The sequence below is a fragment of the Seriola lalandi genome, unplaced genomic scaffold (genome assembly GCF_002814215.2).
Source record: "Seriola lalandi dorsalis isolate HSWRI2012SDOR001 ecotype SW California unplaced genomic scaffold, Sedor1 jcf7180002054397, whole genome shotgun sequence".
NCBI lineage: Eukaryota > Metazoa > Chordata > Actinopteri > Carangiformes > Carangidae > Seriola > Seriola lalandi.
The window spans coordinates 217,480-288,443 of NW_019524950.1; the positions used below are offsets into that span (position 1 = coordinate 217,480).

Sequence of the window (70,964 nt, forward strand, 5' to 3'; positions counted from 1 at the left end):
TCAGAGACTTTATTTATAAATCTTTTTTTTTTTTCATCCCCAAGACATCTTTCGTTTTCTTGTTCCTTAAGCTAATTTTGGAAACTTCTCAAATCTTAAGTGCATGAATTACCAGTAATTCATACAAATCAAAGGATCTATAAACTTTTTGGATCAACAAATATCCCATGTAACACCTTTTGTCTGTGCCATTAAAGCTGTTTGACCAGATAAGCATCTTAAAGTCTTGTTGGTGGAGAAGCAGAATATTGGTAAAAATTTAAATTAATCTGATCATGTAAGAAATTCTGAACTTTTTAATGTTTAAAGAAATAAGGACACCAGATGTCACTGTGCAACCATCACTGAATGTCTTTGTAAGAGTTTCAAGAAGATCTATGTATCTGTCCAGATCTTCCAGCCTTGCATGCTGCCTTTGTGTAACAGAAAGGTAACAGAGAGGTTTGCAAACTCTGCTCCTCGATGAAGAGGAGGTTTGACTGAGTTTGATCCCTGGGTAAACCCTGTTCAGGGTCTGTTGGTGCAGCAACTGTGCAGAGAGGAGAGTCAAGTCAGCCAGAGAGAGAAATCCCAGGGCTTTCATTACTCCTTCAAAATAAAAGCATGCATTTGTCACTTTCACCTGGGATGTTTTCGAGTTTGAAAGTGTTAGTTACTCAATTTATATCTCTGCATTGGTTGTCACCAAGATTTTCAAACCCAGTCTTTTTAAGTAGACAGGACATCTAATTAGAGGCAAAGATAAGCTATTTTAAGGTTAATATTTTCAATTTTAAACATGAATCTGCCTGGATGGTTAACCTCAGGTATTTCCCTGAGGGCTGGTCTTTGTGACTAACATTGCGAGCGCTAAGTTTTGAAATTGAAAGTTGTCACTAAGGTTCTTTGATGGCTGGCCTTACATATGGATTTTTATATTGTTCTTTGTGGGTGAAAACCAATTTTTTACTTTTTACTTGATTTGCAACCGTTTATTTTCATCATTGAATAATCTGATTATTATCTTGAGCATTTGTTTTGTCTGTAAAATATCAGAAAGTAGTAATAAATGCCCATTATAATTCCCCAGTTTAGAAGGTGACATTTTCAGATTCCTTGATTTTGTCCAATCATCTCTCTAAAACCTTAATATAATCAGTTTTTATCAAATGTGACAAAGAAAAGCAACAAATGTTCACATTTGAGAAGAAGCTGTAACCAGAGAAGTTTTAATGACTCAAGTGATTAATCTCTTATCAGAACATTTGCTGATTAATAATCAATTTTTCCGTTTGTATTTTCAGCTGCTGCTGCTCACAGACAAGCCTGTCAACCCAGCTTTTATTTTTGTAGACCTGTGACGGGAAGTTGTTTTTGCATGGCGGGCGCTTTGACAGCGCAGGTCAGTGAGGTTGAATGAGTGTTTAGTGTTAGTGGTGTTTCTGCAGGGAAGAGTTACTATGGCAGGAGTTCTGCACCTCACTCTGCTTTTGTTTCTGCATTATGGATCATTTGCGGTCGTTTCAAGCCGACCTGCTGATGACGACACGACTGCAGTGGCGTCCACTGATGCAGCTTTTACTACTTTTACTACAACTGTGAGCCTTTCTTCTGCAGGAAAAACTGCAAACACCACTGATGTTCCCACCACAGGATTCACAACCAGTTGTAATGAGAAAACAACTAAACCTCCCACAACCAGCACAACTACTGAAGGCACCGGTAAAACAGCAGAGAGAGCAGCTCCAAGAAAAGAAGCTGAAGAAGAAGGAGAAGAAGAAGGTCCTTTGGAGTTAGGTGAGTGGATATCAAAGTTATATTTTTATTATTTATCATTTGTATTCTACATTTTTTATTTGATTCAACTAATTGAAAAAAAACCTTTGTGGGCAGTTAATGACAGTTAATGATCAGTTAAACATTTAACATTCCCTTAAGGGTTTATAGTTTTCAATGTGGAATTTGCTGCATTACTCCTCATGGAAACATTTTCAGTGGTGCAGTTGTGCTAATCTGCATCAATACTATTTGTTTTTACAACTTAACTAATTGTTTGTTGGTTTCATGGGTCTCTTTGATTTTCCCATAAAGAAAAAAACAAAACATTCATTTGAAGAGAAAATGTGTTGTTTCATTTTTAAGTTAGATGTAACAAACTATCTACAAACTCAGGGGTGGTTGGGTTCTGCGAAGAAATAGTCCTCCTGAGGCTGTCAATGACCCCTCAAAAATTGCCATCATGGTCTATGTCCTGTTGATGAATTAACCACTGATGAAGCCTCTGGGTTTCTAGACAAACTACCCCTCAGGGTTCCTCAAAGCCTCGTAGATTCTAGTGTTAAAAGAGCTCTGTTGGTCTTTGCATATCTGCGGTCAGAGAGTCAGTGTCCGAGGGTTGGGGGAGGATGTTCTACATTTCAGCCATGTGTTTTCTACTGATGAAAACCAGATGCTGAAAACCAGTGTGATGCCTTAGACCAAAAAAAAAAAAAAGACCCCTCGCGCTCTTTAAAAGCAGTTGTCCATGCAGCCATTAATTCAACTGTATACTCACTGTGGCTGCAGCCAAAGGACTTAAATGTAAATAGATGCAAACACATACAGCCAAAAAAACTCCAGCACAGCAGTATTTACATGAATGCAGACTCAGATTTTAAAGTTGGTTTGTGCTGTTTGCTGTAGCTCTAAACTGAATCCTCTGGTGGTTTTAGATGGAGCAACAACTTTCCAACCAACGCTAAAGAATAGTTTCCTCCAAAAAAAAAGACACTTATCTGAAGTCAACTTGTACATGCATGTTTCCTACTGCATAAAATGGTTTGCCTTTTTATAGCAAGGAGGTCCACCAGGAGCGTTAACGTAGGGAAGAAGCCCAAAACGGCCGTGGCGAAACCCAAAGTCATCAGCAAGGAGCCAAAGGTTGTTAAGAAAACCAAAGCACAGGTCAAAAAAAGCAAAAGCCAATCAGTGGCTGGCACGGAAACAGTCCCACGTATGTATTGGGATTAGCCCTAAAGTATACAGTATGTGAATCAGACGGGGGTCAGATATTAGTAGCAAATAGTTTTTAGTGCTTTCACCACTTTGGAATAAAAGTGGGGTTTACTGCAACGGGACAATTCAAGTGTCCTCAGGGAATGTGAAGCTCGCTGAGACACTGGATTACCGGTTGAGTGCAAACTGACTCAGGAAAGCAACAGACACATTATAAAACTATTTGCTAATCTAAGTTCAGACCCGGATCTGATTCATGCTGCACCCATGCTGAGGCAGCACATACTGTATATCTAAACTTGTAGAAGACATTAATCCAATCTGAAGCGCTTCCCTCCAGCCAGTCCATCTCTCTCTCTCTCTCTCTCTCTCTCTGTCTCTTTCTAAAGCTCACTCTCTCACTCACACACACAAACTTGAACCACTAAAGTTTTTCAGTTTGGTTCGCATGTCTCAGTTTCAGCCTTCACAGAGCTGCAGTTGGTCTACCAGCTGTTTTGTCTATAAGTTCTTGCAGATGTATGTGTGTATATCTTTGTGTTTTCACGCTCTTGTGTATTCATGTATATCTGTGTGTGTGCTGCACAGGAAAACTGAGCCCGCTGTGGAAGTGTGTGTGTGTGCGTGTGTGTGTGTACATAGAGCGTCTGTATATACAGTATAATGTGTGCATGTAGAGGGAAAGGTCGAGGCAGAGATTAGCTCGTGGAGGTCGGCTGGAAATAAATGCTTCGTAAGCAACTTGTCATGTCATGTGAAATCAGAGCTGATCCTCATTAAAAATCCATTCAGGCCTGTCAGACAGAGCCGGAGTGAGATTAGCTGTCAGTGATGAGGCCAGAAAAGATGGAAAAGTAACCGCAAGTGTGAAAGTACCAACTGCTAATAACACATCTTCTACTTGGCTTCGTGAAGAGAATCAATTATTGGTGGTCATGGCTCTGTCCACGACATGGAGTGTGAAGTGTTGCAAGCAATTCACATGACGATGAGCTTTAATCAGACAAATTGGTTCAGCTCTTGATATCAAGTAGTAGCCTGAAGAGGTTTGAACTGCCAACAAATTAAAGAGATCGTCGTCTCAGCTGCAGCTTCCCTCCATGGTTTTTTTTTTTTTTTTTTAAATAATCATGACTTCTGCTTCAGTCTCATTTGTGAAACTGTCTCAACAACTTGTCAACAGTTTTTACTAATTTTGGTGGACAGTGGTTTGAGCCAATAGCAGGTGATCATTTTTTGTTATAAATTTATAAAACACTTTCTGTTCTTAATCTATTAGTGCAGCCCCCAGTTTTGTCAGTGTGTTTGGATGAGCCCAAACTAATGAAGAAAAAACAAAACAACTTGCGACACTAACTTTCTTTATTTCACAAACGCACTTAATCAACTGCTGAAAGCCGAAACACATTCATGAAATACAGAAGATTCTTCCAGCTAATCAAAAAGGAAATGGAGAGCGGTTCTGGGAAACACATTAAATAGCAGAGTTAGATAGTGAGCATAGGTTGGAGTGTGAGTCATGGTGCTTGTTCATTTAAACTTCATAGGAAAAGACACGGTTTTCAGACTAAGTCAAAGAACAATAGTGAGATGAAATAATGCTCCACTCCCCACAAAACAACATTTCTGTTTGCATTTCAGCACCACCGAGTACTTAGAGGTTTTACCCTCAAACCAACCGACAACCTGGATTCAGTTTTTCACCCAGTGGAGTTTATTTACCCACATAATCAGCTGGGCTGTTGGGCTGCTTTAATGTATTTATCTCCTGGGCATCATTGTCAGCTCCCCAAGTCTCTGTGGCTCAGACAGAAATTTGTGGTTTGGCAGGAGTCCAGTGGCCGACGGCAACAAAGAGACATCACTTTTTATAGCTGAGCAACATCTTGAGTCACAAGCAGCTCAACACAGATCCAGAAGGACTACAAGGAAAAAGGGGGGAAAGGGTGTTTAAAAGAAATGCCACCTACGTTTAAGCAGCTTCTATACCTCGGCCTGACACTTTTTCAGCAGCCAGTGAAGCTTCCTGGCAGGAAGAGGCCGTTTGAACCGAGCTGAACCCTCCGGACAATGAGAGTCTGTCTGAGGCTCTAATACAGCAGCAGAGGCTGTGGATAGGTTTAAAGAAACGTCACCAGCTACAAGAGAGCGCCGCTTTTCTCTGTTTCCTGCCCTCCTCTTCACTTCTTTTCACTTCTCTTGGCTTGATTTATAAATATATCAGAAATCTGAAAGCAAAAAACAAACAGTTTTTGATGATGGCGGTGGTGGAGAGCGCTATCAGCTGATATCAGCTGATTTTCATAATCATTAAACCATTCAGTGACTCTTTGTGACCTCTATAGAGAGATCTGCATTTATTACGTTTCCACACTCAGTTTGTTTCACTTCAGTCCGTCTGTAATTTGTCACATTGATAAAATGTGATAAATCCCTTTGATGTTATATATTCCATATGCAATATATAACATTCAACTCTTAAAGACACAAACTGACAAACCATTTCCCCCTTTTCTCTTACATACTTTTGAGAATTGATCTTGTGATGTCTTAACTCTCAGCTACTCACTCATAATGTCAAGTGTGTGTACATACTGTCTGTACAGTATTATATATGTACATATAAGTGTGTGTGTTTGTATAGTTATAGTACATGTGGTATGCAAACCTGCTCAGAGTTCACTGCAGTACAGAGCAGCAAAGTCTGTGGAAATGAAACTGGTCCCATTAACAATACACAGAGAGACACAGCTCTTCCAGGTTAATGTTGGTTCTAATTAGTTTAACTTGCTCTCTTAATTTTCCCCTCATCGGTTTTGTATGTCGAATGGCACCAAACACTTTCAGTGGCTCTTGCAGCCAGAGGAGCAACAAAAGCTGTAATCGGCAACAAAGCGCTGAACCAAAGTTGAGAAATTCATCCAGGATTGAGCAAAAATTAAAAAGTGAAAACAAGAAGCATTCAACCAAGTCTACAGAGCTTAAAGTTTTAATTCACACCACCATTGAAATGCCACAGTGCTCTCTGGAAGATGTTTTACAAAGTCTTACAACTTTCTTGTTACTAAAAACATTGTGCCGAGGATTGAATGGATTCAATCTAAAAGCTGATGCTCAGCCAATTATCAACCGTCGATCAGACTTCAGCTCCCACTTACTTTGCTCCTCTATTGTCATTGAACAATAATATTGAAATGGTGACTAAATGTCTGTCGATGGTGTCAGAATGTCCTCCACTGGGTCTGGAGTCGCTGAAGGTCAAAGACAATCAGCTGAAAGCGTCGTCCTACAAACGCAGAGGCCTCGGCCCTCACCGCGGACGCCTCAACATCCAGGTAACCACAGAGACCAACAGCAGTCCAAAACTTCATCTAGTACAGCACATGCTATCTACAGAGCAGCACTGTCACTGTGTGTTTCGTGTGTGTGTGTGTGTGTGTGTGTATTACAGTCTGGGATAGAGGACGGAGACATCTACGACGGAGCCTGGTGTGCTCAGTACAGAGACCAGAACCAGTGGCTGGAGGTCGACGCTCAGCAACAGACTCGCTTCACCGGGGTCATCCTGCAGGGTCGCAGCTCCATCTGGAGGTCAGTGCTGAGGGTCAAAGGTTTTACAGCACCAGGGAGATTGATGGGAAATGTAGTTTTGTACAGCAAAATGAATCTATGTTTTCCTCCCATTTTAAATCTTAAACACTCAAAGTGAAGGCTTCTGTTGCTGCCCTGCTCATGTGATGCAGATGTAAACGCTCCTCTACAAGCTGCTCCTGTGTATCACATGTAATATAATATTCACTATAGAACTACATGTGTCTTGCTCACACACAGTTGGAACGTGGTTCACACCTACAAGGTGCAGTTCAGTAACGACTCCCTGGTCTGGAAGCCATGTATGAACGGGACTGAAGAGGCTGTGAGTAAACATATTGTTCTTTTCCATCTTTCAAACTGAATTCTTATCTCTCTCTTCCTTTGTACATTTCACTGTTCAAGCTGCTCTGGTTTTCAAACCAGCGACCTTGACGAGGGTTTTGTTATAATGGTGGTAACAGCCAGTGGGAGAATTACAGTGTAATGATTTTCCTTCTCTCAATATCTTAGCTACTTAACTTATGCATGAAGGGATTTCTTTCAGTCAGAACGTGTTACATTTTATTTTGGTCTGGCTGGTAAATTGTTCACTTGGTTCCAGAGGCAGCTGTTGCCAGGTGTTTTCAAGCCGAATTAAAACAAGTGGCATCACTGAAGCAAAAATGTGCAGATACCAGCTTCTCAAGTGTGAACATTTACTAGTTTTCCAGTTTTTGAATCTCGGCCGTTGGTCAGACAAAAAAAAAAAAAAAAAAAAAAAAAAAAAAAGAACAATAAATTGATTATTAAAGAAATTGATCATCAGACCTGTTGATAATATTAGTGATTGCTAAGTGCAGCCTCAATATAAACTAAAACAGTAAGGTGTTAAAACCAGATTTTGACACAGGGATCCTCTACAACACCTGGGCCACATGGACTCTGGGAACTTTCCATTTGGACTATTTTCTGACGAGGTAAAAGTTGTCTGTTGTCTTCCTTACAGAGTAGTGAACTATGATGAACTAACTATAGGTTAACATTTAAACATTCTATATTTTCCTCTAAATGTATTAAGAAACAACAAACCTCTTTCTAGGAAATATACTAAGGACCAGCAACTACATATCGGCAAGTTACTGGGAAAATTTCCAGGAAAGTAGAATTAGACGAAGCATTAGTGAGAGATGGTATAAACTCTGGACCGTGACTGAACGAGTTGCTGAGTTGGTACTTGGAGCAATGTTTTTATTGAGTTTTCATTATACAGGCATTGTTGAAACTCGTGCAGCAGATGCTAAATGTCAGTTTATGGAAGAAAGTAAGAAAGGGAAAGTCATCACAGTGTAATTCTCCCACAAGCTGTTACCAGCTTTCCAACAGAGGCCTTTAAAGGAAAGTTTGGTAAACGAGGGACGTGCTGCAGTGTTGAGGGACTCCTTTAGTTTAATAATGCAACATGCTGTTTCATTATCTTCCACAGTGACAGGATTGTACGATACACGTGGTTGTTCAGGATGATAAAACAGGTTTGGAAGTGGTTCGGCTTTGGTTGGGTTTGTTTATTTCACCGGCCTTTCTGGCATGTGTGCCACAGCTTTTTTCAATTTAATTTTTCTGTTCCATTTTTCCGCCTGTCCCATCACCACACTGTAACTCTTGTGGTGCCACTTTTTATAGAAGCAAATGAGTACAAGAAAAAAAGCTTTTGTTCTGTTTTGTCAAGTATAATTCAGGTTGTCAAAAGAACAGAAAAGAAGTAATAAAATTCTCCATCTCAGACAGAAACGTTAACGAGAGAATAAAAGCTGACAAGCATGCACAAGTGGAAGTTAACATTCACGATCTGCAGTGACACACCAGTAAGCATGGAGTCCTGTTTTTGAGACTCTTAATCAAATGTATTTTCTCAGGAAGGTTGCACATGGGTAGATAGTGTACTTGGAATTTTGAAAATAAAGTTAATGCAATTTTGTTTTCGTTACATGATCCACGGTGGAAATAAAAAGAGGGATAGCTTTGTAACAAAGGTCCATAGCTATAGATTCAAACTTTATGGTCTCTTGTCTTTATTTTAAACCACTTGTCCATTAGATTAGCTCATATTTCACCACGTCTCCCTGCGTTAAAGGTATTTGAAGGGAACCAGGATACAGAGACGCCTGTCCTCGCCCTTTTCAACACTTCCACAGTGGCCCGTTACATCCGGATCAACCCGCAGACCTGGTACGAGAATGGGACCCTGGGGGACATCTGCGTGAGAGCCGAGGTGTTGGGCTGCACGGTCCCAGGTACGGGCTGCCAACCGCTGGAAACAGCTGTTATGTATTAGTATTTACACCACGTTTGGCCACTGTAACACACATCTTTCTCCTTTTTAAAGATCCAAATAATATCTACCCATGGCAGACAGAGCCGGCAGAGTCCAGAGACAAACTGGACTTCAGACACCACAACTACAAGGAGATGAGAAAGGTAGGACAGAGTATGACAATGATTTTTTTATGATGGTCAGTCATGATGATCACAACATCTTAATGGTATTAAAGAAGAAGATAATGTTCTTTTCAACTAAAATTTAACACAACCAAAAAGAAGAGGTTATATTTTTGTTTATTTTAAAGAAGCTGTGTTGTCAGATATAAATAAAACTCCAGCACCATGTTGACAAAAGTACCAGGTTTTAGTTTCTACAGTGACTCTAGAAAGCTCCCACAGTGTGTGTGTGTCTGTGTGTGTGGTCCGGTCTTAGTTTTACCAAAAAGCAAATATTATGGGAGGTTTCACTCCATCATGGCAGGGTCCTCACTGTGCTGCCACTACCTGCGGTCTGTGTGAAGACACCGTCGTGGATCTGATGGTCAGAAAACAGCCCACAGAAACAAACACACCAATCCACAGTCCACATGTGGAAAGACATTCAGCATTTTGACACAGACTAGACAGATCAGTGAGTGTGATTTTACACATCACACTCAACAAACATATAAATCAATCAACTGAACTCTATAAAGTGTCCATGACAATCTCAACCTCTCCTCAGATTTATTATACAGACAGACAGACAGACAGACAGACAGACAGACAGACAGACAGACAGACAGACAGACAGACAGGGAGACTGTGGTTCACACATCTCTTTTCTCCAGCTTTTCTCTGCAGCTCTAGCAAAAACAGGACATTTTGTGTTGGTCTCTGAGCCTCTCTTCTGATTGGCTGACTGTTTCTTTTAATGACACAAGGCAAGGCTTGGTAAAACTCACCGGTAAATGCAAATGATGATGGTCAATCAGTGCTGAAACTAGCTGGACAAACGGTCAAATTCAGACTAAAATGCTCCAGTATTACAGAAAAAACAGACTTTAGCCACTGGTCTCTAATGTTATTTAGCATTAAACGCGTTATTGAGCATTTTGATACTTGACAGTATCTGTATAGCACCTAGACCTGCTTTATAATCAAAAATTTACTTTTTTTCCTCCCAGCTGATGAAGTCGGTGAATGAGGCGTGTCCTGACATCACCCGCATCTACAGCATCGGAAAGAGCTACACGGGTCTGAAGCTCTACGTCATGGAGATCTCTGACAACCCTGGAAAACACGAGCTGGGTGAGACTGATGTGAAAGTAAACACTCAAAATATACCACATCTGGTTTAAAAAGAAAAATCTATTTTCTCTGTCTCATCATGGATTATCTCTAAGACAAAAAGTTAAAGATCTAACTGATAAAGTTTCACAATTTAAAACAAAGTTAAAAAAAAAAGTTAAAAATTGTCGCTGACCTTTCACTGGTGCCATTCACTCTGTTCATAGGTCAAAGTTTATGAATTAGAAAAGCTGGTGAGATTATTTCTGCCTTTAGAGCAGCTCAACCTTAAAGAAGTTCTTCCTTCACTACAACTGCAGTCGTCCACATGCTGCACTGCTGCCACGCTGCTTCTCCTCCACTGAGAGAAATCATTTCACCTGACGAGGGCCAGATCCTGCTTTGCATTCACAGAGTGATCAGAGGGGTCAGGGGGTCAGGGGGGCAGGTGGGGGGGGGGCATCTACAGTGGCTGCCCCTGTATCCCAAAAACTAAACCAGACAGTCCAGCACTGTGTGAAACGTAAACGTGCTCTTCGTTTGCTCTGAGGTGTACAAATGTTTTCTTTGGCCTCCTCAGCTCAGCCCACATGGCAGCAGAGGGGAGAGGTTTTCCCGCCAAAATATATGGCAGTGAAGGCAGCACGGGGGAGCAGAAGAGTGGGAGATCATGTCTGTCCATTCATTCTTTAAAATTTTGGTAGGTTGGTTGGTGGGTGGGTGGGTTGAAAGGTAGGTGGTAGATATGGACCTTGACCTCGACCTTTGACCACCCAATTCTAATCAGTTCATCCTTGAGTCCAGATGTGATGAAATACAAAAATCACCATAGCCGGCTTTGTTAGGACTTCCTGTCGTATATCAACAAATAACTGGCAGCTTTTACAAAGGAGGGTTCAGTTTTTCCCTCCGCTCGGTTCAGTCTATGACCTGATTCTTTGTCTTTCTTTCCAAAGAAAAGTGTGGGTTCGGTCTGGTCGATCTCATGTTCCACTGACTGAGCTCTGAGTCTTCTCATGTTATCTTCCATGTCAGTGGTTACAGTAGGAACACGCAAACTGGATTCTCCCTCCGCCCCTTCATCTTCCACACATTATGTAACAACTGTCTATGTAGCTTCTTGTAGAAAGTTTGTCTCCAAGTTTGTTCTTATGCTGCTGTCTCAGCTGGGCCACTGGAGAGGTTCAGGCTTATTTGACTTTCTGATTGGTTAAATAAAGAAAATTCCACTTTTTGTTTCTTGGGATAATTTCCTTATAATCTTCCATCAACAAACAGCATCAGTTCGATCACATCCCTCATAATCTTACGAGATCGAGATTCATTTTAATGAACTGACCCAGTCCCAGTGTTAGTCTGCGATGACTCCAGACTGTGTTTCCATCATTCATTTCTGGCCACTGCAAAACCACTAAACATGCTCTTACCGAAGCCCACAAGTATTTAAAGGTTACAGTTTTCCCACAAAATCTAAAAGACAGACCATAAACAACTGACCAAAACTAAAGCACATTCTTTCATTTAGTTTTGATACACGATGACAAAGGATCAGAACCCTGATGAAGAGTTTCCAGCTCCAGTTATTGAAGTAAAACTTATCTATATTAGGATCCCATCCTGATAATCAGACTAAATTAACATTTTGTTTCCACTTCATTTATTTGAATTGCTCAAACATGGGCAGTGATTCCAGGCCCTGGAGCCAGGCTTAGAAGCTCCTTTAATATTGGAAAGGCCTTCAAACCATTTTCCAAACTCAAAACTTCAAAATAAACATGAATCGCTCACACCTCATGAATTCAGGCATGCTGATTGTTGTATACAAACCCGGATCGGCCACCTCTCAGAGCCACAGTGTCAGAAACTCATCTGTGCTCATAAACAGTTTTGTGGAGGACGTGTGAGATTTCAGAGCCACTTGTAAGTGTAATGTATGTGGCGGAAACAGGAAACGGATCCTTTCATGGCGCTCAGTGAAAGAGGTTGATCTGTGCAAACACAGATACTGTAGGTGAATTAAGTTTCGAGGAAGGGCTCCTCATCCTTGCGGCATATGATGATATCTGGACAGTTTAAGACACAGAACATGAGCAACAACAAAAGTAAAAGCATTCAAATGTCAGATCATACAGCATTTTAGAACCTGCCCCTTTGTTGTGGCTCCCCCTGCAGGAGAACCAGAGTTCAGATACGTCGCAGGGATGCATGGGAACGAGGTGCTGGGCCGGGAGCTTCTGCTCAACCTGATGGAGTACATGTGCCAAGAATACAAACGGGGCGACCAGCGCATCGTCCGTCTGATCAAAGAGACTCGCATCCACCTTCTGCCCTCCATGAACCCTGATGGCTACGAGATGGCCTTTAAAAAGGTGCACGGAGATACCTTTAGTCAAAGATTGTGTTTGGTAGATGATGATTAGACACCTCTTTACATTTTTAATCCACAGGGCTCAGAGCTGGCGGGTTGGGCCCTGGGTCGTTACAGCTACGAGGGCATAGACATGAACCACAACTTTGCTGACCTTAACTCAGGGATGTGGACGGCCATCGAGCTGGAGACGGACCAATCCAAACTCATCAACCACTACTTCCCCATCCCCGAGCAGTACACCTCTGAAGACGCCTTTGTAAGTTTAAAGACGCACATGACACTTTGAAAAGAAGTAAAATATTAAGATATTAATGTTTGTTACTCTTTTAGTTTGACATTACATCTTACTGCAACATGGAGCAACAGGCATGGTCAAGAAATTGGTCTTAAATGATTGATTTCAGTACTTGTGCTGTAGAAATGAATGCATCAATCATCTCATTATCAATAAAATCCTACAGTAAATAAAAAATGAACATGTGATTCATGATAAAAACAAAACAAAATAGCAAAAAATACCATTCAGTGTAGTTTATACTGAAGGGAATTAATTCTCAACTCTTTAATACAGCTCATTAGTTTGGAGCACATTTCTTACTGTGTTGTCTCTGAATGACCATTGGAAAAAAAATCGTTTTATCTTTCTTGAATTGAAACTGTAAAGTTCAATAGCAGATACTCATTTATCTAACTACATGGATATAAAACCCTCAAACATGTTTTAGATTTTCAGAAACACCAGTTAAAGACACCTTCTATGGCAAAATCCCTTGTCTGGCTAATTTAAAATAAGTAGGACTTTGGATCTTAGTTGCTATGGTGTTAGTGAAATGTCTGTATAAAAATCTGTTTAAACCCAGTTTATCCTCTGTGACTAAATCTCCACCTCCAACATCAGGTGGCATCAGAGACCCGAGCTGTCATCAACTGGATGCAGAACATCCCATTTGTTCTCAGTGCCAACCTCCACGGTGGAGAGCTGGTGGTCACCTACCCATACGACATGACCCGGGACTGGGCACCTCGCGAGCACACGCCAACCGCTGATGAAAGTTTCTTCCGTTGGTTGGCCACAGTTTACGCCAGCACCAATCAGGTTACTCCTCCTCCTCCTCCTCCTCCTCCTCCTGGCACGTATCGCTCTCAGTTTGAAAAAACATCTCCTTTACCAAGTTGTTGTTTCTCACATTAACAGGTGATGTCCAACCCAGACCGGCGGCCCTGCCACAACAAGGACTTCCTCAGATATAACAACATCATCAATGGAGCCGACTGGCACAACGTACCAGGAAGTAAGAATGTGTGTGTTTCCTAAAGTTAGTTTAATCCAGTGTGATTCAGCTGAACTCCATAAAGCTTTTAGAGTATTACATCATTTTTATATTTGTGTATATTGTCAAGTTTATTTTGCTGTGTGACAGAGCCCTCTAACCTCATCTCTTTATTAACCTCATCAAGAACAGATGTGGTAAGAATGAAACCCTCCGACTGCAGCAGATTTAATTTAATTTCTCATGTATTTTGTCTACCTTGCAAGGTATGAATGACTTCAGCTACCTCCACACCAACTGCTTCGAGGTGACGGTGGAGTTGTCCTGTGATAAATTTCCTCATGTCAGCGAACTTCCCATCGAGTGGAACAATAACAGAGAGTCTCTGCTGGTTTACATGGAGCAGGTCCGGCTCCTTTTTTATCATCTTTCTTCACTTAATCTTTTTTTTTTTTCTGTGAGCAAAACAGCTGAAGTTTAAATCTCTCTCATTTATTGCTTCTTACCGTGTGTTGCTGTTTCATATCGACAGCCCCAATAAAAATTATCTCATTTTCCTTTCTTTGATTTTTTTTTTTAGGTTCACCGTGGAATTAAAGGTGTGGTTCGGGACAAAGACACAGAGGCTGGTATAGCTGATGCCATAATAAAAGTCGATGTCATTGATCATCATATCAGATCAGGTAAAGTTTTACATCTCACATCAGATATTAAATTAAGTTTCCTGCTTTCCATGCTCTGTACATAACTAGTGCTTTATTTTGCTCATCTTAAATAAACTCATAATAGAAGCACTTTACTTTTTATTTGGTCACTCTCCAGCCATTCTGTCATTACTATTTTTTTAAGTGTATCGTTGTAATAATTGGAATTGAGAGCTTCTGCAGTAAGGCCTCTGGATTTTTGGGATGATAAACTTTGCACTGAAGGGCAGAAATATACTGTAATATTCCACCATGACAGTATTTTATTAAATGCATTTATCCACATATCCTGAGTGTTACTCCATCTCCTGCTGTGTCTTACTCTGCAGTTGCTGACGGCGACTACTGGCGCCTGCTGAACCCCGGTGAGTACAAAGTGACGGCCAGCGCACAGGGATACTTCCCTTCCACCCGCACCTGCCAGGTCATGTACGACCACTACCCCACGATCTGCGACTTCCGCCTCACCAAGATGCCCAAACAGAGGCTAAAGGAGATTTTAGCAAAGGGCGGGAAACTCCCCAAGGACCTGCAGCTCAGGCTGCGCCAGCTACGTCTACGTAAGCTCCGCGTCACCACCAAGGCTATCAACCAGAGGCGTGCTGCTGCCGCCGCCAAACGGGTTAGGAGGATGTAAAGATGAGGATGACGGGAACAAAGCAGGCCTTGTTCATTTTCACTATGACACAATGTCTTCACTGGAGTCATGTCACTATTCCTTTGTTTGAATGCTGTTATTTATCCACGACAACTGTACAAATACACACCTGATATATAAAGAATTTAATCCTCTGCTGTGGAGCAGCAGAACAATTCACTACTTAAAGACTTGTTTATGGCTGCTGTTGATGCTGTTAAAAGTCACAGCAAACTCCAGAACTGCTGAAATGTTTGGTTTGGACTTCAAAGTATAAATATGTTTTGATGGCGTGGCAAGAAAACATCAGGGACTACGTTGGGACAAGACCTTTCCTCACGAGAAGGTGAGGCAGATAAGCTGCCAGTAAACACAAGGAGAGACTGTACTGTACAGAAAGTCAGGCGTTCAGTCCTCACAAAAAAACAAAAATCTTAACCCTACCTTGACTTCAGACTCTCTACCCGGAGGAGGACGCACAGTTGCAGATGAGCAAGAGCGATGGAGGCGCCGAGGACATCGGCTCCATTCAAACATTCTGTCTTTTCACTTGTTATATTTTCTTTTAGTTTCCGTCATTTTCTGAGTTTTTGTCAAACTGTAACTTTGTATCCACCTCCTCGTCTTTAACAGGTGGTTGAACTGATAGAAGTTCAAGATGAAACGGCACGACTCCTTCAAAATAAAAGCGTCATGTTCACAAATCTAATAAGATTATAAGATCTTTACGAAAACAGCACTGAAACTGGAAAGAAATGAGCATAAGTACATGATTAAGTGCAAGTTTGAGGCGTGAAAGAAAGACACTAACTTTCTACTTTCCATTGTTACATTTGTCTTCATGTTGCCATGTTTCTAAACTGAATGAACAAATTCGGTTAGAGGGGACAACTGAATCTTTATTTATTACATAATTAACATTTGACTTTACAGGTAAAAACATTAAAAATAAAACTAATTTACTTCAGGATAGTGAGCTTCCACTTGACACCGTTTCTCATCTTTGGTGGCACCAGGACCTCAGCATCTACAAAGAAAAAAATATGTTGTTATACCTGTTACAACCGACTTATTTCAACCTAGTGTTTGTTCACATATGGCACGGATCAGATACGCATTAAAAAGTTGTGCAAACAGTGACCTGCAAGTGTTTTTGTGAGATAATCTATAGAAATGCTGCTGACCTTGTGAAGCTGCAGGTTTCTGCTGCTGCTGCTGGAAAGACGCCATGATGCTGTTTGCAGTCGAGTTTGGACCAGTGAGCTGAAGAGCAGGAACGAGGTGAGAGATTATAAGACAATGTTTAAATCCTAATAATGCACAAACGCAATGCTGCGTTCTTGTGTCTCATACATTCACAGTATGTTTGGTTGCATCTTAACTCTTATTCTTTGGGATATCTTGGGTTTTTAGTGTCATTTCATTTTCATGTACAGGATATTATTCCCTGTTAGTTCATAGAAACAGAAAACAGTTGAATTCCTGATACAAGAAGATAATTAATTTTTATCTCATCTTTTAAGTCACCTGTTACAGTTTGTCCAATCACAAAGTGAACAGTTCATAAAAACAAGTGTGAAGAAAGCTCATTACTGATTTTAATGATGTCTGTTATCAAAGTTACCGGAGCTTGGTTGTTTTGGAGGCTTTCCAGCCACACTTCAGGCACTGCTGTCTCCATCATCTGCAGAGCCTCCTCGTAGGCCAGCTGCAGCTTCTCTGCCTGTTTGTCGAACTGGAACAGCACCAGGGCTTTCAGCAGGCTGTGCACTTCCTCTGCAAGAGGGGAGGGGCGAATGAGCCGTCAGTCAAACTGGTTGAACTATACATACCACTCAAACTATATAAACTTCTCTACGAAGTACAACTGAATAGTTTAGAATTTATGAGGGCAGGTATTTAAATGCAGACTGAATGCTTCTCCAGTATTAACGCATTTCCCATCATCCTTCGCTGCATCATCCTTTTACTGCTACCGCTGTGTTGTTCACTTTAGAATTGCAGACACATTTCAACAAGCAGATACAACTTAATCTTAGTTTCTGCAGCAGGAAATGAATCAAATCAAACACAGAGGGTCTCCACATTATTTGAGTTATTGAAAATATAAAGCAAAGGAAATAGAAACAAGTAGGAGCCTTTGGGTGTTCAGGTCTGTACCTCTCATCTTGTCCACAGTGGTGATGATCTCACCCAGGGCGTACATCAGCGCCCGGTCCTCCATCGGGCTTCCTTCCTTCAGACTGAGCTTCTTCCGCTCGGCCTTCCTCCGGTTCTTTGATGATCTCCTGTAGGCCAGGAAAATAATCAAGTAATCACTTATCACCCGGGTGACACATTTAAAGTGTAAAAAAATTTGATCAGGAAGTTTTGTCTTACGAGGAGATGCGGGAGTTGCTGTGGGAGTATTTGGAGCCAGTCATCACACTGCTGGCCTCAGAGTAAAGCTCAGCATCAGGACAGTCTGGACCGTCCTCATCTGATAAGAGACGACGCAGGGTTAACGAAAATTATATATTATAATTCCTTTTTTTTCTTCCTTCTTGTCCTGTACGCTTTAATTCATACTCTTTAGTCTATTTAGCCATATCATGGTGATTGAAACATCCTGAGCATATAGATGGAGATTATGCTGCAAGACTTCTACTGGGTGTTTTGAGATTAAGCTTTTTACAACTTTTTAGGCCTGAAAAAGGGGTGAACATATGTTATACTCTAAATAAGAATGTTTGGGTTAAGTTTGACTTTAAGATACGGATCTGACATAAAATCATAACACTTGTTCTCACCCAGCATGTCCTGTCTGGCCTTCTCTTTCTGTTCTCGGACCAGAGCCAGCCGGGTCCTGTGGCGCGTGAATGTCGCCACCTGAGCCTCCAGGAAAACAGTCTGGGTGCCGGCAGCTGACACAAGACAACATGACAACATCAAAACAACACAAGACCACAAGACAAAAGTTCTTTGTTTAGCTTCCTCTTACTTTTGTCCGTCAAAATCTTTTAAACCCGTTTGGCTTCTCTCCTCCATTTTCATGAAATTTGAACACACTTGGAGCAGCGTGCTCACACTGCTCATGTGTCTGAACTGTTCTTACCTTCTAATAGAGCAGGTTTCAGGTTGGTTTCAGTGATGTCTTGTCTGTTGTGAATGTAAATCTGAAGCAGACAAAGAAATATTGTGGGTCATTATAAGAATTTTCTCAACATAGCCAGGCTTTTTAAATTTAAGTAAAGGTTTTTCCATTTTACAAAAAGGTAATGACAAATAAAAAAAAGTGAAAAGAAGAATTTTGCACACTGACCAATCGCAGCGACTCCTCCCAGACTGCACCGTTGATCAGAGCCAAGATGGCTTCCTCACAGTCCTGTAGGGAACAAGAGTACAGACCGTCAGAGCTCAGCTAGTTTGCAGCAGAATTTAAATATAAAAATCAACTTCAGAGAGTCTGTTTTTTACATTTATCTGTTTGGTTTTGCTCAGTCAAAATAGCTGCTTCATTAGAAGCCATTTTGTCCAGCTGTTCAGAGGATCTTACTTTGGCGTACTGGTCCAACAGCAAAGCAGCTTCTGAGAACCGCCGCTGTTCGGTCAGCTTCTCTGTGAGGGGAGGAGGCGGAAACTATTTTAGGCTTTACATATAAAGAACTGTACCATGTCTCAGCAGCTAACCAACTACCTGTTTGACTGACAACCTGTTGTCATGGTTACCTGCCAGGTCCCTGGCCAGTAGAGCCAACTGGTCGGGCGGTAGTGGGATCTGCTGCGCCACACAGATGGCGTTTCTCCAACTGGAGCTGCTGGCGAACGCCTGCAGGGCGCCGACCGACTCTCCACATCGCCACAGCAACAGGCCGGCCTGCTCGGCCTGCTGCTGCTCCACTAGGTGCTCAGCATAGGCGCAGCTCAGAGCCTGGAGGTCAAAGGTGAAAGTCAGTCTGATCTTCTGTAATGACTTTTCAACGAGCAGTACCAACTTTGACTGTTGGTCATGTGTTTTGTTGTAAGTTAATCTAATTGTTTCATGCTACAAACTCAAAGCGTGACTAAAGGATGAATGGAAAACAGCTGTGAGGGACGTTTGTTTTCTGTACCTTGTAGTGAGCGCTGTTTGCTGTGAACAGCCTCAGAGCTTCACTGTAGAGTTTCTGCTCCTTGACCAGCTGCAGAGCTTCAGGGAAATGTTCCTCTCCTGAACACAGAACACAACAACATCATGTCATGATCACTTTGGATTTTAGAGAAAAAAAATCTGCAAAACACCAACACACTTTTACTTCTTCATTCTGTTTTGAAATTTGTGTGGTTTTTTTTACATGTTGATGATATATGGCAAGCTTTGTGCATACATCACTGAAGCTGTGAGTCCTGTAACTGGAAAACCTTCATATTCAACAGGTGGCTTCCAGAGAAAAACAGACAGAAGTAAAAGGGGCCGAGACGACAGATACAGTGTCACTGACCACACTTGCTGAGGTGAAGCAGGGCTTTCCTGTAGCGTTTCAGGTGTTTGTCGATGGTGTAGCGTTGGTAGTTTGGCTCCAGACTCTTCAGCATGTTCAGGAAGGGAAGGTACTCTTTGGGGTCCTGGAGAGACAGAAATGAAGGAACATTAGCAGACGACATGATGCCAAACTCATCCACCAGTTATACATTAGTCATATAGTAGAGTGTAACAAACTCCAAACTCCCTTCAGAGCTGATTATCTAATTAGATTTTGATGCACCTCGCAGTGTAAGTTAACATATGTTGCAGCTTAAATGCCTCTTGTTTCATTTTTACTCCCCTCTGGTGCAAAATCCGCATGAAATAAAAAGAAGTTTCATCTTCTTACTGTGATAAGGAGGTCAAATGTAATGAAGTAAAACATGCAGTCAGGCGTTTCCTCCTCCGGCATCTCCTACCTTCTGGGATTTCTCGGCCACCATGAGCACGAGGTCGAAGTCGTACGTTCCCAGAGAGTGTTCGTACAGGTCGTTGACATTGACGAGGAAGAGGAGGTACTTCAGCGCCTCTTCAGCTTTCACAGCGCCCGGAGAGTTAGGAGGGTTCTCTGGACAGATACACGCACAGCACTTCATGACATGATGACTGAGCATTAAGGAAGAGAAATGAAACATCCTCTCCTCATATCCATCCATATCTGTGTCTGTGTGTGTGTGTGTGTGTGTGTGTGTGTGTGTCTGTGTGTGTGTGTGTGTGTGTGTGTGTGTGTGTGTGTGTGTGTGTGTGTGTGTGTGTGTGTGTGTGAGGGAGAGAGTGTGTAGAGGCGTTCAGCTGCTGTATACTGCTTCTCGTGTGTCTGAAGTGTGCTCACCTCGAAGCTCGTGGACTTTCTGCAGAGCGGTTTCCAGCTCCGGAACCGTCTTCTTCACATGAGTTGTCAATATCGACAGACAGAACCTGGATGGAGAACATGATCATTAATGTCTTGCTACTGAGAAATTCACAGCACATCTCTGACCTAATCACCATCTCTCCTGGTTACATCCCCCACAAAAACTAGAGATGTGGATAAATTCTGCTGGATGCACAACCTCTGTTTACTCAGACAATTGAAATAAAGTGACCCTGACTTTACATTGTGTTATTATGTGTAAAAAAAGTCCGTCTGTGACCTTAAATAAAAATATCACTGACTTGTTTTGATCCATTGATTCCATGGTGCTCCGTAAAGCATCACAAACCACATCCACCTTCTTCTGGCCGGAGGCAGGCTGGGGCTGGACTGGGCTGCTCTCAGGGCGGGGGTACATGCTGCTGGTTGTGTCCTCCTCCCTGGGAACCAAAGAAAAAAAAATGCATGTAATAAAAGATTTATTTATTTATTTTAATGTGAAAATCAACTCTTTCAGCTCCGACTAAGTCTTACTTGAGCTCAGTAAGGAAGAGGTTGATGTGGTTGATGGAGTTGAGTTGTGTAATGAAGGTTTCCATGTTCTCCAGGAAAACCTGCAGGAGGAAAATAAAACCCTTATTTTTTTTTTTATTAATGAACTAATGCTTTGTCATAACTTAGTGTTCAATAAAAAAGTCTGTTCAACAGCCTGTGAGAAAAATCAAGTCTGACAAAATGATTACGCTGTTATCACTCAAAGCATTTTAAATCATTTAAATTTACTGCTGTCAGTTCCTTTGTTTGTATCTTGTTTGTAAATCACCTTGTATTATACAGGCCTTCATTCTTCAAACGCATCTTTTAGAACATATCAGAACCGTCCCAAGCGTTTATGGGGCCCTAAGCAGAATTTAATTTGGCCAAGGGCGTAGGTTTGGTGTCAACATTGGTAGGGAAACAACAACCCACCACCCCTCCAAAACAAAGACATTGACTTTTTAATGCCGTCAACCAAACGGTTTATTAACATATAAGATCTGAATTTATATGGAAATGTGTTGAATTTCCATATATGACATAAATGTACATATGAAGTTAAAATATATATGTATATACAGTATCACCAATATGTGTAAAAATAACATGTGAAACCTGTCAAACTGTCATAGTATAGTAAGGCATAATGTCATCGTATTGTCACGAATGTTAAAACCCAGTACAAACCTTTGGGTTGTGGTCGTAAATGAGGTTCAGGTTGATCCTCAGCTTCCTCATACACTCAAAGGCTTCTCTGAACCTCAGACTGAGAAAAGAAAGAACAGCAAACAACATGTAGGACTGAGCTTAACACTCCAGATACAGTTTGGCAAAATGTTCACTTTTGTTCACCTTCTGCTTCCAGTATCTGTGCTCAGCTCGGCTAAGATAGGAATTTGGGTAAAATGCAGTACATGTACTAAAAATACTGGACAGTTCATTTGAGTATCAGGCTAAAAAACAGAATTTTTTTTTTCTAACCCCTAACCCAGTGTCGACCTGGAAGAACTGTTTCTCACTATAATTTTGGCAACATTCAATAGTGAACATCTCATTTAGAAATCAAGCATGTGATATGATGGAAGGATTTCAAACTCACCTGTTCAACCACTTCCTGAGCTGAGCCAACACCAGCGCTCTGTGATGTACGGTCTCCAGGTTCCCACGAGGCATCTGGACACAAACCCGAAAGAATCAGATAGTTTGTCATTTTAAAAACTGAAAATGTTTGTTAAAGGTTTCTTAATGTGTGTGTGTGTGTGTGTTACTGACCTGTAGAATCACTCTGGTGTCTTGAGGCACCACAGTGACGATTCTGGATCCTCTCTCCACCCGACGCAGCGTCTCGTCATTCTGACTTCCATCTGAGGCCAAGGCCGCCTGCAGCCCTGCAGGATCAAAGGTCATTTGATTCTGTTGTACCATAAAATACATGAGCCAAAACCAGCCATTTCAGAGGGAAAGAGGAACACAACACGGATGTTAACATTACCTATCGGAGCAGCTGGAGACTGAGCTAACAACACGACAAACTAGCTCCTTACTGAAAACCTCCAGGTCCAAATGAAGCAATAACTGAAGCAATAAAGTGTTTTTTTTACATCAATATGGACTCAGGGGGCATCTAAATTCTTCTGACTCCGGACGCTTCACCTTACCTTTGACACTCAGAGTGCTCAGCTGGAGGCAGCGGCAGGTGTGGGAGTGTGTGGTGATGAGGAGGAAGTCATTGCAAATTGCAAAGGAAGAAACGTTGGAGGCGAGCTGAGAAAGAAACAGACATAAATGAACATGTTTTTTTTTTTTCTCATCTTCAGATGAACTTACTGCGAGAGCTGGAAAAACAAAGTTCATACCTCTGTGTCTCCAGAGTACAGGTGGGATCTGTCTGTCAGGCCCAGGAGATGTTCCTAAAGACATAAAGGCAAAGCAAACAACAAACATATGCATTTTGGCCTGTATACAAGAACTCACTTATGATTAATCATGTAAGTATAAGTCAGTATGTTTGTACCTCTCCACTGATGCTGCAGAGCGCCGTCTGAACACAGGGAACAGGGAAGTTGATTTTACATCCACTGGAGACACGCCAATCCTCCACTGATGGCTCAGGACAATCTTCACAGGAGTTTTAAAAATTCAGTTTTGATTTTCCATTTTCCAATCAAATATCTCTTAGCATTAAAAAAAAAAAAGCAGAAGAAAAGTGTTGGTTTCTGACCCCAGAGCAATTTCCTGATCTGTCCATCCTCCAGCTGTAGGGCCACAGTGCCAGACTGAGAAGACTGAACCATACTGACCACAACACCATCCACTTCAATCTCCGACCTGAGGCATAAAAAAAGCTGGGGTATAATTCACTTAAATGACCATAAATTATTTCAGTGTCACTGTTTTCATTTACAGGCCTTGCAGGACAAAGACGTGGCCACAGGAGATGCTCAGTTTGCTGACCTGACGGTGAGGGTTTCCTTAGTGTCCTGAGCAGGACGGAGCATCTTCAGGGTGGAGGAGGTTGGCAGCAGACCAGAGGTGACACCCACAAACAGCTCATCCTCCAGCCACAGCAGCTGCCGCAGAGCTAGAGGCTCGTCCTGGAGAGCTGCTACACTGCAGGAAGACGAGGAAGGAGAATGATTTGGGTAAATGTAGTAAGAACACGGGTAAACCATGAAAAAGGAGCAAACAGTATCCTGCACCGGCATTGACGGTCATTGTGTCACCTGAAGGTTTTCTGGAGGATTAGGGGACGAGACATAATCCTGAACCCCTCAGCTGTTTTGTCAACCTGTTCTCCTGAATCTGGATCAACAAGAAAACATGCAAGCGGGTAAAATAAAAAGAACACAAAGTTAACAATAACATACAAACAGCCTGTTTATGTGACTTTAAAAACACAAAGAAAAAGGCTAAATGTGAGAATCAGCCCAGACACTATTTCTCCTGCTCAAGTACCATGTCTGTCTTCTTCAACCTCTGATCTCTAAGGTACTGAGGGTGTTTTCTGCAGTTACTTTGGATTATGTTCACACTCTAAAATCAGACTTCAGCTGACGGCTAAAAAAAAAGTTTCAGGCGTTAGAAAAATAGACACGAGACAGGAGAATTACAATATTCTTACTGTTTAATACCAAATTTAATTTTACTCACATTCCTTCTGATTATTGACACTTTATGGAAAACATGCATAACCCACCTTGGCTGTAGACTGAGATCTGACCATCAGCGGTGAACGCTGCCAGCTGATTGGTCCTTTGAGGTCGGCAGAGAAAGGTGACCTGGTTGACTGGTGATTTCAGCTGGAGCTCGAAAGAGCACATGGGTGGAGGGACCACACACTTCCTGAACGTTGTCACCAGGATTTTATCTGAGGGGTTTTAGACAAAATAAATATCATACTGATTCATCCTGCAGCTCCACCTCCTCTCATCTCATCGGTCCTCACCTCCATCGATCACGGCCACATTGGCGTCGTCAGTGGCGTCCAGCCCGGGGCTCCGCTCTGTCGTCCAGCCCCAGTCGTAAGTGATGCTGGCCCAGCTGCGTGTCACCAGGTGGAGCTTCAGGGGACGCTCGGGGTCCCAGCAGACATCGACCGGAGCCTTCTGAGGGTCTCTGCCAAAGTCCAGGCTCTGCTTCAGATACCAGTGGTAGTTTCCTACCGTCCACAGCTGGACTGCAGGGGAAGCATCGACAGCTTTAACGTTGATTCACCATGGACTGATGAAAGAAAATCTGACTGTGATAAACATTTTGTTTATTTCTTTATTCATTCAATAATTAATTTGTGCATTTATCAAAGGCAATTAGGGAAACTGTCCCTCATAATAATGTTTTATGACTAAGCCTGAAATTTTCAGCATAATAATTTTTTTTTTTTCTTGATGTTTGCATCTCTCGTTCACTATATTTACATGAAATACAATGTTCTGACAGTAACCCGATAAGACTTTAGTGACTGAAGTGGCAGTATTAAAAAAGATACTGTGGCAGACAGCAAGTTCAACTTTGGCTGAACTTACTGTAAGTTTTGACCCGTCCATCCTCTCCGGCGGTCATGTCCTCCAACCAGACAGCTAAAACAGTGGAGTCACTGTTCCACAGCAGCTCCTTCACCTACCACACACACACACACACACACACACACCACACACACACACCAGTCTAATAATCTGCTAACACTGTCCTCTGGATCAGAAACTTAACCACTGATCCTGGTCATGCTGATCATTTTATATCAGTTCAATCAATATGTCAGAAGTTTTATGTAAGGTCAGATTTAACTGAACAAACCCTGGCCTGGTCCTTGTTGAAGGGCAGGGTGAAGTCTCCGTGCATCAGTCCGTTCTTCTCCATGAACACCACGCTGTGTTTGTTGGGGTGACGCTGGGTGCTAGCTATCAGGCTGCCGGAGGGTCTGAAACCCAAGGAGAACGTTTTAAATGTAAATTAGTATTTATTCGTGAAAGGTTCTTCTCACATTTATGCAGTTCTCCACAAGGAAAATATCTCAAACAAAAGTTTACAATACTTTTTTAATAAGCCAGAAGAAAATTGTCTTAGCAGGTCTCTTACTTCCAGCACAGCGCCTGCTCCAGACCACTGACGGGCTCACTGGTGGCCTGCAGGACGCCCTCTCTGTTCCACACCCGCACCTTCCTGGCTCCGGTCTGAGGACAGACGGCGCTGACGGCAAACAGTTGACCGTCACCGCGCCACGTGACCCGCGGCCTGCGGTCGTCCCACACAGCAGCTGGCTGCACCTCCTTTGTTGCATCATTGACAATATTTTCATATTTATATTTAATATTTTTTTCATTCATTTCAGCAATTTAATTCAAACTGCTGTTTCTGTGGTTGAATACTGACCTGGTTCTTCCTCTGTGCTGCCTGTTTCCCCTCTGAGCCGTGGAACTGAGTCTCCTTCTTCCCCCAACCCACTGTGATGAACTTTCCTGCAAAACCGTTATAATTCAGTCATATTACAAATATTTATACTTCCCATGAATCATCTTGTGACCCTTAAGGCAGCAACCTCTGATCTGGAGCCACTGTACCTTCGCCGAAGTCGTCCTGGTGGATCCCGACCTCGGTGATCGGCTCAAAGTCTTTGGTCATCATGATGATTGTTTCCTGACCTGTGAACACAAAATATAATTGATTTAATCAATCTTAATATGTTTTGTTGGAATTAAGACTTGACTTACTAAGCGCTGACGTCTTACTAAGGTAAGGACACTGTATGCATGTCTTGGAAAGCAGAACAGTGTAACAGTAGTCTTCTGCAGGAAACTCAAATGTTTATTCATGCGTTCAATGTCATTTTTGTTCTGTGTGTTTTGTTTGTGTTCAGTGTTGTAAAGTTACTCTGATAACATAAGCTTATCAGGCGATATAAGCTGGAAGCTTCTGATTTAAAACAATGCATTAACAATTTTATAAATGAATTTTTTTTATTTTTTTTATTTTTTATAAAAGACTGACCAGTAGTAAGAATGACGAGCTCTTCATCAGGACTCCAACTCATCGACGTCAGACCGCTGTCCACACTGCCGACACACTCCAACTGTGGAACATGATAAGAGACATTTAATGAGAACCCTCATTCACATAATGTATGTGGCCTGTCACCCTGTAACTGTAACTCAGAGCAAACTTTCATTTTAAAGCTAAGGCCGACTCTAAACCCTCAAACAGCAGCTGACCTGGCACGTGTTGAAGTTGAAGAGAACGACATCGCCACCAGCTGTGGCCAAACACGCCGACTCCAGTTCAGCCAGGTCCTGCAGTCCGATCACCACGCCACTGCCGTCCTCTGGGAGGAAACCATCAGCCGTCAATGAGGCTTCACTGACCACCTGCAGCAGAGAATGGTGGGAAGTTAAAGACGAGTGAACCAACTTTCACCTCCACTCGTAGTTTATATTAAAGATTCCCAATTAAAAAATTCAGGTCCTTTACCTTTTTAGTTGACACAAAATACCAGTGTAGACACATCTCAACACATTACTATCCTCCATGAGATAAAGCTAAAATAAATGAGTGAACAGAGCTATGGTGCTTTTAAGTGTAATAAAAGCCTGCAAAGTCTTGAGCATCAACGACTAAACACATTTTTCCCTGTCACCAGTGAGAGCTGTAAACTCCCATCTCTTCCAGAGACAAAGCAACAAGTACAGTGTAGCTCACCTGGCCAGTTCGGGGGTCATACTCCGTGATGGAGTACTGAGAGGCAACCAGCAGCGAGCCGGTGTCGGCCCGCACTGAGAAAAACTGCGGAGAGCCTGGTCCCTGCAGCTCCGAGCTGCACAGGCTCTTTAGCAGCTTCAGGTTCCTCATTTCACCTCAGGACAGAAGGAGAACGCACTGAACCTGAGTCCTGGATCCAAAGGCTGCAAAAGACCTGAAACAACAACAATTAAACACGTTCAGTGCTGAAACTGGACAGACATATCTAGGCAATCTATCAATGTAAGATTAGTAAGGTCAGCAGGGATATTATTTTGCATTAAGTAATGAGCTGGCTTCAGTGTTGTACTATCTAACATTACATTACACATACAATTACAGTTTAGTGTGACTATTGTTACTGAACAGAGAATGCCAATATTGACCATCATGCCAACACAACAGCAGATTGCTTTTCAGTTTTCCATGTATAAAATGTCTTCTAAAAGCACGGACAGCCATGCCTGTTATATCATCAGCAATACAGACACATTCAGTCAAATATATTTGGATATAGGAAACATTTGCAGATATGGATGATTTGGGATGAATTGGCATTTTTTCCAATAAATTCAGTAAATTATTAGTTCAGTAATTTATCAAGTAAACAAACAGTCCTGTGAGTGTCAGACTTAATAGCTGGAAGATGTCTGTGTGCTCTTGTGAGATGTTAACACAACTGCTACATTAGATTAATCCATTATCTGACACACCCTCTACCTGACCACTTATTTACCCTCTTTCAATCAAAGTCTAGATGACAATGCCTCTATGCAACGAGTCAACGAAGTTTATCAACATGTGTTGAATTACACAGCTAATTTAATAGTTCTTTAAGACGTCACATTACGTTGTTATCCACTTTCCTTAACCTTGTTTCACTGCGTCATTCAAGGCATCAGTAACAAGAATCAATCGCCCATAATCATAACGGTGTAATGTTAGTTTAAAGGTCCTTTCACGATGTAAAACACAGGTTATTTTCGACTTACTGTCTAAGCTGGTGGAGGTCTATAGTAAAAGTGTGCAGGCTGTCCGAAAATGGAACTGTAAGTACTAGCTTACCATTAAACTATAAGAAGCAACATGTTTTTGGCGACGATAATACAACAGCTAAACAAAAAAATGACAACTATGAAACGTATTAATATTTTAAGATAACAATGAAACCCACCGAGAACAAACTGCTTGAAGAAATAAACCCTTTTAAACGTCCAGCATCAACAACACAACAACACGCATGTGGCACTGTCAGACTCATAACCTTTCACCTCTAACGCAGTTACGTGATGTCTCGGCGGTATCGCCCCCTGGCGCCGTGGAGCAAATATACATCACAATACATGGACTTTATCATGGAAAGTTGGTTGATGATTTTTAAATGTTTTTTTTTTAACAAAACAATGATAACAAATGTTATTTAATTAAACTGCTTTTGGATAGACATATACACAAGTCCAAATGGGTCAGAAAGAAAATCCAACTTTACCTTCTTTCTCTTGTTTCATATTTTAGATTCTTCAAAGTGGACACCATTTACCTTGATGACAGATTTGTGGAATTGCTTGCTTTCTTAATCAGTTTGAGGCCATCAGTTGTGTTGCGTCATTGTGCCATTGGTACACAGTAAATAGCCCTATTGGACAACTGTACCAAGCCATATCATGTCAAGCACTGCTCAACTAAGTAAAGACAAACGACAGTCTAGCATTACTTTAAGACATTAAGTTCAGTCAATCCGGAAAAAGTATCTTCAAGTGCGGTTGTAAAAACGACAAAGAAACCACTACTGAGGGATCCGTGCATGAATATAATTCTCCTGCAGTTGTTCACGTTGTATATGAAAAATGCCAGCTTGGGGGGTACTGCCAAATTTGATTGTCATACCTATGCTAAGTGCAAATGTATGTTGACGTTTGTGAGCTCTTTCTTCATTAGCCGATGCTGCCTAAACGCTGTAAACGCGTTGCGTGTATTTTTGTCCCACTGGATGAAGACGTGCAATTCAATTCAGCGCATCAATGCGTCAGTTTGTTCCATTATCCAACTTGTACAATAAACTTGGTGCTCAAAGTTCCCACACAGTGTGTGACACTGAAGTTACAAGTAGAATTCTGGCCCCTTTTTTTACACCTGAATCTAACTGGACAATGACAGTCCAATCAGAGGGCAGGTGGTTCTGTTGCCTTCATATCGATGGCATATCCTAAAAAGTGAAGTAGATTTTGAAGCCTACGCCGTCGTCCATCTTGAAAATCTCGTTGCCACATGCACAAACTTAAATTTGTCATGCAGATTTGTTTTACAGGTTTACAAAGGTTGGTTTACAACTACAAACATTGGAATTATTTGTAAACATTACTTTACAAGCTCAAAATCATTTTGATCTTAATTTGAGCCTATATAGGCGCCGGGGGCTAAATCGTTCCGGCATGGCCCACTGAAGGGCAAGCTAGCCGCCTCCGCGCCAGCTAGCTTGCTGGCTGGGCGCACGGCCCACTGAGGAGCATAAGCATTAGCATTAGCATTAGCTAGCAGCATGCTCGCATTATATATTGATGAATAGATTAAACGATATCAGCAAAATAATAAAATGTATCTGAATGGACTGTATGTCTATATGATTGATCTGGATGTGGTAGCCATTATTGGATTGACAAGCATCATCATCATCTGTCTCTAGCCTTTTACTTTGAAAATGTGGATATTCCGCTTCCGTGTGGCTTTTATTTTGTGAAGTACTGAGCGGACGCTGTGTTCGTTTGTGCTCGTCGTGACTTTGACGAGTTTCTGGTTGACAACAGGTGAACGGGAGTTTAAATGTCAGAAACACGGAGAGCTGAGGACGTCACAGCGGGTGTAAATACGCGATGAGCGGACGATAACTGAAAGGTAAGCTTTTTATCACATTTTTCTGTCATTCTGTCCTGTGTTTATCCAAACACAAAGCAGCAGACAGACTGCATCATCATCTAACCTTAAACCAAACGAAGGGTTTGCCTTTTTATCAGCCGGCTCTGCGGCAGTTTGCTAACGACAATCAGTTGGTTTATAAACCTCCAGCACACATGTCTGCCGAGTGATAAAGCAGAACGAGTGAATGTCAACATGTTTGAAAAAGCATAAAAATAAATCAAAATATCGACTTAAATGGGTTCAGCCCACATCTCCTCTCACTCACAATGAAATTAAAACAGGGAGATTTTGTCTGTCTGATGTTATTACCCTAAAAGATAACGACATGATAATATGTCGGATTTAAAACGGGCAGTATAATGTTATAACTAATTCGCTGTTTACATAAAAAGACATTTGGGAAGGACACCCTTCACTTTTATGGTTTGAGGGAAATAAATGCATTGTAATATGTGGAAGACTGTTAAAAGAGGAATATGTGTATGTCTCAAATTTATACCTGTAAATGACATCATTTCTGAAACAGAGTTAAATACAAATGTGTGCAGTCAACCACAAACATGTATTTCCAGTTTCCAAAATCTATTTTAATGTACATATTGCCATATTCATGCCTAGTTACCTGAGAAATCTGTGTCATGAGAAGCTACTCAATGAATGTACATTGTTTCACTGAGTCAGATGTTCTTGTCTGATTTAAAGTAAATGGGGCAGACAGGCAGGTCAGCTGTATGCCAACTGCATGAAAGATATCTAGTTGTTCACTCCAGACTCAGACAGACAGAGAGATAAACACACTAATGATGTAAAACAATGTTTAGTCTATCTGAATATGTTTATTTCAGTTCCTCGGTGATAAGGAATCCAAGGTTACCAGGATGTTTCCTTTTCCATCCGCCTCTTCTGGAGTCCTAAGTGGAACTACACTGGAAGACAAAACCTAAGACGTGGGTAATACAACTTTTGAGCACAATTCTGGGCACCATCCTAGTTGATTTAGCTATACTTTCTTTATTATCTGCCGTTCACAGGTTGCATGGATGGGGACTCTAATTTGAAAAAAAACCCCTCAAAAATCATTCTTTTTGTCCTTCTGCACTATATTTTTGTTAGGATAAGATGCCTGTAAGTACTTTTTTAAGTACTTATTCTCCAGCACACAGTAGAATAAACTCACTATAATCAGGTTGCTACCTTTTACATATTTCCTCAGCACTCCCCATTGTCAATATTTGTTCCAGAGTGTGATATCATTTCACCCAAATCCGATAACCAAGCACCTTGTGGGTCAATGGCATACAATGTGAAACCTAAACAAACCAAATAAGATGATGTAAAGGTGTGATCAAATCCATAATCTGCTGTCACACACGGTCAACGTAAAATAATTCTTCTCTCATTGTCAGTGATCCCGTGGCAACATGAAGATGTGAGGTGGAGGGTATTTAATGCTGATTAAGCAGACAGGATGCAATCATCACTGCTTTCATTTTCAGCTTTGTTATGTTCCCTCAACTGTGTGTGTCTGTTAGCCTGCAGCAGGAAGACCTTAATATGGGTTGTTGACAGACATGGTAACCTGCAGTTCAGCAAATGACAGCACTGTAATGATGCAGGAGCAAAGTATTGCCCAAGAGGAGCTTGTTACAGAAGTAATGTGAGTCAATCTGTGGCAGGTCATATTCATCTTGACCATTTTGCATCCCGCATTTCTCAAGGTGTGTCATTTCAAACACTGTCATTTAATAGTCTATTTTTAGCATACTGTACCTCCAAGTTTGAGCCATGTCTTAACGTCCCATGTGCCATAGCCAGGAACTAGTCCAACTCTGCAATTATAGTAAACATGCTTCTGCATTTAGACTTCTTACCGAGTCATCAACTCTTTTTTCCAAGAAGTGGAAAGCGTGTCTTAAGCAAGATTTGTACAACTACACTCATTTATGGAGAAGTGCACCCATCTTGTCAGACTAAATGACAAATTATGTTATCATGTGTTCCACCCAGAGGAAGGTGTGAATCAAAATCGGTGAGATCCTTGTTTTTTAAGGATTTCTGCAGTCAGACTGCAGCCTAAGGACATAAACAAAATCTAAGTCTAAACAAAAAGCAGGCAAGGTTGAGTTGCTCTCAACATTTCTTTATCATTTTCTCAATCGAGGACATTTTTTGCTTTTATTGATAGTTGACAGTGTAAAGACGACAGGAAATGAGGTGAGAGAGAGATACGGGAACAACATCCAGCAAAGGTCCTTGGATGGACTCCAACATGCTGAGTATGTTGTGGATGAACTATGTAAGGATGACACTGTTTCTGAAGTATCACAAATCTACTTTCACAGTTCTGTACTACAATTTATTTTTACCTGTCAGCCAGCATATACTCTAATACCAATATATCTGCAATAAGATAATATGGGCTTGTTAATTGGCCTGAGTGATTTATCAGTCTGTCATCAAAAACAAAAAGTGTAACAGCTTCAGAAGTTTGAGTTCTGCTTTCGCTTTTGGAAAGGCAGGGGTTAGCTCTGAGGAAAATGTTTGCTCTGTCCTTCATACAAGTCAAGTCAAGTTTGTAAACCCTTATTCTGCTGCAAGACACCTTATGTTGTCATGAAAAGAACATAAGTCAGCTGATAAAAGAATCCAGTCCTGCAGCATTCCTCCCTGGCATACCAATCTGATGAACTAGATTAGCCGCTGCCTCCCTGCCTCCCTCATTCCAGAATCTGACCACAATGAATTCCTTCATTATCTTAGGCTGGGTTCATGCTAACATCATATTCTAATTATTCTCATAGGCACATACTAGGATGGCCATTTGAGTCTGTATGTTTGGTTCACTATTGTTTTTGAGAAAGTCATATTATCATCTGAAGGTTAAGTAAAAATTGTATAGGAAAATAATAAAATACCAGTGGTGTTACAAACCATACACTTTCATAAAACAGAGTATTCATTCATCACTTATTTTGTAGTGTTAATTGTATAGGGCCAAGAATATACATGAACCAATGCCACATACCATAACATTAGTAGCCAAAACTTATTTGCATTTCCTGTCCCTAGATGGGCCTTTAAAATGCAGAAAACTCAACAATAAAATACATACAGACCAGAACAAAGCAGAAAACTCAACAGTGTTATCCTACATACATGCTAGGAAAGTACCAAAGGCCAGCGTTGATGTCTATAATAAAACATATAAAGTACAGTGAAAGAACAAAAGTACAAAAATGAAAGAAGTTGTGGTTGCGTCATCCCTGGTCTGTTGGTATTAAATCTCCATCCTGTTATTTTTTTGGATTTACATTAACATCAACTGTTTGTACTATATGAAACAACAGATTTTCTGTGTTGAGGGAATCTTTACTTAAAGACTGTGAGAGATGACAACTTGATCTTTTGGTGTTGAGCCAAAATATGAAGGAAAAAAAAAAAACCCTGACATCCTCTTAGCACACCTTGAAAGTAAAACTGGCTTGAGAGATGGCAGTTTCAGTCTGTTGGTCCTTCGCATTCGTCAACTGAAATTTTCTCAACAACTATTGGATGCCATGAAATTTTTTTTTTTTTACAGACATTCATAGTCCCCTGAGGTTGAAGTCTACTGACTGTAGTGATCCCCTGGCTTTTCCTCTAGTGGCACCAGCAGGTTGACATTTGACAGAGAATGAACCCTATAGACTTTACTGATGTCTAATTGACAAGTTGATAAAAAAAAAAAAAGAAAATTAAAAAAACACATTAGGTGCAGATATTCTGACTGAGTGCTACTATGAGTTTGACATTTTTCTTTTTCAGTGAATTATCCCAACAGCTGATGGATGGATTTCCAACAAATTTGCTCAGGATGAGTTGTAATAACTTTGACGATCCCTCAGGTTTCCATGTAGCACCATAATCACATAAACACTTCATTTAGGTGTTTGTTTAATCTTTTAAAATAAACTTTGGACGCAACTTGCATGAACCTTTTTATTTCCAGATAAAAAATATCCAAAGGACTGAGCCATGAATCTCTTTTTGTTACCTTCTACCAGAAAATCCAGACAATCCCTTTTTCAATTGGAAGAGGATGGTACGTCCTGCTGGGCTTTTGTTTCCTGTGAGAGGAAAACTTCAATCACTTCAACTCTCTGTCTTCATTGGTCCTTTTACCGTTTCATGAGGTCTCTCAAGGTGTCAACTGATTGGTCCTTCTTTCCACTTGGAAGACTTGTCAGCCAATCAGCCTCTGCCTGGGTGAGTGCCGCTTCCTTTTCCCACCAGCTGCTGCAGTCAATCAGCTTATTCAGCAGCATGAGTGTGTGTGTGTGTGTGTGTGTATGTGTGTGTGTGTGTGTGTGGCCACCCTTTTCTCCCCCCTCCCCTGTTTTTCCTCTACAAAACAGCCAGCCCTCCCTCCTTTCCACTCCCATCCCCCCTTTTCCTCACACACTCATACACTGTGTTTTCGTCTCTCACACACACACTTGTGAATACACACTGGAACACTCCTGCCACATGAGGCCCGGCAGCAGCCTGCTGTGTGTGAGTCACTGGAGAAAGTTACACCAGCGTGTGTGTGTGTGTGTGTCTGTGTTTTCTATGCAGCAGTGTCTCCTCTGCAGCAGATTTCTGCTTCAGTCGGGACAGAGCACAACAAGACAGCGAGAGAGGGGAGAGATCGAGCTGCACTGCAGCTGAATCAGGGATTCTGCACAAGGTAATAACAGCCGGATCTCATGCAAATGTTTTTCAATGATGCTTTTCAGTGTCATTCTCACAAACATTGTTATTGTTTGGATGGTTTGCTGTGGTTTTGTTTTGGCTTGTTGGCAGCAGATGTCATTACCTGGAGCGGTGACAAACTTGTTTTGCGACGTAAAGAAACTTTTTGTGTCTCTTCCATCATCCTGTGTCTTGCGGTGTGTTTGTGTGCCATAACTGATGTAATGTAGTGGATAAGAAAGAGCTTATAAGTAGCCCTGATTTGATACCGTACCAAAAAAACTCTTATGAATATTTTACATTTAGAGTTCTAAATGTTTTTCTGCAGGCTACTTTTTCTATGCAAAAATAAGCTTTCAGATGCTGAATTCTGTCTAAATGCACACAGCTTATCAAGACCTTTGCATAAACAAAGCAGTTTAGAACAGGCTAAATATTTTTTATTTAACTAAGGAACTATCGGATCAAGCAGGTATTTGATGCCAGCTTATCGTACTGTTTTTGATTGTTAAATCTCAGTTATCCTCAAGTCTGGGTCACCATATGCTGTTAACCCCCTAAACCTTGAGTTGGAGGGAAAAGATAAATCTGTGAGGTAGGATTAGATCAAAATGAATGACAACAGTCACAGTTACCTACTTTGACTGTAGTGTACGTACAGGTTGTTGTACACCTGTAAAAATACAATGCAATCCAGTGTAGCAATGTAGATGATAATAAGAAGAAGAATGAAGAAGACATTAAAACATTTTAAAAGGTTTCATATATATATATATATATATATATATATATTCTCATTTGCCAGTTCATTAGACAGTCTAGCACAATAGTCTACCCTCTGCCCTTGTGTACCCTCACTGATATAAATCTGGTGGAAAATATTAGAAACACCTCTCAGTATAAACTAATACAATTTAACAGAACTGCAAACCTTCAATAAAGTTGAATCAGCTCCTGTCTAAAATGAAAACTGAACATTTAAACCTTAATGACAATAGGGAATAATGCAGGACTGTTGTGTTAGTTTTTGCTTGGTGTCCCTAAAAAACTGGCACCTGAGTGTAAATTTAATGAAACTGAATAAAATCAAATCAAATGTAAAAACATGATAAGAATTCAATAGGAATACAAATATTTGGAAAACTAATCGACACAGTCGTTCCTCTGAGACACAGTCTGAACAAAAATCCAAATCTGCTCATTTATCAGCTACAGTTAGGGTTAGGTAAAGGAATTTGTTTGTGTGACTCTGTTGCAGGAAGGCATCAGTTCATCATGTGTAGTGACATAATGACTCAGTGACACAGTTTAGGAAGAGCAGGAGCTTCCATTCAATTCAAACAGACAGTGAAAGACATAAAACACATGTGAAACTAAACTGTTCTATAAGTTGGTGCAACATATTATCAGATAGTTACAGGATCAGACCGTTAGGGCCGGACTATGGTGCATGGAGCTCTGCCTTGTTGTTGACGTTAACAGTGCTCCTGCACAGCTCCTCACACAGAGTTTATAATTTAATCAGAGTCAAAAATAAAACTGTCATTAGAGTCTGCCCTTTAAAGCCACAGACGGCTGCTCAGCTGAACCATGTAATGGTTAATTTTCACAGCGGTGGCAGCATTAGTGGCTCTATAAGCAGCTTGCCAACCTCCTGGTGGGTCGACCGTGTGGTGTTCCAGCTCAGAGGGTCCATGACAATGCATCTCCCCTCGCTGCATGTTTGCGTGCAGTAAACAATGTAAACAAAGCCATTGCCTCTGCAGCTGGTCGATGCAGTCATAAAGGCCAAATTTATACGGGTAACATCAGTGGTAATGTTTGCTTTCTTGTTTTTTCCGTTTCCTGTTTTTTGTTGTTGTTTTGAATTTTTCAGTGGAAGATTTATCCAACACCAGATGTTTAGAAAAACTCTTTTCTCAATTTTGTTAAAGGATAGATGATGAAAATAGAATGACAATAAGTCTCTTCATACATAAATGCTGTAAATCGTCCCTTAAACTGAATTGTGAAAAGGTACTTTATGTAATACTGGATGTTTCCAACAGCACAGCAATTGTCATGAACTACTTTAACATGTATCACGCTCCTACTCTCTGTATATTTGTTTCAGGGCCGTGCAGAACACGTATACAGATGTAGCAGATGTAGCACATACATGTTAAATGTGCTACGTTTGACATGTTTTTGTTGCTGCTTGGACAACACAGCTGTGCTAATACAGGATACATACAAGCAGAGGAAAAAGTTTATCTCTGCTGCAGTTCAGCTCTGCTAACTGTTGCAGGTCATCTTCTCGTGTTGTTTTCTACTGTATTTAAGTTTACAGTTTAACACATTGTGAAAACTGAAGCTGATGAGATTTTATTTTGAAAAAAATAAAAGTTTGATTATGAAAATCACATATGTCGTCCCTCTGATCCTGTTATATTATCGGTTCACTGCGGTCAATCTGGTCCAGATTCAAATAAGAAAATGTGACTCCAGGCATCTGTTGTCTTTCACACTGATACAGTCAACCACTAACGGAGGAATTGAAGACTTAAGGGCTTAGTGGATATACTACAGCTGCTTTAACTATAAAGAAGACAGATCCTGTTTCTTATGATGAGATATTTGTACTAGTATAAAATGTAAACATATCAACACAGTGTCAAAACAATGTTTCTCTTCGACAGTGATCTCTCATCATGGAGGTGCCGAGGAGGCCTCAGCCCTCCTCCTTCACACTGGCTCTCCCTAAACCAGCCTCGCCTGCGCTGTCTCCGCTTGGAGCTGTAAAGAAAGTCGCCGAGAAAGATCCGATGAAAGAGAAGCTCCAGGAGAAGGATGGAACCACAGAGAGAAATCAATTTGGAGAGGAGACATGCAGTACAGAGGAGTCAGACGTGTCCGTGTTTGTTGAAGAAGCAGCAGCCGAGACCTCTGAACTTGTAGATTCAAATGCTTCCGCTGTAAACTCGAGACTTTCCTCGCAGGATAGTTTCTCAGAGGAAAGCTCAATATCAGAGGAGAGGTTAGCACAGGAGGCTGAAGAGGCCAAAAAGAAGTCGGAAGAGGATGAAGCGGCAGCTAAAGAGAGAGAGGCCCAGAGACAGCTGCTGTCCATAGAGGAGCTGGTTCAGTCTGAGAGGAATTATCTCCGACTGCTGCAAGTTAGCACTGTGACCATCCGGAGCAACCTGCAGAAACTACAGGTGTGAATTCACTGTTAGCAGCATTCTCAGGGCAAAATTTGTAGTAGTCCTGGTTTGTTTCAGGCTGCTGGAAATTATAACGGCATTTTATAGACAAAACAATTAATCAATTTCATCAAGAAAATAATTGACAGATTAATCGATTATGAAAATAATGATTATTTATCAGCCTACTCAGACTCGCATCACCCCTTAGCAACCACCATCACATTGCCCTTGAACAAGGGGTGTTACTGCAGATTGCTGCAGTTGACGCCAGTGACAACAGCAGTGTGGTTGTACAGACTGTCCAGCTCCAAGGTGCTAATACATGGAACTGTACTGCAAAAAATGTTTACAGTATAGTTTTGCTAAGAAAGAGGCTGCAGGTCAAGTTTAGCTGACACAAGAACAAGCTCCCTCTCATGTAGCCTTAAGTTTAAAACCCTCAAATAACATTGATAACTGTGTTAGTCCCTGTGTCATGTGTATTTCTTTGTTATGCTTGTTTATGATGGGACAACCTGTGTAATAGTGCCTTTAAACAAAAAGTCACCACATGTTGAATTGGCACTGCAGCATCCAGAAAAGGCTGTTATGCAGAGGCCGCTTGATGGTTTATTATTGTTAGCTTTTCATTACATCGGAGGTATTGCTTATTACTGCTAAAAATCATTTATTATCGCTGTGGTGATGAAATGAGGCCTCGTAAAACATAATGGAATCAGGCTTTATGGGCTGCAAGGACTGAGCTGTGGATGAGCATGCAAATGGTGACACGGAGGGAATGGTAGATGAGGGAAAAGAAGATGAAATAAAAATAGAAAGGAGGAATAGACAGGCTAAATTATAGGGCGATGAAGGAGAGAAACTGGTGGGTTAAATAGATGTTGAGAAAGAGATCTGTCTGTGTTTTTCCGATTTTCAAAATCAAAAGATAAAGTGCAAATGTGGGGAAACAAAATGAGAGATAAAGGTGAAGAGGGCACCAAAAATATGGGTAAAGGAATATGATAGATGGGGGATGGACAGAAGCAGCAGAGTGGAGGAGGGCTGGACAGAGACATAGAATACATTTGGATAAATGAAGCCATTGTGAGACAGGAAAGTGTCTGGTTTGTTTTCTGTTGCAATGTGCAGATTGTTCAGTCTCTCTGTCTCTCTGCAGTTAGTGTTCCCGCTGTTCACTCATTAGAATAGAATGGAGCAAAACAAAATGGATCTTTATCAGCTGTGCATTAGCATTTTTCTTGCACAAAAAGGGAGCAGACACACACATATGTACTGTGGGTATGTGCTACATATAATTTAAAGCAATACATTTCTGTTGTATTTTTGAAATCGTTTTTTTCTATGGTTTGTAATTTGACTTGTCTTTTTGTCTGCTTGTCCACCTTAGCCTCCTCTAGCCAACCTGGACAGCATGTTTCTCTACATCGAGGAGGTGATCGACGTGTCCGGTCGACTCCTCAGCTTGTTGGACCAGAAGCAGGTTCGGCCTGGAGACCCTCTCTTCCTGGAGACACTCTGTAAGGGCTATAACTTAAAATCACTTAAGCATCTCCTGTAAGTGCAATCATCCCCAAAATTCTAACATTTATGACAGGGGTTGTCTTTGTTGGCTTCCAACAGGAAGTGGTGAGGATGTGGCTGGTTTCTAGATCAATTGCTCTGATCACACTTGCTGACAGGAAATAAATAAAGTCTTGACACATCTTGTTGCCCCATGTGGTTTTCACATGCATATGAGATTGTAAATGAGTACACTCGGGGTGTTTATGGTCTCAGCAAGGTTTCTGGAGTTGCTACAAGAGTTTATTCTTGAGGCCTTATACCTAGAAATGCCTGCTATATATTTTACTGTATTTATGTGCTAAAAGTGTGAGAGGTGACAGTTCTTGAGAAGCTCTCTGACCTCCTTACAAAAAAGAAAACTGAATCACACGTTACCCCTGTGTTTCACTCTGAGCATGATTTCTACATGAAAATAAGTAAATATATGTTTTTAATTCCTTACAGGTGATTCCTTCCTCAGCCTGTCCTCAGAGATTGAAGCAGCCTATAAGGAATACTTGGCCAACTACAACCACATTACAGTGGTGGAGAACAGCTACAAACAGAAGGAGGGGCTCTGGAACGAGATTGTCAGCGTCATCAAGGCCTCAGCGTAGGTTTATATTGTTTTCTCTTCTTTCACACTGGAACCAAACTTATTTAATAATTCCTGACAAACAGAAAATGTAAAAAATAACAGCTGGATACACAACAGAACAGATGTTATCTGAGTGCTGACTGTGTCCTGTTCATCTCTCCAGGCCTGAAGTAAATGCCACCTCTCTGAGTTTCTTCCTGGTGATGCCAGTGCAGCGTATCGCCCGTTACCCCCTCCTCCTGCAGACCATACAGAAACACACCGACCGAGCTCACCCAGCTTATGCACTCCTGGAGCAGACTGCTCACACCTCTATTGCCTTAAACTGTCGGATCAATGAGTACAAACGCTTCAGAGAAGTTGGTAAGATGGGGTTCTGCCACGACTGTCTGCTACTAACACATGAACAGATAAAAGCAATATCACACTGCATATGTTTTTTTTTTCAGTCTTGTTTCCTGTGATAAAATCAGCTGTGCTCGTTCAAAAATTAGGCCCAATTAAGTCGCCATCTGTGTTTCTAGCCTGTCTCTAGAGTAATTGTTGTGTGTTATAGCTGACAAATACAAGAAGACAGAAACCCTAACCATCAAGGACAAGATCAACCGCCTCAACTCCCACAGCATTGCCAAGAAGACAGCGAGGCTCAGCCAACAGATCAAACACGAGACTGGAATAGCACCTAAGGTAGGATGGAAGTTTAAATAACACACTCTCTGTTGAAGTGCCCTTGCACAACACAGGATCCCTGCCAACTTCAGGACGCCGATCTGTGACTGACTCTCACTAATCACCAGCCCATGTTAGGAGTCAGGCATCAGAGAGACAAGCCTAACCCATAAGAATAAATGAAGCAACACATTACAGTCATACTTCAGGATGTTTACAGTAACCCACTGAGCCACAAATAATCTTCCAGTGAACACCTTCCCTGTGGCCGCAATGCAGCAGTTAATTATTAACCTGCAGAGAAAACATACACCTGTTATTAATCCTGCTGGTAACTCTGGTCTGCTTCAATATGGCTACACTTGTCAGTCGCATAAGGTTTTTTTGGTCTGATCAAAGAGTTCATCCATGAGCGTCGTCACACGTCACCTGCAGCTTCATTTTGAGTGTTGATTTTCCCACTTCATCCTTTGATATTTTTTTTTTTACATTTCTTACATTTAGGTTGCAGCCTGATAATGTATATGCAGGGATCTGACTTTTAAGTGCTGGAAAGTTTTTCATTCACCTGACATTTAAAGCCATCAGTTCTCACCCAGGGTTCAGGTTGCAGTGCAAAACAAACCACTGCTATGGTATTTGATACAATGCTCAAGAGCCACCTTCACCATGTGTGTATTACAAATAATGAATCATGATTGTTGTGTTGAAAAGCAGTGAAGCTTGAAGGAGAATGGGGAAAGAACCCGGTATCTAAAAATATGTTGAGAAACGCACTGTAATGCTGAGTGTGTACAGGGAGTCTGAGGTCTGGTACAGGTAACTGTGAACAATAACAACAATTTTAAATCATAGGTTCCTAAACAATGTATGACATTATCCCACAGGTGCTGATCCAGCTGACCTAACAACTACTGAACATAAAGAAAGCTGTTATCATTGCAGCTCAAGCAAATGAAACCAGTATTTTCTTTGTACGGCAGTATGTTTTAAGTAAGACACTACCTTTTATCAGCATATTACATCAGGATATGTCACCCTGTGCTTTCTGTTTGCAGCTGGTTGATGAAGAGTTCGACGCCCTGGAGGGCTTCTTTTACGTTCTGGAGCATGGGATCCTGGAGCTCCTTGAGAATGTGGAGACATACCTGCACCACCTACAGGTAAGCTTCAAATACCCTCGGTTCTGTTAACTCATGGGTAATGTGTTTAATTTAACATTTTGATGTTTATTGTTAAATCCTAATAACTGTATTCCTATGTCTATGGTTTAAATTACATTAAAATATTCGATTGGCCTCTGAATGAAGAGAATACTCTACAGGCTAAAAGGTTAAAAGAGGAGCCAGGTTGTTAATGAATCATATGATGAACTTTGTGTTGTTGGTAAGAACAAGGCTGTATCACAATGAAATCTTATGGTTAGAATACAAGGTTATGTGCGCAATTGCTGTTTTGAGTCCAAAATAAATATCCTCTTATCTGTCAGGTGCCCTTGAGCAAAGCACTAAACAGCAGATTGCCACGAGGAAACTGTGAATGCAAACATGTCTTTCTTTGCTCACATTCACACTACAGACGAACACACTGTCTGTAAAGTGTTTCTCACTTCCCATATATTCTTGGGAGTGACCTGTATGTGACAGTATGATCTCACAAAGTCACAACTGAAGACATCGTCGTGTCTTTGTGCTCGTGCTTCTCCCGTTTGTTTCTGACACATCTTAGTTACAGTTTGTAAATTAGATTTTTGATTAATTGAGGCTTCTCGTCAGATACTGAACACACCATCTGCTTTTGTTGTCTTGATTTTCATGCTGACACGTTTTAGGCAAACAGTGCAGTCATTTTGAGACCTGTCTCATGTATAAAAAGAAATAGCAAAAAACTGACATGTGCATCACATTTATTGGGATTTTGCTGTCAGTGATGTTTTACAAAATGTATTTTGCAAATGAGAAAAATCTGTATCACATTCAAGGGGAGCATCTTATCCTGGATGCTTAAGAATTCATTTTACATGTACACTCTATTTCTCACATTCACTGTGATAACAACAAACAACGTGTTTTGATGTTTAGTGTCTTCTTTTTGATTATCTGCTGATATCTAGAATAAAGAGTGAAGGGTTAAATTTCAGAAGCCGTTTCAGAGACTTTAAGTTGTGACCTTCTGGTCTCTTGTGGCAAATGGAGAACTGAAACATAACTGAATTGACAATTTCACATTGTGTTTATGAGTCACACTGTGTAAAGTCAACCTTCTTCAAGTCCCTGAGGTCAAACACATGATTTTCTGTGTACCTTTCCACTCTAAAATTATCCTCTGTGGAAACAGTTTTTTTCTCCTATTTACTCCAAGAGCAGGAATCAGCACTGTATCCCTCTTCTTCTTCTTCTTCTTCACATTTTCTTACTAATAGACAGCCAGTTATTTTTGCCAGGCCCACCCAGTTATCCACTTCGTGGGAAAACTGACAGTCGGTTTTCTTGTATATTCACAAAGCAGCATGTTTAAAAGACCTATAATTATGACGAGGCAACTAGTTTGTCCCTTTGAAAACTACAATAATGAAACAGTGGTGAAATCAGCAATCCCGTCATCTTTTCATGAATGAAAATTAGCCTCACAGAAGTCAAACACCACAGGTTTGACAGCTGCTTTCTTCTTTGTTGGTCTGCAGGGGTTCCTGGCCTGCAAAACAGAGGAGTTTGACTTTGATATGGATGGAGAGAAGGCTCCTATTAGTTACAAGGAGATCACTACAGCGCTCAGACAGTGGATTCTTCCTACATTTGTGAGTCTGACATCTTTATCCAGAGACCAGCGATGCCAGTAGCAGTCAAATACTTCATTTAAAAATGTAATATTACCTTTAATCACTAAACCTAAATTATGAAGCAAGAACTGTACTTTTAGTCCAACCTTCCTGTCCAGGTATTGCGCGACACACACACTTGTCACTTAAGCAGCATCTAGCCTCAGGCTGATGTGACAAGGATCTTTAAAACCACCACTGGCAGTTTCTTGAAATGTTAATTTTGCTGTCCTTTATTTTCTTACCGCTTTCCTCCAGTGTTGTTTTGACTGTCATACTGTCAGGCCCAAATGTCCAAGGATCTTCAGGGCAAACAAGTGTTAGACATGAATACAAAGCTTCTAGTCAACAGTTGAGAATATATATTTAGTCATCTTGATTGTAATGTGTAAAATTGTGTAAATCCTGACTTCAATGATAGCAACACAGCATTTTTCTAATGTTGTTCTAATACGTCCAGGAGAAGAGGATGAGGACGTTGATGCACAAGCCGCTGTGTGCACTCCGTGACCTCCTGGTGGGCCCGAGGAACCTGATCAGGAAGAGGCTGGACAAGCTGCTCGACTATGAAATGATAGAAGCCAAATCTAATCTGAGCTACGAGGAGCAGGCTGTGGCCAACACCTACAGGTAGCGAGAGACAGATTGTTTTAAATTACAGGCTGAACTCTGAGCTCTGAACTCTGAACTCTGAAGCCTGTCACATTATTGAGGGTCACAGGGTCAATCCACAGAGGGAGTGAGTACATCTGTCCATGTTGGAGTCTTGACCCAGAACCCGAACTTCACTTAGTGATCTCCTGACCCTGAACACTCATCAGGGTGCTCCAAAGAAAAGGTTATTTCAAGTTCTACAGGGATGTAAGAAACGTGACAAAAGTAGAAAGGACTAAACTTTGTTCCATGTGTACATACGCTACAGTAAATGTAATGAACTGCGTAACAGAAGTACTTTCTAGTATAACAAACTGCTTCTTTTCTGGATGTGAGCTTAACAAATTCAAAGTGTCTGAAATAACTGTGGTAATTATCCAGAGCCAGTTTATTAGTACTGATGAGTCAGGTGCCGTTCAGAGCCACTAGTTTTGTCACAATACCATACTTTACATAACATTGTGATATTGGTGTTTTTGTTCATTTGTCTCATTTGTCAGTGGCAGTTGTTTTAGTTTGAACTTTTCACCAGTTTATTGTACCAGTTTAATTAGAGTGGGATAATGACGTGTTTAATGCTGTTGAATATTTTCAGCATTTTATTTCCACTTGAATAAAAAAAAAAAAGTTTATTTCAATTCTAGTCTTTAGGGTTATAACTAAATAAAAGCAGCCACAAAATTAGGAGTAAATATCAAAAACGGGTAGTAATTCATAAATTTGTTATAGCAGCTTATAAACATGAAGTTGTTGGCTGAAGCCAGAACTTACTGCACCTTCCCGTCTCACAACACAACATTTACACAATTATTAACAAGCCACACACTCTAAACCACAGTCCTCCACGAAATCCAGCCAGTCGTAGTCAGTGTAAAACCACACTCTATTTTTACAGCCTCCTCCTATGAATCATCACCGTCTACACAATTACACCCTTTGGACATGATGTTAAAATTGAATTTGAACTTGCAGAGCACATCTAATGAAAGGGTGCAGTGCAATGGTAAAGTTGTTTCACATTTTTGTTTTTCACTGGCTTCAGTAAACCTCTCCTCTCCTCTCTCTTCTTCTCTTCTCCTCTCCTCTCAGGACAATCAATACTTTGCTCCTTAACGAGCTTCCTCGGTTCAACGGTTTAGCTCTGCAGATGATCTGGAGCATGTTGGGGACGTTCAGCTGTCTGCATAAAGACCTGGCCTCAGACATGGAACAGCTTTTCCAGAGCTTTGCACAACAGGTAGACAAGCCTGTAATTTCGTCCAGAAAAACATTCATAAACATTAGACTTTAAAAGGTTGAATAGACTTTTCATTCTTATTTTGTTTCTTTCTCTCAGTTTCATCTCTCTCCTCTCTTTTTCCAGCTGCCTCACAGCTCTTTCAGCCCCGGTGCATTCTGGGAGTGGGCGGAGTCTGCAGTGCTGGAAGGGGCGAGGAAGCTGGACACTCTGTGTCGAAGTGTGGAGGACACACTCAATGCGCCTGTCGTTCAGGTTGGGAGTTGAAATAGTGCTGTTGTGTTACCTTGTGCTTTTGTGGGTTGTTGACCAAGAATATTAGGGAATAACTCGTGTGTCTATGAATAATTTACTTCATTATCACTGTAAAACTCTGCCACTGGCTGGTTCCACAAAACACTCTAAGATAATATTTTCCTTTAAGTCTGAGTTAAATTAAAAACAGCTGCACAAAACACCCTCAAGTCTTCTCGTAATGGTTTCCCTAAAATATTAATTTAAGTATTTTAGGTTTTCTCCTTACCTTAGTTTTATAGTTATGGAATCACTTAAAGTCAGTTCAACCGTTGCACAAAAAAAACTTTAGTGACCAAAGTAAGGGAAAAAAAGCTGAAGGTGCCTCTGACTCTGTCTTAACTGCAACATGGACGAGTTTATAGCAATAAATGAAGAAAATGAACGAATCCCAAGAAGAGTGTTCCACGACTGCGAGACACCCTTAACGATGACGAATAGATATTAAATTACAGATTTGACTGGCAGTCAGTTTATGATTTGTCCGACCCTCTGGAGTTGGGTCCCTTTTACTTTCCGCAGCTTAATGACTGTTCTACTGTTTAATGGCACATGATCTTTCCAGTCAGTTACAGTCGAGGTATTTCATGTCCACTGATCAGCAGTGGTTTAAACGCTCTGACTGTCTGCTTGAACGCCTGGTGAAGTTCCCATCAAAACAACAGCTTCTTAAGTGCTACTGGCTTCCTAGAAGTGATTCAAGGTATCACAAGTGTTAATGACAGCAAACGGTCTCCATGGAAACAGTAGAATTTTACCACTGTAAAATCTCTTTCGCTGCCTTAAAAAAAGGACCTTTTAAGAGATTCTATGCAACACCCTTAAGTAACTCCCTCAGCTAAGGAGAAATTAAGCCTTAAGCATCATAGAAAACTTAAGGTGTTTTGTGCAACTGGCCTCTGGTCTAGATCCACAAATCCAAGATATAGATAAAATGATAATAGACACACTTGGTTATCAACAGACAGTAAACAACCAGACACGCTAAAACAACAGCCAGTAAAACAAAGCTGTCGTTGGCCGCCTGATCTCAGTCAAGTTGCTTTTTTCACACAACAGGTTCATAAGAAATTTGAGCTGTTTGATTAGAGTTGACACAGGACAATACCTTTACATAACACTGTAAGTTACATAATAAAAACAGGAGACACCTACTTCCCCTATGACCAATAGACTCAAATAAAAAAATTTAAAAAACCCAATAAAGCATAGGGTGTTTTAAACATCCTGTCTCTTTAGATGCCACTTACCGTTTCCCTGTCAGCCCATATCTGTGTATTAACTTTGTGTATTAACTCCTCTGACCACAGCAACTCTCCTCTAAATCTCCTCGGTTTAGCCGTGCTAGCAAGCAACAGTTCACGAAAAAAAAGCAGCTCAAAGACTAATCTCCAAATTGCCCCCGGGCCTGTCAATCACTATTAGTTTTTCTTGAATTAATTTGGATAAACAAACAACATTTCTGTAATGTGTGTCACGGCTGCCTCTGTTTCCCACTCAGCGACCTGTCAGCTTTCTCAGAACAGGGTCACATTCCTCAAACCTGCCAGGCAACCTGCATAAATAATCTACTGAAAGAGCAGGCTGCACGACACGTCAGGTTTTGTTTGAGTGTATAAAAATAAACTTACGACAACTTAAGTTGATAATGTGCCAAGTCATCACAGTGATTCGCATATGCGGCTTGACGTCATTCATGTGTAATCATGAGTCATCGTCAGGGACAACAGGATTCTGAATGTTCTTCCTCTTGTTCTGCAACATTTTCTATCACTTTACAGTCACATATTCAGTGACAGGAAATGTTTGAAATATTTAAGATGATAGTAAGATGATTTTGTTTTCAGATGTGTTTTATGACTCAGGACAACAGCTCATTAAAAAGAGTGTGCACGGTACAAATGTGAAGGCTTTGCTTACAGTTTAAACTGTAAGCAGCCAGACACACTTGAATTCAGAGTTTGGTAATGATGCGTTTATTACTTCTTTGTTTCCACATTGACCATTTTCTATTCTGCTCAGGTGCTTCTTGTCCTTTTTTGCCTTTGTCAGGTTTCATTACATTTCACTCTCCATTCTCCTCTGCCTTGTCAGCCTCTGAGCCCATCCTCGCAGCGCCGTCTGAAGCAGCTAACAGATAAGCACGGCTCTGGAAAGATCTATCAAGTGATAGGGACGGTGGTGGGCAGCCGAGACCTGGACCTAAACCTGGCCAAAGGGGAGCTGGTGGCCATTATCAGCGAGGCCGACAGCCGTGGAGACAAGCGGAGATGGCTGATTGATGCAGGAGGTATAAACCAATATCTTAGAGTGAAAATGTTTATCGACGAGATGCACTCTTACCAAGATTTTACCACACATGCAACAAAGTGGTACACATAGTTCACTCTGTACAGATAACCTCTGCTGTGGCTCAGACTCAACTGTATCAAACACAAGCTGCACTTCTGGTTTGTGATCAAACTAATGGAAATGGCCAAATGAAATGTGGAGGAGCATTTACAGTGTGATCCCAACCACTGAGTGGAGTTAAAAGAGCAGTGATCTGGTGGAAATGACTCATGATTATGTACAATTACATACAGGACAGAAGAAATATGTCTTGTGGTGGTTGCTACTGCACATGTGGGGAACAAAGACACCAGAAGTGAAGAGAAAAAAAAACAGGAATGGTGTTGATCCCTGGATGACAAAACTTTTATGCAGCTTTTCCTAAATTCAGCTCATGGCTGCCCTCTTGTGGTTGTTAACTGTCATGGCAATGAACTTTTGATATAGGTTACTCTAGCAGGCAATGACTGAAAGATTATGATGTTTAGATGTGATGTACACCCTCTACATGCAACACGTCATCATCTGTGTATGTTGCACGCAGGTAGAAGAGGCTACGCTCCTTCCTCAAAGCTGATTCGCTATCATCAGCCAGCAGAGGACCCGCCTCCTTCGCCACACCTGACCCTGCCAGAAGACATGACGGGAATCAGGAGACACTCCTACACGCCAGAGAACCGGCCACTGACGGTCATGAGCCAGCCTTGCTTCCAGGTGATTAACTGACTGACTGTCTGACTGATTATACACTAACTACACAGGCTCCTCCTGACAAGGTTGGAGCACCTGCTGCACAAATTTGCATATTAATGACAGAGTCTTTCAAAACCACCATAACTCCTTAATGTTTGAAGATGCACAGTATACTGACAGATAAAAATAAAATATGACTGAACATAAAGCATGACAGAAATGTTAAGTTAAGGCATCAGTCATCTTATTTTAGGGCCTCATTCTGTTTAATACATCACCAGGCAGCTCAAGTGCTCCTCGTCCAAACAAAAATGTTAGACTCATAAATTGAAAGGGGCAATATTAGGCTGACTGTGACGTGGACGTCAGCTTCCTGTTATGGGTTAAAATGATCTGAGATCAGACTTCAAAATGTGTGCGTGTGTTGATTTCCTTAATTAAAAGTTACAGATTCTGTGTCTGAAGAGCTGACTGATCTGACAGTTGTGTAACCTTGTGTGTGTGTGTGCATGTGCATGTGTATGTAAATTTGTGCGCAAGAGAGGAGAGAGAGAATGCTGAGTGTATCTCGCCACATGCAAGTGCATTCATGTGTGCCCATATCTGTAGTGTGTGTTTCATAAATGGCAAGGTCCATAAGTAGCTGTTTAACCTTGTAAGTGGGTTACTATGTGAAAGGTTGAGAGTTAATTTATGCAACTGCAGGCTGAGATAGAGTGTGTGTGTGTGACTGATTTACATGGGCAACACATGGGAGTGTGAGGGGTGGTGTCGTGGCTTGTAAATTTGTGATGGTTTATGTGGGTGTGTACATGAGAGAGGAAGATTTAGGTGAGTGGGCATCAGGAGAGTGTGTGTGTGTGTGTGTGTGTGTGTGTGTGTGTGTGTGTGTGTGTGTGTGTGTGTGTGTGTGTGAGAGAAAGACATGTCTCCACATTGCCTGTTAAAGTGAGTGATTGCTCCACTGACCTTTTTATAGAGGCGGTTTCTCACATCCCCGCCTCCCCACGTCCGTGCCTCATGACCCTGAGTCTGCTCATATACAAAACATACACACCATCAGGCCACGTCCTCACTGTAGCAGATACATTTGATAAATTCTGTACCCACCTCTCAGCCAGTGTAAGCTAGGATGGGTTTCAAAAAAAATATTAATATTTCAATGATATTAAATCATTTTTCAAAGCACTACCATCCTGAACTGTTCCAAGACTGTATTTAAATTCCAATTATTATTGTAGTTACAAATGTCATTGTGATTTAGAAATGAGGTTTTTTACTTGTGGAACAGACCCCAGTTTCACTTTGGCTCTCTGTAATGAGGGATTCTTGATTTAATTAGATAAATCATTTTCATGTGTTGTTACAATAATTAAGATTTGTTTTTTAAGAAAAGATCACCTTCTTATAATGTGAAAATGTTCTTCTTAAAACAAGGAACCCGGCTTGTTATTGCAAAGAAACTGAGCAACAAAACATATTTGTCATGGTGGCAGCAATAAAAAACCTGATGTGTGCAATGACAAACCTGCACTGTGGGTTTTGAAAAACAGAATAACTGGTCACATAAAATTGGAGGTGACAAAATTGTGGTTTGACCTGCTTCAAGCCTGATGTAGCCTTGTCTGTTAGAAATATCTATCTATTCCATCCATAGACTGTAGAAAAAAGATGGACGTAGCCACTGTGACATCGCCCACAGGTTTGTAAAGAGCGGTTTTGAAGCTCAGAGTGGGCTACACTGTCTTCATCTTAGCAAGTTAGGCATTTTAACATGGGAGTCTATGGGGATTGATTCACTTCTACAGCCTTTTTAGAAGTGCAGTTTTTGGCACTTCTGATTTGGCTTCATTTTTCAGCCCTGGCGGTTGATGCTCGATTCCATCCCATTTTTTTTCATCATCATTTCCTCAAGAGTCGTTTAAACTTTTGTCTCTAGTACACATTTAGTTATGAAGAGCTCCCTTGCCTTTAAGCAGACAGTTGTTTTCCCTCTGGAGGTAATAAAATGTAGATCTCTCTAATTTCCTCCCATTTCTGTTCACTGGAAACAGCAGTGTTGTTACTTACTGCTTGCAGACATCCTGAAAAACAATATTAGTGTTAATAAATTATAGTCTGGTTTCTATAGATACATAGGCAATCTCAGTTATGGCCTCAGCATGCTGTCATGACCATATACCATCACAAAGAGGTGCTGATTAGCTGTTCATTTCCAGCAGACACTTAACTGCAGCAAATATCCGCCTGGCTCCAGTTACATGAATCACTCTGCGGCTGACAGTCATGGTCACTTTACAGTTTTTTAAAAAATTTTCTCTCCTCCCTGTCTCTGCGCGGCAAAATGCTAATTAAATGCTAATTGGTGTAGACCGTCAGGCCACAGCGAATGTCGTAGCTGAGAGGTGAGCTGAGGTGAAGGGTTTGATAATGACACTGAGCAGCCGGCTAAACTCAGCTATTAGCGCTGCAGGAGCACTCTGTCATACCAACACAGGCCTCATTAGGAAGCCTTCATTCTGTGTGTGTGTGTGTGTGTGACGATGAGAGGAGATTTGTTAAGACATAACTAGTGGGCTTAACCTTTTCAGGGAATATTACAATGATTTGTGGTTGTGTTAATGTGTCTGTGTGCGTTTGAACTTATACCTGCGTGTATGCATCCTTTCCTGCTCACCCATTTCCCTGAAGTCACGTGTGATGAATTTTGCACTCAACTTTACTCTGAAAACTAGCTAATAAAGCATGCTAGATGTTTGCTTGTTACCACGACAACTAGGCTGGACAGAGCTGAGCCTAAGTACAGTTCCAGTTTGAAAGTGTAGAGCTAAGCCTGACAAAGACTGAGATGTTTTAAAATCGCCACTTTACAGAGGAGAAATCCTTTTGTGTTAGCTAACAACATGATCTTTCTTTAGGTTCTTCCTCTCCTCAAGCCAAAATTTTTTTTTTTTTTCCTACCAGTAGTAAGCATGTAGGCAGAGGCATAGACATCCTTTTGTTTTCTGGCTCACAGGGTAGCTGGCATGGCTGGAGACTTTTACTTTTGTTTTTGACTCAGTGTCCTCTCTTACAGGTGTTGGCAGCCTATGACTTCATAGCAAGAGGAAACCATGAAGTTTCTATGCGGGCCGGGGAGCCAGTCCGGGTCCTGGAGCACCACGACAAACGAGGGAACCCTGAATGGAGCCTGGTGGAGGTGAAAGGTGGGCAGAGGGGTTACGTGCCCTCCAACTACCTCGCCATCATGCCTATGGGGATGGGACCGCCTGGCTGTCACCAGCCCTACTGATAAGAAGAAAGGGTAGAGGGGAAACCAGCAGCATCTACAGCATCAGTGTGTACAGTACAGAAAGGCTTTCACCCATACTGTCTTTAGAAGGCTTAAAGTGGCAGGTTTGTGATGAAGCTACACCTGCTTCTCAAAGCTGATGGAAGCATGTAAGCTATCCACATCATGACCATCATTTATTTAGATTTTCTGTGTCAAAATCAGTTTTCAAACAGTCACAAAACCACTGATCTATAATCTACTAATCTATAATTATGCAATGCTACTGTGTGAGCACTAAAAAGGCCAAAGTCTGTTAGTGGACTGCTTTCAATTTACAATGGGAATATTTAAATTTCTCTCCATGCCTTTTCCTACAACTGTGCAAACTAGTGTGTTGAGAAAGGAAATGAAAGTAAAAGAAAAATTAAGTTTACTTAATTTGACCTTTTATACAAGTATGGGATTATTGGCCTTCTTCTTCTGCACTAACTAACTTTTTTAAACATCTCACTGCTATATGCCATCCATGCTCTAGCCAAACTTCTAAAATTACTTAACGGAGCAACAGTGTGAAAATGGCAGAAAGTTGCTTAGCAAAATAAGCAGAAACAGGTGCTGGATCGAAGCAGCTGGAGCATGTGCAATAGAAAACATTTATATATTTGTACTTGTTGTAAGGTTTCAGAGTTGACAGTAAAACCTGTGGAACAATCTCGACTGTTAGCATAGGTAGAAAAATCTCTGATATATGAACAGTGTTTTAGGTTATTTCTGGCTTCGGCTCCTTAGAATCCTCTGGCCTGTACAAGTGTTAATGTGTGTCACACTGGGGAAAAAAACTGGAGAAAGCAGCAGCCCCAGAGCTGCTAGTTATATGCTCATGCTCATGGACACTTGGGCAGCGTGTATGCCTGTGAAGACAGAATTTAACCCTGTATCTAAAGGCTAAAGAACAATCATTATGTTGCACTGCAATTTTTTTATGAGCAGTGTTATAAAAAACAAAAATACAGAAGTGCCACAAAAAATGGGAAAATATTTTTGAAGGTGAGCGAGGTTCATTTGACATGAACTTGAAGAGAGGTCTCTGGATATAAAGACCCTTGGGCTCATTTCCCACGAGCCTCAGTGGCAGACTGCATGTTCTTGCTTGAGTGTCCATGTGTTAGCAAGCTAACCAGAACACTTAGACACACATAGAGAGAAAAAAAAAGTGTGTGCATCTGTGTGTGTGTGTGTGTGTGTGTGCATCTGTTCGATGTGAAATTGGGCTGACAGGTGAGTGTGTGTGATACTATGTGTGTATGTGTGTGTGTGTGTTAAGTCTCCGCCTCCTCACCTGGAGGCAGGATCAGCACTGTATCAAGACTGACAGGTACACAGCGCTCTCATCATCTCAGACTGTGTAATGTGATGTAAATGTAAAAATGTCTCCAGGCCCCGGTAGAAGAGAGAGTGGAGCGAGAGAGGAGGAGGTGGAGATGTAAAAAGAGAGGAAGGAATTCATACTGGGAGAGGAGGTGAAGGAGTTGCGGGAAAAAATGGAAGAAAGACATGTGGAGGAATAGCAGGCTGGGGGGATTTTTTTTAATCTCTATTTTCCTGTTCAGCCTCCTTCCTTTTCCCTTTTTTCCCATAAACTGATGTAAATTCACTCTTCTCTTCCTACATTCACTCCTGCTTTTATTCTCTCAGCTTTTATAATAGTAAGAACTCTGTTCCTCCATTCTGTATACATAGACACCTGATAATGCTTGTTGCTATGGATACGGTTCAATCAATGCAGGTCGCATCTCTCTGGCATTTCTTCAAGTTGGCTGGACTGTGAGAGCATTTAGCTGCAGCAGAAATTTTGAAGTTGTTTTTGTCGGTTAAGTGGAAATATGCCGCTTTTTCTCCCAGTGCTCTGTACATTCAGTGGCTCGTCATGAGATTCACAGAAGCTGCGTTCCTAAAAAAGGTGCAGGGTCTGAGTACCTCCTCCTCTATCTTTGACATGCATTTTATTTCTATGGGTCAAAGGTTTTAAATCATGGTACATTAAGTGGTGTGTTTATGGAAGAAAACTCTCCAGGTTGGTGCAACATCTGAAGATATCATTAATATCTTTTTAAGTTAGATAATGTCCTGACATACTATTTGGATTTGGAGTCTTCATCTCCATTAGCTCATGTTTGCTATTTGTATTATGGTGAAAGGTGGTGAAATAGATTCAGATCAACGTCAAAATATCCAAGTGGTCAGTGGTTGGCCCCGGGTTTTCAGCTAGCTCATATCTGACAAATTAATAGGTTAAAGAAAAGAACATTAATCAAAAGTACTTGTATGTAGAAAGACTTTTTAAAATGTTTTAAATTTTTTTCTTTTGGTTTTTTAGTAGTTAACCCTGCAGCAGGAAATGTGTCCCAGTATAGACAAACTCATTCCCTGCACTTTTGAAAAGCAATAATAATGCCGTAAAATTTTAAGGCTGGACTGGTCGATATTTTTATATGATTCACTACATTTAATGTGGAATTGGTTGCTTGTAGTGATAAATCCACATGACTCTGCACTTCATCTCAGCTCTGTAGAGCTTTAACGCATCTCTCATCTCACTGTTTTGCTTTTAAAGACCTCAAATTTACTGGTACACAACTTTACTTTATCATCCTTCTATCCAGCAGCAGCAGCAGCAGGCAGCTTTTTTTCAGTAAAAAAAAAAGCTTGATTAAACCCCCTGTACACTCCTGTCCAGCACCTAATAGCAGACAGACAAAGCTGGTGATCACAGTGGAGCAATTAGCAGCTGAAGAGCTAAACATTTTCCTCAGGAGTTGGTGGAGACCACACCAGAGAAAAAAGGAGCGTGAATATTGGACTTTTATTCTTTGGGTGGTCAAAACCCAACTTCAGGTAAATTATAATGTTACTGTGTGTTGGCTGTGTAAACCAGGAATAGTTTACCATATCAAATTTACAAGCCCATGATATGTCAGGTGTTCTGTGATAAATGCTGCCCCTGAGTGGCCAAAAAAACTGAGTAATGCAGTTTTCACCTTTGACCACAAAACACAGAAAAAAAACCCATTGAAACCTTTGCTTTCATTCTTCCATCATGACAACAGCATTTTTACAATGGCTACCGATGACATTCATGTAACTAGCCGTCTTGTTGCACAAGCGTGTTTTGCAAAAAGTGGAGTCTTTCCCTGTCGGATTGTGCTGCATCAGCTGCTGTGGATGTGAAGCAGGGGGAGGGCGACTGGGATCTAGAGCTGCTCAGCTGGAGCTTAGCTTTCCCCATCTGCCTGAATGTCAGGACAGAGCAGAGCAGCGGGAGGGACGGAGAGGGAGAGTGTGTGTGTAATGATACTTATATACCCAAATACCAAATGTCCTCAAGGTTAGCAAGATGAAAGGAAATGAAGAAAATCCCCCAACCTGAGAACAGTTTACCTGCTTTCACCTCTTCAAAGGCCAGTTTAGGGTGAAAGGAACAATTCAGCCATGAAATGTTGTTAAAAACAGGTAATGACTTTCAACATTTCATTTTGGAATATATTATTTTTACTAGCCTATATTTTTTAATTCCCACTGGTGACAAACAAAGAATGTGCAAGTTTGAATCCCTTTTTTAATTCCCCCAAAAAACTTGACCAAAAATGTAGATAGTGTAAAAACTAAACCGTGTTATTTCACCACACACTCCTGCTAAAGATTGAGAACCACACGATGACTGATGAATATATGACCGCGTATAGGTAGTAAAGGGTGGATTTCTCTAGGCCACATTTAGTGGTTGAGGCAGAAACATAGCTCCAACGTGTGTGGTGATATCCTTACAGGTGTGTGTGTGTGTGTGTGTGTGTATGATTGTGCCTTCATGACCAAGGAACACTGTTTTTTTTTTTTTTTTTGGTTTTCTTTTTTTACTTATCCACCACTAGAGGGAGTAGAAGACCTCAGTTGTGTTTGAAGTGAGCAGTGTGTAACTGGAAAGTGTGTGTGTGTGTGTGTGTATTACCACCATCTTTACTTTTGTCAGTATTAGTGTTTGCCTGAGATCACAGTCAAGTCATATCTTGTACAGTCTGTTCATATTGTTCAGTGTACCTGTTTCTTTTTTTTGTTGTTTTTTTTAACCTGCTGTCAAATCAATATGTGAAGTTTAACATGTTTAACGTGCTGATGATCCAGTTTTACAGTCTGTACAGAATTCCTGTTTATAATTTATTTTGTAACTGTTGAGTTAAATTGTTGTTTTAAGTTATTTGACGCTGCAGGACTAAATGACCTGAGATGAAGCGTGAAGCCTTTGAAGTGTTGCCAAAGTTGTGATGTTGAACTCACACACACATGTATTCACAGATGAGAGTGTACAGTGCAGCAGTCAGGGTAGCTGTGAACTTAATAAAACTAAACTGAAACCTGTCAAGTGTCCTCGAGTCATTTCACACAAATACATAATCCAGAAAAGACATTTAGTTGTTTAATTATCAGACTGTAGCCACGAGTTAAAACTGATGAAAGGTGTGCAGTTGTCAGCAGGTGAAACTGACTTAAATGATGAATCAATTAGTAAAATAGTTGTTGATAATATAAGTTCTAGAAACTTATCCAGCAAACATTGATTTGGTTAAAACCAGGCTCAATTTGGTTGAAAAGTAGCCTAAATGTTCTTAAATGTGAAGGTTACAGAGTTTTTCTGACTGTATTTCACTGTGCAGAAGATCTTACCATAACTACTTATGAAATGCTGTTAAAAGAATGGCTATATGTAGCCTTAAGAACAACAACAATACAACTTTTCAAACAAGTTCGACCTGCAAATCACAACATCATACAGGATACCATCATGGACAGATTACTGAATGGACACAGAGCATTTCTATGAAGTGACTTGTTAACATATCATGTTTGAATGTCATGGAGCTCCGTTAAAAGACACAAAATGATCACAAAGAGACACAGAACGTCTGCAGAGAGACTAAAAACAACAACAAAAGGTGCGAAACATCTACAGAGATGCAAAACAACCGTTAAGAGACAAAAACGTATCCTCCCAGATAGAGCAGTGGTCCCCAACCTGTGGGCCACAAAAATGTTATGATATTTAAAAACTCCTACACACTGGAGTATCAACATGGATAGCTGGTTAGCAACAGGAAGAATTAAAAGGAAAGAGAGTCAAGAGACAGATGGTGCATCGACAAATGATCTCTCCCCCCATCAAACAAAAAAGGAAACCTGAGCTTCCCCTGTTTAAAGTTCAATCCTGAGTGTTATCGTTATCCTTAACAGATAAAGTGCTCTGAGAAGGCATTATTTGGCCTCCGTATCGTTATGTGGTCGGATGGGGGGGGGGCCGCCAACATTGTTGAGATTTTCAAATGAGTTGGAAAAGGTTGGGGAGCGCTGCTAAGGATAACAAACTGGCAAGCTCGCATCTCCAACCAACCCTGAAGTTGACGACCGTATCGTCTTGCTTCTCCAACAACCACCACTGTGGTGCCCTTAAGCAAGGCACAGTAAACCCACGGAGCGTGCAGGCTGAGCAGTTTAGTCTCTGTAGAAACTAGCTCTGACAGATTCTTACAGACTGAACGTGTTTGTAGAGTAAACCGAGTTCCCCACAGGCTCAGGACTCTGCAGTGTGAACAGGCCTGTTGCCCAAACTGGTCGGATTCTTTGCACAGCAGCTGTCACTACATCATCTGCAGTTCATCTCAAATATTGTGTTTACTTGTGTTCCTGCTCTCTTCTTGTTTATTGGCTTTAATCATATCCCTTCTTGAAGTAGACGACAGGATTAGGACAACTCTTGTTCCTTGGATTGATTCCAACATCAGCCATTTTATTCCATTTCTTATTTTTCAGCGCAAACAATTCATTTTCTCTGAGCCGCCTTAGTCATTTTTTTTTTTTCCCAGAGCTGCAGGTGGGAGTTTTTACTGCTCACAGGTAACTCTTTCATCTTCATACATCTTCAGTGCAGCGGAGAGCAGAATAAACGCATATCAGAAAGCTAGCAGAGAGTATATATATACACACACACACACACACACATTTATATGCTGTGCTGTGTTCAGCAGTGTTTCTGTTCTGGGTGAGTTCAGCGTTGCCTTCAGTGTACTGTTTACCTGCTGTGTGAATGTAAAGCAGCTCAGAGGTAAATATCTCCCAGAGAAATAAAAGTGGGAAAATGTTGTGAAAGCATTCTTGTATTCCAAACATACTATGTATTTTTTTGTAAGCCAAGCCTAAACACCTAATTTGTGTTTTTCTCTGGCTGTCAGATTTTATTTTATTTTTTACCTGTTTTTTACTTGCATCCATCAAACCTCCAGCCACAGGTGCATCATCTTCATTTATTTTTAAACTGACTTTATTCATGTTATTGATGAAGAGGCGAGTAAAGACATGGTAAATGGAGAAAAATGAGACAAACAAGTCCCAGTATTGATTTACACTGAAAAAGAGAAAAGCACAAGGTGACAAATATTAATGAAATGAAAATACGAATGAGGAGGAAAAAGAAACAGAGGCAGCAGTTTTGCCTTGGTGACTTGTTACAGTGAGATAATTGAAACACCACGACTTTGAAGTTTTGACTGACAAATACACTGGTGGACACTCTCTGGGTATTAAAGAAAAAAAGAAAAAAAATTCAGCAAATTACAAACAGCATTTCAATCAGTGAGTTTTAGATGTGCTAGCATATTTAGGGAGAGCTAGTTGATAGATAGAGCAAGGCTTTGCCCCTTGCTTCTAGTCTTTATGTTGAGCTAGACTGGATAAATATCAATACTTAAAAGTACTCCGTATGATTTAGCATTGCACATTTATGAATATATGAATTCACGATGGTGAGTTCAAAAAAAAAAAGGAAAAAGAAAGATGAAAAGCGATGCAGCAGAATTAGAGATATTGTGGAACATAAAACATAAAAGTTCCTCATCATTGGCTTATCACGGTGATAGGCATTAATATGAGGAAAAAAATGAGTTTTTAAACTTTTTATTTTATTTTATGTTTTTAAAGATCATTTCATTTTAAAACATTTAAAAACATGTTTTATATTTATATATTTTTATTTTATTTTAATAATAACATTTTATCACCAAAACGGAACTATTTTGCAAATGATTTTCAGCCCACTTGAAACACCTCGGGAACCACCTGACCTAGACCTTCCCCGAGGCTGAAGGCCAGAGCTATCGCACGCGGGTAATCGTCATAGGGTTCTGGCATAGGTGCGCTCGCTGATTTCACTCGAACCTCCAGGGGTGAAAGTTCAACAGAACATAATGTGGGCACTTCCAATTTGTAAGCAGAAAAATATTGAAGAACTAGCATGTCCAAAACCGCCCAGCCTGGAACTTGTCCGAAGAAGTTTTCCGACTGCACTGAATTTCACACAGACAATGTTCACAATTTGGAATACTTGGAAAAACCCTTTTGAAGCTTTTGATCGGTGGACGTGGACCCTTAAAGAACATACAGAAAATCGGACTTCATGGCCATTTTAAAGGTATGGAATTCATGAGCTATGTTTCTGTATTCATGGTTTCTGTAAAATTAACTGAACAGTTGAATTTTGGAGAATCTAACCGAGCTAACCGAGCTATGTGTAGCTTGTCAATTTTGACAAAAGTTAAAGCATTTACGTCTATATGCCTGTTGCTACGCTGCTTAGCGCGAGCTTGAACTGGTCACTGGTCACTGGTCAACATGACCACGTGGGTTTAGCCAGTTGTGTAGCCTCCATCGTTAACCTGTGACTGAATGTCCGTGTTTACATCAGCTAACAGTCTTCTTCCTCTCCACCTTTTGCTCTTGTATTTGCTGCATTTCTTGGCACCTACTGCCTCCAACATTCAAATGTGCAAGTTAAACATTTTGCAGAGTGGGGTAATTATCATCCTCAGGGGCAGCCACTGTTCTCTCTTACCATACACTCCCCTGATTTTCCACCAAAGTTTTGTGACCCAAGGTTGTGACCTGACATTAACAGGAGATGGAACTAAAACAGCATCGATTTCACTTTAAAGAGGAACATAGGAAAAGTTAATGTTGTGCATCTCTGAGTTCATGGATTTATGTAACTTAATCCTACCAGATTAAAATCTCAAGCATTGCAGAAAATATCAGAAAAAAACAGGATTACCAGATTAGAAAACTGTCATTTTGATTGTTTACATTCCAGTGTAGTCTAGCATTTCAGTAACATGCTCTTTAGATGTGAGTAATGATTGGTAACACTTACTCTATTATTCTATGATGTACTGTTTGTGGTGAAATTGCCCTCCTCAGTAGAAATGTACTGCATCAGCCATGTGCTCCTGTGTACATGTGCACCCTGATGCCAGATGCTAGTTGAGCACAATATACAAACAAAACAGGGTCTGACTCATAACAACATTGTTCATAGAGACGCTAGTGATCAAAAACAGAGGACATCACTTTTTATTTTTGTTGTGTTTTTGCAGTATGTTATGTCTTTATCAGAGTGTTAGATTTCACATGCAACACAAGTCAGCCACATTCAAACTGGGGATATTTGATCAAATGATCAGCACCTTAAACCCTGAGGTCACCTTTCTCAGTGATCAGTTTGATTAATTATCTCCACCAGAAACCAACTTTTCCATCATCAGAGCTTTCGTCATGGAAACACAACACCAGTGATCATGCATTTTCTGCTTGCACCTTTTTTAGGCCCACCTGACACCCAGACACTCTCTTTTGTCATGTGTACTTGACTCAGTACCTTGCTGTATCATGTGCAGCAGTGAACCAGATATTTTGCCTTGACCTGAGTCTTGCAGGCAGTGAAGGGACTTCTCAAAAAGCAGCTTTAGCCAGTGAGGAAAAAACTTCTCTTCTTCTACAGTAGTTGTACTTTAGTGATCTGAAAATGGTGGTAAACATGAAAGCTTCCTCATCTTATACCTACAATGATCAGAGTCCATTGAAATATATTCAATGAATAAATATCTATTAATCTTTTGGTCTAACAAATGTCTCTGGGGTCTTTTAATGTCTGTAAGCTCCATGTGTGCACCTACTACCCACCGCTGCATACTAACCACAGCTGTATCATCATGTCTGCTGAGTGTATTTTGTCCGCCGTGTTTAAGGCTGGAGCTGCCTGTGGAATCTGAGAAGACGGTGTGTGTGTGTGTGTGTGTGTGTGTGTGTGTGTGTGTGTGTGTGTGTGTGTGTGTGTGCATGCCGGGCTTCTCTACAGGGAACATTAGCCGGCTTCAGTAGGCACTGGAGTGTGAACTGGAGAGCTGGTTTGGGGGCTTTTAGAGTGGCACTTAGTGAACAAACGCTGCCTCTGTTTTTGTGTGGAAGCACAGCAAGGCGCCCTGCCTGCATGGCTGCAGACGCTCAGATGTTTTGTGTGTGTCAGTGTAGAAAAATGGACATCTGTGCAGGCATGAATATCTTATGGTTTTGTATGTATATTTGTGGATAGGGAACATTTTACGTGTGGCTTTCTGTCAGCATCTTCACGCAACATATGTGTCCATTCAAGCATGTGTGTTTAGGGTTAACTGTGGCATGAACTTGTGTTTGTGTGTGTGTGAGTGTGTGTGTCTTGCCCATTAATTCTTACGTCAGCAAAACCTTTTTTCTGTCAGTAGTGGTTTGATGCAGAGGAACTCCTTCAGGCGCCCAATCGCCTCTGAATGAATGCATGTATGAGTGTGTGTGTGTGCGTGTTTAGAAATTAGTCTTGGTATCAGTGTGTGCGGGAGGATGTGCATGCCTGTGTGCGCGTGTTTGTGTTTGTGTTTGTGTTTGTGTGTGTGTGTGTGTGTGTGTGTGTGTGTGTGTGTGTGTGTGTGTGTGGCTGAGCCTCAGCGGTGTAACACTGAACAGATCGCAGGCTATAAATATCTTGTCCTCTAGCTGAAGCTGAGCTAAAAATAGACACACAGTTCACACTGCCGCCTAGGGGGCAACAGAGGAAACGCACCCATGCTGAGAACCTGAGAACCTAAGAACTAGTGCTACTAAATCGGAGCCCAAATCCACACCCCACAGCACAGCCGACTGTGCCATCACTTAGCCGCAATCTTCCTGCTTCAGATGACTCTGTGGAATAGTCAGGTTGTTGTAAACACATGAATATTTTGTTGATTAGTGTTTGTTTTGTGGGCAACAAGCTGTTACTCAACTGTCATTACTGCTACAGAAATATGACACATGCATCACAATAATGCTGGAAATATGCTTTGCTATTTAATATGCACCGGAGTATAAGAGAATTTTTGAATGATTGAATTCATTTACAGGGGAATCTGGAGAAATATTTTCAATCAAATCGATAAGTTAGGAATGCCATGGCTATTTTTTTTTTTCATTCTTCTTCATTTCTTCACTCAGGGACCTTGGAAGACCTCTATATCTTTTATATTGAATGCAGAGACTTGTTGCCAGGAGAAACAATTTTGAAATCTATAAACTGCAATAGAAGAATATGTTGCGGCAGGTCAGCAGAGCAACATGGCTGCGTTTCTGTTGCAGAGCGAAGTGGAGAAAACAGATTAACCGAGGAGATACAGTGGAAATCACTCAGAAAACACAACTATACTTCCCCTTTCCTTTGCAATGTGGTTGTTCTCAACCTCTCTCTCTCTCTCTCTCTCTCTCCGTGTACATTTGTCTAAATCTGGCCTTGATGTGTGTTTTATTGTGCAGAGTGTGTCTGACGTGAATAATGGTGAAACAACAGTGTCAGTGTTTGTGTGTGTTTAAGGACTATAGTTTGTAATCTTCATTCCACCAGCATGTTGTGTCTTCATTCTGGTTGGGCAGCTGCCTGTGTGTGTGTGTGTGTGTGCGTGTGTGTGTGTGTGTGTGTGTGTGTGTGCGTGTGCGTGTGTGCTAAGAGCAACAACGGTCTACCAAACTGTTCATGTTGCTAATGGCAGCCTCAGGGTGAGAGCAAGCCATCTGCGCCTCTGCGTGCAAGAAGTGTGTGTGTGTGTGTGCGTGTGTGTGTGTGTGTGTGATGGCTGGCTTATTTACAGCTGATCCTGAAAGTCCTGATTTATAGTCAAAGAGGAGGAAAGAAAAAGAGAGAAACACACGCGCGCGCACACGCACATACGCACACACACACACGCACGCACGCACGCACACACACACACACACACACACACACACACACACACACACACACACACGTAGTCTGATGCTGTGACCAACTCTGTCACAACATCAAAGCACACTTGTGAGAGCAAAGTGTAAAGTATGTATGTGTGCACGTGAGTGTGTATGTGTGTGTTTGGGGTGACAGCTGATGTCTGAAATTAGGAGCAGCCAAAGTCAAACCCCCTGAGGAGATGGAGAGGTGCTGGGCTGAGCTGACATGACACAAATGCACGCATACACACACACACACACACACAGTATTAATATCCTTTCCACATCTGTGTCATCAGGAATTAAGGGCGCTTTATGCAGTATTCTATCATTAACAGATCATCAGTATATCACATTTTGGTCCTCTTCTGCTTATTTTTTAAAGGCCTCATTCGTATAAAGTGAGATTTCAATGTCTTTTTTGATTATAATATAAGTCTAGGTTCTATATCAATACTGTGAAAGTATCAAAGTGCTCAGTCCACAGAGAAATGCACACAGTCTGTATTCAGAAACTTAAAACGAGCCATCAGGACTTACTAACGTAACTTTGTGATGTCACCACAAAGCAGTCACTACTCTCAGCCATGCCCTAAGCCCTGCCCACCTGGACCCACCATTGCAGGGTTTGGTTTCTCTGATTGTTTACCTAAAATCTGCTGTATTTTTATTCAATCACTCAGAAAACAGTCAGCCAATCAGAAGAGAAACTCAGATCCTCTCTTCTGATTAGTTCACTGACCTGTTGTTGTTAGAGCTCCAGATAGACGCCTGAGAGAGGAGATGTAAAACTACATTGAGATGGTTTTTTTGGTTCTTAAAACCACAAATATAGCTTCTTATGGATCACTTCAAATACAACACAGGAGAAGTGTAAAATATGGGACCTCTAAGATAAATCATTTGAGGTTACACTTGTCTGAGTTGAGGGCTTTTGTTTATGTGACTGTGCAGGAATTAGACAGATTTCAGGGGGCTGCATCCTTCAAAACCCGAATACTTCATAATGGGATGACGACGCCTGCTCCTCAAAATGTCTGTGCACATCTCTGTCACCCAGTGGTGACTCTGTTTAAAATAACTGGACACACACAAACACACACACGCATGCACACGCTCACACACACACACACGCACACAGTGAATTGTCTGGTTAAACTTATTTTCAAGGCTGTGACTGACAGCTCTGTGAGCCTCCTTTCTGCCTCACTGTGTTTCTTTCTTTTGTACACTATACACAGACACTTTGACATATGTCTATAAAGGCCTTTACAGTTTACAGTTCCCTCCTGTTTCAGCTCTTCATGTAGCTGCCACATGGAGTTTGTTTAGCCACTTAGCAGAGGTCCGGGTGGGGAGCAAAATGAGGTCAATTGCTGTGACCTACAGTATATTCCTGTATTGTGTGTGTGTGTGTGTGTGTGTGTGTGTGTGTGTGTGTGTGTGTGTGTGTGTGTGTGTGTGTGTGTTTACAGCATAATGTCTCACAAACACGTGCAGAGAGCCATAAACAGACGCAGACATAAACACACTCAGGCACATTTATTCCTGAAGCTCTGTTCTGCTATGCCGTCAATTTTTTTCCCCCCTGTAAGTGTAAGTAAATGTCTCTCTACCTTCATCTTCCTCTCTCTCTCACCATCTCTGGCATGTGGCACCGAGATGCCAGCCCATTTTAAGTGTGACTCTTTGTGTGTGTGTATGTGTGTGTGTGTGTGCGTTTTCATTCCCTTGATAGATAAATGCGACATGTTTTGTCTTCTATCTCTGCTCTCTCTCTCTCTCTCTCTCTCTCTCTCTCTCTCTCTCCCTCTATCTCTCATGGCTAACTGTCTGTATTATTATTTTTGCTGTTTCTGAGAATATTTGATGTAATTTCTCTTTGTCTTCGGTCAAGTTTATAGTGCATCACTGCAGCTGAGGAAGAAGACTGCATTGTTATCATTGTCAATTGTTATTGATCCCTCGCCTATGAAATATCGTGCTTTCTAAAAAGTCCCAGTAGTGATACTACTGGTATTGATTCACCCATCACTTCCTTGGATCAGCTCCAAGGCTTGCATGAGCATGAAACTGATCAGTGCTGTGCAAGTTCACACTTCAAAAGAGCTCAAAGTTCAGTTCACACAGATTCAAATCAACTAGTTCATGTTCATTTCTTCTGTTTAATGATTAATATTTTGGCCGGATACACAGAACAATACGGCATCCGGCATGCTACAAATCGAGCCTTTACAATCTGTAACTGCTTCTTGGATGTTCAGAACAAATTTCAACCCAGCCCAGGGAAAAATAAGCAGTTCGTTAAATGATGAAATTTAGCTCCGAGGGCTGAACTTCAAAAATTGATGACTAAAAAAGTATTTCAAGTAGAGCTATAGGACAACTTTGACCTGGTGTGCTCCAGCAGCGCTACATCTACGCTTCTAACAAACCAAAATACACACACACACACACACACACACACACACACACACACACACACACTCTCTCTCTCTCTGTAGAGACTCTCATGCGCTCAAATATCAAATGATTGGTGTCATTAAATTTCCTGATGATGCACAGACACACTCGGATGCTCAAGTCCATACACACACACACACACACACACACACACACACACACACACACACACACACACAAATGCAAATACACACAATTATAAAGTGTCTACCTCCTCCTCTGCCTCTCTGCTAGGCATAAACACACACACACACACACACACACACCCTTATCGTTCTCATATTACAGCCTGAACTGTCACTCTTCATTGCAGTTGAGTTACGTTACACAGATTGAGCGCAGCTGAGTGGCATCTCACTTAAGATATGGGCAAAACTAAAAACAGTCTGAGCTTGATGCTGTTATGTTATTCGATATTGGTGAATGAATATTCAAAATAGCTGCAGTGAGTCACTTTGTCTGCAGTCTCACTTTAGTTGTACTGTGATGCATTCTTTACTTTTACCTCAGTGCAGAAAAATCTCCGCTGTCACTGACCTGAATCAACCTTCAAACTTAACTTCATAAATACTTTTAATATAAGATGTTATCACAAGCGACTTCACTTTGGTTTAAACCACATGTTTACATTGTTTCATAACTTCTAATTTGTCTCTTTTTGTTTTTATCGTGCAGCAGTTTTCTACAGTTTTCACAGCAGTATTTTAAGGAGCTACAGTACGTCCGCTGACACCATGATCAGCTCTGTGTCTCAGGGGTGTATTTTCACCTCTGATGTACTGTTTTCCTCGCTCTGACTCTATAGTATCTTTGTGGGTTTCGTCCATTTAGCTACAGCATGTGTTGGGTTCAGTTCCACAAATGCCTGTTTGTTACAAAGAGCAAAAGTCTGCAAATATGACTAGAGGGTGGAAATATTAAGCTAAATACAAAAGCACAGTAATGTAAGAAGCCATTTACTGATTTATTATTTATACTTAAAATACAGTTATATTTGATTTTAAGTCTTTTTTTATCAGTCTCTATGCTCTCCGTGAATAAGGGAAGCAGCTGAACACTTTTAAAAGATTGTGTTTGACCCATTTCTGTCTCTGTGTCCTCCAGCAGAAAATTTCAACATGAAACTTGCAGAATGGTTGGTCATGGGGTGACAAAGACCTGATTAACTTCTAGGGAAAATCTGAAATGTGGAACTGACATGTTCTGACACTTTCATAGTATATCAGTACAGCGAGTGTCATCGAGTTCAACTTGCATCTATTTCATGTCACTCCTAAAGTCTCTTTTTACTCTAAATCACCCCCTTCTCCGTCTCTACAGGTCTTTTAGTTAAGTATTAATTCTTTGTACATCTGAATGACTTTCTGTCATTTTTGAGTCACAGGAATTTTTGCCAAGCCATTGTAATTATATTGTAATACCACTGTGCCCATTGTAAGTGAACATCAATAAAATGCCTGATATATGAATACGAAATCAATAAATATGTCACATTTCTAAGAACAATAAAGATAAACATTCTTCCAAACTGTATCTCTGCATTCTCAGGAGATCTAACCTTTGACCTTGTTTACCGCCCCCTCACTCTGGATACGAGTGCGAGGTATAATAAACAAAATAGAAAAAAAAATGTTGTACTGTAAGGCTATGTTTTGGCTAATAAAAAAAGTATAAAAGTATGTTCATGTACATCCATTCACCCCAACTTCGTTTTATATTCGTTTGTTACACAATATAACAACATCACGCAACTTCAGCCTTTTGCTCCACTAAGATGGCAGTTAATATTCCGAGTGTGACTTTGCAGCTGGTTGAAAAAAGTCACATTGCAGCTTTTTGTCTGTTTAGACCCGTATGGAACGCCTATGGCTCCCAAAACGCCTTTTGTATCGTTGAAAAAAAAAAAAGCCTCGATAGCAGAAGGGCTTTGACTCCAGTGTTACATCGGAAGTTCATACTTATTATCTTGTTTCAGTTGCAGTTTAGGTTTAGGCAACAAAACTACTTGGCTAGGTTTAGGGAAAGAACAGGGTTTGGGTTAAAGTAGACCCTATCACAACGCACCAGAAGCTTTTCTGCCAGAACTTCTCCCATGTGACTCATTGAAATGGTCCAGGAGAGCCTAAAACCTGGGTGTAAATAGCCACATTTGCTATCCACCCTGGGTGCAATTAGCATCGTTAACTACAGACACCTGGGTGTAAATAGCATCTGCCTTTTAACATTTGCACGTCCACAAAAGGTTGCTTTCCAGGAGAACAGGTTTAGACAAACAGCCACTGCTTGTTTTTCTGCTGGGAACAGTCTCAGATGATTTGTTACCTGTAATCTGTGACATGTGAGGCTGCAAATAGACAACAAGGCAATAACTAGAGGTCAAGACCTCCCTCGGCTTCTCCCTCTTGTCCTCTGTCTCTTTTCCCTTATTTCCTAGAAGGAGCTAAATCCCACTGTGACCTTGCTCTGCTCGACTCAACTTGGCTCCACCTCACTGAGCTGTAAAAAAATGGAAATAAAAAAGGATAAGTGGCTATCTGTCTTAGAAAAAGAAGAGGGAGATGGGAGGATACAGTAAGGGAGGTGGAGTAAAGGGGAGAATTGGGTGGAGAAGAAAAGATGTTGAGATGTAGAGGAGATGAAAAGGTGGCAAAAGAAGAGGGTTCTGGAGGAGAAGCAGGAACAAGGGGAGGGGGTTGTAAAGGAAAGGAAGGAATGGAGAAGAGGACGTGAGAGGAGGTGAAGGACTTTGCGGTCAATTGAGGGGAAAAGAGAAAGGGGGAAAAATGACAGAGGGACAGAAGATGAAGAAGACCAAGGAGGTAAAAGAAGAGGGGAAAGAGGAGGTCACGTCTATCACTAAACCCATAAAGACCCTGTCACCGTAAAGACGGGTGGGCAGAGGGCAGGAGAGGAAGAGAAAAAAAGCGAGGTAATAGGCAGGAAGGCGAGAAGAAAGGGCAGAGGAGCTCACTAAAGGATTCCAGTATATCAATATGACAGAGAGAGAGGGAGGGAGCGTAAGTGATTTTGTCAATAAGATGTTCTTCTGCTGGCCTTGACTCACAGCTGCCCCCCCGATACCCCCCCCCCCCGACATCGTTTTTTTATCCCTTAACCAGCGGCACATAAATGACACGCTCCACCAGGGAAAGGGGGGGGGGCTCAAACCGCCTCACTGTATATAGAGTACATATAAAACCAGTAACTGCTATTCCACTTTAATGTCCACATCTCTGCAGTGGACACATGTTAAGGTCTCTTCTCCCAAACGTTTAGAGATAATTAGCTAAAAACGATTATTGTCAATATTGATATTCAGAAAAATAGATGTTCTCCTCAAAAACGGCTCTTACAGGACTATTTCACTTTCTTAGTTTTGTAGCTTTGGTTGTTGTGTTTATCGGTTATCATCAATGACTGTATATGAAGATGGACGACATGACGGATCTCCAAAAGTAAAGACAAAACATCTCAATCACCCCCTGCTGGCTAGCTGCGGTATAGATCATAAACCTGCACCTTCCATTTTAGCGGATTGGACAAACTAAAGAATGAAAGTACACGTGAAATAGATTTTTCCCAAAGATGTTTTTTGTCATTTTAGGTAGCTTTTAATTAGATGCAATAAGAAGGGGGTGTGACATCATGATTGACAGCTGTGATTGACCTGCTATTGAGTTAGAGGGGTGTATGGGCGGGACCCACGATTCCACAGCTCCACACCTTGATCACTACCGACTCTGCCTCCGAATGACTTCCCTTGCGCAAGATGGCAGCGCCCGTATCTGAGTCATTTTGGCTTCATTTTTGTACAGTGGGAGGAGGTAGAAATCATCTGTATATATGTATATGTCATCGGTTATGATCATTGTCAGCTCTCTGGATCAGGTTACGTTTCATCACTGTGTCATCATGGGTTTAAATCCCTGATTATAGACATGCAAATAAAAGCAGCAATTATTTCAGATGTCACAAGAAACTATCAAATGAAATACAAAACTCTGATCTACAGTGTGTATGACTCATGTAATTGGTGCATTAAACATAGACGGGGACAATGACAATGAAAAGCATACAGCGTACTCAGGAGCTGTAGTTGAACTGATTTGACTGCATTTGCACATAAGCACACACAAATGCGTGTGCAAATTTTCACTGGCATTTTTGTGCGCACACCCACACATACAAACAGAAAACAGCCCACACTTGTACAAAAGCACTTTTTACACATGCACTCACACACACACACACACATATACACGCACACACAGCTAGTGTCAGCAGAGTGGACAGATGCATGGTGACAGGGCTGCAGTGCACTGGATTAATACACTTAGTGTTCCACATGTCAAACTGCATCACTGCAATCATGAACATATCTCTCTCTCTCCCTCTTGCTCTCTCTCTGCCCCCCTTTATCTCTCTCAAACAGTCTCTCTCTCTGATTACTTCTACCCACCACGGCCAGCTGTCGAATCATCCACCCATCTAGTCAACCAGTCGGTCAATAAGCAAGCCAGCAAACATCAGGCTGACACCCACCCACCAGTGTACTTACGTAGGATGCCACCCAACCCGTTAGCCACCCACATAGTGACCCAATATGCCGAGGAGCCATGACATCAGCCGGCACGCAACCGGTCGGCAAGCGAGCCAGCCTCATTTTCAGTCAGATTATTAAACATAAAGCTAAACATTCAGCCAGCTCAGTAATACAACAAACAGCCAGCCCTCTTCTCAGTGTGCCTCTCAGCTGGATTAGCAGGGAGCCAAAAAGCCAAATCATGAGCCAGCTAGCCATGGTGATCGCACTGATAAAGACCATAATGGATGCAGAAAGCAGTGCATGCAGAGTGTTGAAGAAGGCAAAAAGAAAAGAGTGTTTCAGCTCTCCCCACCATCCCAACCAATCCCTATCATTGCTTTATTGATGGTGGAGTTTGGATAGTTTAATCACCTATGTGCTTTTACTTCTTTTTAAGATACTATATATATATATATATATATATATATATACACACACATATAGTTTTACATTTTACTCTCTACATTGTCATGTTATTCTTGGTAGGCTTTCTGTAAATCTTGAAATTATTGTGCAGAGGGAAGTGTATTTTGCTCAGGGAATCTTCCTGTAAGAAGGTAGCAGCTTGTTACCATGGTGATTTGTGTAGACGTATGTTTTTCCGTATAGTATTGGCTGTAGCCTTTTAC

The 70,964-nt window shown here is 41.1% G+C and overlaps 4 protein-coding genes across 6 annotated transcripts in view; 3 read left to right on the top strand and 1 right to left on the bottom strand.

The window, feature by feature from the left end:
• smu1a (SMU1 DNA replication regulator and spliceosomal factor a) overlaps positions 1-213 on the top strand; it is a 7,373-nt gene extending 7,160 nt beyond the window's left edge. The window contains exon 12 of the mRNA XM_023409537.2: positions 1-213. This exon is cut by the window's left edge and continues 1,148 nt beyond it. The gene's annotated coding sequence lies outside the window, so the exon portion shown is untranslated.
• Positions 214-1,402: 1,189 nt separating this feature from the next.
• On the top strand, positions 1,403-15,829 carry LOC111657389 (putative carboxypeptidase X1). Of its 2 annotated transcripts, XM_023409545.2 has the most exons (15): positions 1,403-1,776; positions 2,813-2,971; positions 6,199-6,308; positions 6,425-6,564; positions 6,805-6,889; positions 8,678-8,837; positions 8,930-9,021; positions 10,032-10,155; positions 12,307-12,503; positions 12,582-12,761; positions 13,404-13,601; positions 13,701-13,797; positions 14,043-14,182; positions 14,357-14,459; positions 14,810-15,829. In XM_023409545.2, exons 1-15 carry the CDS (start codon positions 1,440-1,442, stop codon positions 15,115-15,117), a joined length of 2,430 nt encoding a protein of 809 aa, XP_023265313.2. In that variant the 5' UTR covers positions 1,403-1,439; the 3' UTR covers positions 15,118-15,829. The 2 variants fall into 2 exon arrangements, with proteins under 2 accessions (XP_023265313.2, XP_087031050.1); XM_087174924.1 differs by lacking the exon at positions 2,813-2,971.
• A 166-nt stretch (positions 15,830-15,995) lies between these two features.
• Positions 15,996-28,489, bottom strand: elp1 (elongator acetyltransferase complex subunit 1). The gene is made up of 36 exons (XM_023409543.2): positions 28,393-28,489; positions 27,180-27,393; positions 26,696-26,848; positions 26,475-26,556; positions 26,048-26,128; positions 25,860-25,945; positions 25,566-25,756; positions 25,284-25,407; positions 25,013-25,106; positions 24,436-24,666; positions 24,187-24,357; positions 23,714-23,792; positions 23,445-23,600; positions 23,212-23,318; positions 23,005-23,108; positions 22,847-22,900; positions 22,649-22,754; positions 22,263-22,378; positions 22,090-22,163; positions 21,678-21,756; positions 20,988-21,067; positions 20,756-20,893; positions 20,433-20,518; positions 20,020-20,168; positions 19,578-19,701; positions 19,209-19,306; positions 18,826-19,027; positions 18,653-18,714; positions 18,419-18,481; positions 18,212-18,272; positions 17,907-18,020; positions 17,497-17,596; positions 17,278-17,405; positions 16,742-16,893; positions 16,302-16,380; positions 15,996-16,144 (listed from the first exon to the last, which is right to left on the bottom strand). Exons 2-36 carry the CDS (start codon positions 27,327-27,329, stop codon positions 16,077-16,079), a joined length of 3,942 nt encoding a protein of 1,313 aa, XP_023265311.1. The 5' UTR covers positions 27,330-27,393; positions 28,393-28,489; the 3' UTR covers positions 15,996-16,076.
• A 1,530-nt stretch (positions 28,490-30,019) lies between these two features.
• arhgef37 (Rho guanine nucleotide exchange factor (GEF) 37) lies at positions 30,020-56,558 on the top strand. 2 transcript variants are annotated; one of them, XM_087174925.1, is made up of 17 exons: positions 30,020-30,110; positions 30,980-31,085; positions 34,178-34,379; positions 34,731-34,842; positions 37,526-38,044; positions 39,423-39,552; positions 40,043-40,190; positions 40,339-40,538; positions 40,732-40,862; positions 41,903-42,007; positions 43,528-43,641; positions 44,123-44,292; positions 45,406-45,553; positions 45,680-45,808; positions 47,942-48,137; positions 48,723-48,892; positions 51,948-56,558. In XM_087174925.1, the coding sequence occupies exons 5-17, from the start codon at positions 37,538-37,540 to the stop codon at positions 52,161-52,163; spliced, it is 2,364 nt and encodes a 787-aa protein (XP_087031051.1). In that variant the 5' UTR covers positions 30,020-30,110; positions 30,980-31,085; positions 34,178-34,379; positions 34,731-34,842; positions 37,526-37,537; the 3' UTR covers positions 52,164-56,558. The 2 variants fall into 2 exon arrangements, with proteins under 2 accessions (XP_087031051.1, XP_023265318.1); XM_023409550.2 differs by having other exon boundaries at positions 30,980-31,081.
• Positions 56,559-70,964: the final 14,406 nt, after the last annotated feature.

Excerpts from the sequence above, each read along its gene's own strand:
- LOC111657389 (XM_023409545.2), top strand. The coding sequence starts at position 1,440 with ATGGCAGGAGTTCTGCACCTCACTCTGCTTTTGTTTCTGCATTATGGA. Across the intron at positions 6,890-8,677 it reads TGAACGGGACTGAAGAGGCT|GTATTTGAAGGGAACCAGGA; the intron begins GTGAGTAAACAT and ends CCTGCGTTAAAG. Across the intron at positions 10,156-12,306 it reads CCCTGGAAAACACGAGCTGG|GAGAACCAGAGTTCAGATAC; the intron begins GTGAGACTGATG and ends CTCCCCCTGCAG.
- elp1 (XM_023409543.2), bottom strand. The coding sequence starts at position 27,329 with ATGAGGAACCTGAAGCTGCTAAAGAGCCTGTGCAGCTCGGAGCTGCAG. Across the intron at positions 25,107-25,283 it reads TCAACAAGGACCAGGCCAGG|GTGAAGGAGCTGCTGTGGAA; the intron begins GTTTGTTCAGTT and ends TGTGTGTGGTAG. Across the intron at positions 23,601-23,713 it reads ATCCTCCAGAAAACCTTCAG|TGTAGCAGCTCTCCAGGACG; the intron begins GTGACACAATGA and ends GTCTTCCTGCAG.
- arhgef37 (XM_087174925.1), top strand. The coding sequence starts at position 37,538 with ATGGAGGTGCCGAGGAGGCCTCAGCCCTCCTCCTTCACACTGGCTCTC. Across the intron at positions 38,045-39,422 it reads GCAACCTGCAGAAACTACAG|CCTCCTCTAGCCAACCTGGA; the intron begins GTGTGAATTCAC and ends TGTCCACCTTAG. Across the intron at positions 48,138-48,722 it reads ATGGCTGATTGATGCAGGAG|GTAGAAGAGGCTACGCTCCT; the intron begins GTATAAACCAAT and ends TGTTGCACGCAG.